The sequence below is a fragment of the Ictidomys tridecemlineatus genome, chromosome 10 (assembly GCF_052094955.1).
Source record: "Ictidomys tridecemlineatus isolate mIctTri1 chromosome 10, mIctTri1.hap1, whole genome shotgun sequence".
NCBI classification, from domain to species: Eukaryota; Metazoa; Chordata; class Mammalia; order Rodentia; family Sciuridae; genus Ictidomys; species Ictidomys tridecemlineatus.
In genome coordinates this window covers 22,658,196-22,730,284 of record NC_135486.1, presented here as the reverse complement: position 1 = coordinate 22,730,284, position 72,089 = coordinate 22,658,196, and the positions used below count along the sequence as shown (strand labels likewise).

General features: G+C 36.4%; 1 protein-coding gene, 1 long non-coding RNA gene and 1 pseudogene across 3 annotated transcripts; 1 reads left to right on the top strand and 2 right to left on the bottom strand.

Moving 5' to 3' along the window:
- Positions 1-18,033: 18,033 nt before the first annotated feature.
- LOC101969712 (uncharacterized) lies at positions 18,034-19,016 on the bottom strand (annotated as a pseudogene).
- Positions 19,017-21,893: 2,877 nt separating this feature from the next.
- Positions 21,894-25,257, bottom strand: Rgs2 (regulator of G protein signaling 2). The gene is made up of 5 exons (XM_005335349.5): positions 25,092-25,257; positions 23,863-23,964; positions 23,700-23,761; positions 23,009-23,175; positions 21,894-22,744 (listed from the first exon to the last, which is right to left on the bottom strand). The coding sequence occupies exons 1-5, from the start codon at positions 25,199-25,201 to the stop codon at positions 22,550-22,552; spliced, it is 636 nt and encodes a 211-aa protein (XP_005335406.1). The 5' UTR covers positions 25,202-25,257; the 3' UTR covers positions 21,894-22,549.
- A 76-nt stretch (positions 25,258-25,333) lies between these two features.
- LOC110599126 (uncharacterized) lies at positions 25,334-53,385 on the top strand. 2 transcript variants are annotated; one of them, XR_013426447.1, is made up of 6 exons: positions 25,334-25,827; positions 26,362-26,445; positions 39,299-39,516; positions 40,608-40,709; positions 41,369-41,477; positions 51,330-53,385. It is a non-coding gene; the product is annotated as an uncharacterized LOC110599126 (long non-coding RNA). The 2 variants fall into 2 exon arrangements; XR_002485053.3 differs by having other exon boundaries at positions 25,334-25,894.
- Positions 53,386-72,089: the final 18,704 nt, after the last annotated feature.

Genomic DNA, 72,089 nt, shown 5'->3' with positions numbered 1-72,089 from the left:
GAAATGTGGGCTAATGTCTCTGAGGCAGCTGAGGAGGAGGGAGATGGTGTGGGTCTGAAGTTTTATCTTGGTTCTATCCCATATGAACCAAGTGACATTGGCAAGTGGTTTCACCTCTCCAGTTCTTCCTCCTTTGTGAAATAAAGAGATTGGATTTTTATTTAAATGAACTATCTGCACATCTTACCATAAGGTTCAGATGACTGTGCAAGTGCTTCTTAAACTGTTAGGGTAATATATTTCTACTATATTATTAGCAATATACTAACCAAGTTGACATTAAAGGTGTTAAATAATCAATAATTGCTAGGCTTTTGGGTTCTAAAAGGATCTATAAGGATGAAATCCTTTGAGTTTGTGGATACTTTAAAATTTAAAAGTAGAATCACCAAATTACTAATTCTGGATTAATAAAACTAATGATTTCTATCATTTATTTATCATTTGTGGTAATTTACTATTGATGGCATAATTACTGATAGTATACTCTGAATACCATGTATTGTGGAATATACTATATGTTAGTAAGAATATTGGTAGCAATATTGTTATTCTTACTTCTAACGGGTTGGTTTGTAGCCCATGCCAATAAACTATTGTGCTTTAAACTAATGATTGAAGAGATTGTACACTTCAAACTGAACACAATCAGAAGGAATATTTCAAATAGGAAAGTACAAAATTCAGTAAAAGACGTATTTGCGATACCAGAAAGAGATTACTTTACCCCAAATACTCCAAAGTTGTATAGAAGGAAAGGAATTCTAGTCACTAACTCTTACCCTTTTGACCTTTGTCTCCACATTTTCTGTTGTATTCAGGCACCAACTGAATTGTCAGCCAAAGTTTCCATCTCTTATTGTAGAAGAGATTGAGCAGTGACCCCAATCACCCACTTCATGTCTGACCCAGGGTGAAAATACTCACACACACACACACACACACACACACACACACACACACATACACACACGCACACACAAACACATATAGAATATAAACCAGGTTAGGAATGAAATCTATCTATGAAGTTTTATCTCTTTGGGCATTTTATTTGATATTACACATGTCATGATTTTATGTAACTTGATAACTCTAACTCTATAATGCTAATGTTACAATAAAGCAAAATGGTTTTTGATGAGGAAACAGCAAACAATAATGTGTCTGTCCTTTAGACACACAGAGACAGAGTTCTTCATATCCAATGGCCCTTGTGTAACAAAACCGTTTCAGAATGTTTAACTATGCTTCTACAAAACCTTCAAAGAATGAATAGTTTCCTTCACCCACTGGATTTTCTGTGTTCGCATTATCATGCTATATCAACCTAAATACTCATAATCTTTAAATGATTTTCATGAAAGCCAACCTCATTCACAAAGTTTTTATTTTTTTCTATCTACTTACTTTTTCTTAAAGAGAATTTCAAGAATCACTGCACAACTGGAGAAATTTGAGTCTTATAGTGGCTGGGTTTATCATTATAATAGTAATTGTGATCAGATTCTGGTATGATAAAACAGGTTCTGAAAATTCTATAATTAAGCTAAGTTCCTATCTATAAACTCTAGTTTAAAAACTTCCTCAAACTAATTATTTGCCCTAAGCTGCTATATCAGGTAGTCACAAATTATTTGAAAGTGTGGGTCAGAACCAGGCATGGTGGCTACTTAGGAGGCAAGCAGGAGGTTTTTCATTTGAGGCCAGCCTCAGCAACTCAGTGAGAAGCAGTCTCAAAATAAAATAACAAGTTCTAGGAATGTAGATTAATAATAGAACACTTGCCTACCAAGTATTAGGCCCTGGGTTCAATCCCCAGCATCACAGTGAATAAGTAAATAAAATAAAAGTGTACTGTGTATTAGCTAACTGGGTGTACTGAGGGGATCATTCATTATAACCCACCAGGTAATAGCTGAAGAATTCACAGATGCTTATGAGTTAGCTAGTTTATTTTCAAGACTTGAATCAAATCTACAAATAGGCACACTGTTGAGGAAATTATGGCCCGCTTCTAAAAGTTATCAGTAATGTAGAAATTGATGAGGATATCTGCATACTTTTCTTAACCCTGAGGACTTTAATGACCTGTGAAAGTAGTTGGAGGAAATGGCAGCATGTTGCATACTTTAGTTAAAGACTAAATAGTATTTGGCTGGGTGCAGTGGTGCACACCTGTAATCCCAGCTACTCAGGAAGCTGAGGCAGGAGGATTGCAAGTTCAAAGCCAGCCTCAGCAACTTTATGAGAGCCTAAGCAACTTAGCGAGAACACGTCTCAAAATTAAAAATTTTTTAAAAAGGGCTTGGAGACATGGCTCAGTGGTTAAGTGCCCTTGGGTTCTTAAAAAGAAAAAAAAAACTAAATAGTATTCAGTCTATTTCCAAATCAGTTAACTTAGTAAATAGTATTTCTATGGGGAAATACATTGTCACAATCTATTCCTTGTTGCTTATGATTTGGCCTCAAGAAATTTCATTAATTTTAGAATAAAATGGTTGAAGAAATGACACATTAGCTCTTAGACACTATGCAGTTATACAATAAAATCGTTTTCAAATTGGTAGTAATCTAAAGAGGCTCCCATGTAACGAGACCCTCAGTTTATAAGCTCAAGGTTGTGTCCTCTTTTACTTTCTGATGGCTTGCCCACTGTAAACAGCTGCTCCCAAAGGGTACTCTTTATACTGGGGTCCTGTATTGAAGGTTGAAGAACCCAATGCTTGGCAGAATAAGGAAAGGCTCCCTTGGACCACACAGAAGCAAGTTTGATATTTTTCCCTCTCCAATGTTCCTTGTCTTCTCTACCTTCACTTGTTCTTCCTCTAACATCTTCTATCATTAATTTTTTTCCCCTCAATTCAATAATGGGAAATGAGGAAACAACTCGTTGTGATTTTTGGATGTGCAAAGAAATCTGTGAACGTAACTCTATTTTAATTTGTTTCTATACCACAACTTATATTACTTCTTAGCACCCAAACAGTGCATCGCATAAATTGGACATTATAAAAATTAGGTTTTAGGTCTTGACACCTCATGGACTGGGGTGTTTTTCTTTGCTGCTTAAAAACAAGAAAGAGGAAAAAAGAAAATAACTCTCATTTGAAGTGTTGCCTTCCTAGAAGGTATTTAAGAGTAAACTGAGACCCAGATAGCTATATGATAATTGGCTAAATGGAATGAATTATTAGCCTCAGAGATTCTTACTCATGTACAGAAGTACAGAAGTTAAAATGAAAGTCAAATCTGTGGTTAAGAATCACTGCCCCCCACCCCTTTCTGGCAAGAATCTTGAAACTTGTGGTGGTTGCTGTTTCCCACTTCTTCTATCTACCAGGGCACTTTGTAGGAAGCATCCATGTTTCTATGTAATGACCAAAGAGATCAAATGTAAAACTTGATGCAACGCTAGCCTTTCTCCAGTAATTCTTTAAATTATGTTTTTCTTGGAAACAGACAAACCTAGTAGCTTGATTGACAGCACCAACTGGCCATCTTGAAAGAGAATAATTTTGAGACTTTAGGTTCTGGGCACACAGGCATAAAATAAATGAAGAAAGATGTGGTCATTGATATGAATGAATGGTCCTTTGTTACTTGACAATGTGGAACAGATGTGGTGCTTCCAGTTTGTGCTTAACTCAGAATCACTGTATTACCTCCTGGGTCTCATGAGTGGTCCCCCTTGTTTCTTTTTTCATTCTGGGGTTCTGAATGTTCCAACAGTTTTTAGTATTACTGCCATTAAACTTTCCTACCTAGAATAAAAAGAGAAATTATTAGCTTCTTCTTACTTACAACACTAAGCTTTGTAGAGAATATATAAAGTTGGAGGGAAAAGTTCGATTTTTTTTTCAGACTCTGCTTCACATCTATCTTTTATTTTTAAAGCTTTTTCACATGGTCTCTCATGTTTACATTGTGTATTTGTTTTGTCATTTTTTTCATATTAGTTTGTTTTAGCTTCTTTACTTTTTTTTTTTTTTTTGTCTTTTTTACACTGCTATGTCCCTAGCATCTGGAATAGCCTCTGGCACACTGTCTGCATTTTATATGTGCATTTGTCAAACGAATTATTCAAAACCTTTATTTTTGTCACATGCTTTCCTTTGGCTTCCATGATTTTACCTTTAAAACACTGGTATTTCTGAGAACTTTGGTAATGCTGTTCCAACTTGTTCCAACTAGGCTTCTCTTTTTCTCACACTCTTGGGTTCTAATGCCCATTGGTCATGATCTTGATATGGAGTCTGCTGTTGCCTCCTAGCCATTCTTTCCTTAGCCAAAGCTTCATGGTCATGTTGGCTGAACCCCTCTGCTTAGGTCGTTCTTCAATTCCAGAAGAACAGAGTTCAATTAGCAGAGTTCAGTTTTCTCTCAAGTTAGTGATGACCTGTTCCTTTTCTGTTCTTCATAACCAAATCAAATAAATTTAAATTTTCTTATTTCATATAATTGGTAGCCCTGGAATCTCATTTTGTGTTTTAACTTCTATAAAATGTACAATTTGTTCAAGAAAATTTATCAGTACAACCCTATTTATGCTCACTTATGATCACAGTTCTTTCCCTCTTAAAAATCTCTAAGTACCTATTTTGGATAAAGGCTTTCATAATATAGCTAACTCTGTATGTTTTTTTTTCTTTTTATGTTCTTTACCTGAATAGAATCTTCAAAGTTACTTTTATTTCTGTATATAAACGTAGAAAACAACTCCAAGTGACATTTTTATTTCTTCCAATATGAAGGTTAATTTTTTTTTTGCTTACATAAAATTATTTAAGAAAATATTTGTTGAAGAGTAAGATAGCTCTTGATTCAAAATCCATAACCATCCTTTCCTTTTAATGTTACAAATTTTACATTAAAGTCACTGAGTAAGTCTTAAAAGAATGCAGTTTTTTAAAAAGAATTTTAATTCTAATTTGTTCTATATGACAGTGGAATGCATATGTATAATATTAAGTCATATTATACATATAGAGCACAATTTTTCATATCTCTGGTTGTATACAAAGTATATTTACACCATTTGTGTCTTCATACATGTACTTTGGATAATGATGACCATCACATTCCATTATCATTTCTAACCCCACTATGAATCAGCCTCCTTATATCAGAGAAAACATTTGGCATTTGTTTTTGGGGGGTTGGCTAACTTTACTTAGCATTATCTTCTCCAACTCCATCCATTTACCTGCACATGCCATAATATTATTCTCTTTTATGGCTGAGTAAATATTCCAATGTGTGTATATATGTATATGTGTGTGTGTGTGTGTGTGTGTGTGTGTGTGTGTATCACATTTTTTTATCCATTTATCTACTGAAGGGATATACGTTGGTTCCACAGTTTAGCTATTGTGAATTGTGCTGCTATAAACATTGATATGGCTGTGTCCCTGTAGTATGCTATTTTTAAGTCCTTTGTGTATAGACCGAGGAGAGGGATAGCTGGATCAAATGGTGGTTCCATTTCCAGTTTTCCAAGGAATCTCCAAACTGCTTTCCATATTGGCTGCACCAATTTGTGGTCCCACCAACAATATATGAGTGTGTGTTTTCCCCCACATCCTCACCAACACTTATTGTTGTTTGTCTTCATAATAGCTGCCATTCTGACTGGAGTGAGATAAAATCTTAGAGTAGTTTTGATTTGCATTTCTCATTGCTAGAGATGATGAACATTTTTTCATTTATTTTTTGATTGATGGATTGTATATTCTGAGAAGTGTCTATTCAGGTCCTTGGCCCACTTATTGATTAAAACTACCCCATTTACAATAGCCTCAAAAAAAAAAAAACCTGGAAATCAATTTAACAAAAGAGGTGAAAGACCTCTACAATGAAAACTAAGAATCCTAAAGAAAAAAATCAAAGAAGACCTTAGAAGATGGAGAGATCTACCTTGCTCTTGGATAGGCAGAATTAATATTATCAAATGACCATACTACCCACTATTGTGTTTGAGCTTACACAAAAATCATTGGCAAGATAGTAGTAACGTGCCAATACAGGTTTATCTGGACACACTGTCCTGATTAATGTAATCCCATGTTATAAAATAACCCTCTGCATCTGGGGTTAAACTAGTTTCATTCAAAAGTATAAAAGTTGATTAGATTATAGGAAAATATTTGGGAATGATAGGAAGTAAAGATCCACTTGTCTCACCTGGACCTTGTGCAGTGTATTACAGACACTGGGCAGACAACACAGGCCGTGCCAGAGCAAACATCTCCCCTATTCTGCTCCCTTCCAGGAAACTTTTCAGGTCATCCATGGTCAAGTGTCTTTTCCATGTCTTAAATTCACTATTCAGAATATGAAAATTAAAGGCAATACTTACCTTTTAATTTTACTTTTAGATTCAACTCAGATAACGTCATAATCATCCTTTGGGGTGAAGTTGGAAAGAACATACCATCTTATTAGTGAACACACTGAGTTCACACTTCAGGGGTGACCCATTGAAGTAGGTTTTTAACCTACTTCAAGTTCTAGCATTTATAAGTGGAATCATGAAAATATAAATTATAAGATTATCACTGTAAGATGTAAGTCATGTTTTAATATATGCCTGATTTTTTACTTTCATTGTCATCATGGTAAAAGTCTCACAAGTTGATTTATTCCAAGTGAAACTTACTGCATGTTCCACATACTTTCTCATAAAGATATTGCATTATACATTGTTAATAATTATAGTTGCCATTTGTCATGTACCCATCGCATGCCAAGTTCATAAAGTAGATATTATTATCTCTATTTCACTGATGAGAAAATAAAGTGCAGGCAGTCCGAGGGTTAGCCCCAAGGCCAAGTAGCTAGTAAATGGTAGAAACTTGATTTGAATCCAATTTTTATTTAATTGCCTCCAAATTTGGTCTTCTTTCTTCTGTGTATTTTATAGAGTAAAAGCGGACTGAATTCAAATATCTGAAGATTTGTTTTTTTTAAAAAATTGAATGTATATTTGTATTTTGCATTGTATATAATTTTTTTTTCTTCCTGATTTCATTGACAGGTGATTTCGTAATTATCCTCTTCCTTCTCTTCTAGTGTCATACTAGGTTGAGTTTCATCATGGAGTAAATGGTGTAACTTCCTTAACTTCTGCTTGATTGTTTGAACATCTTATTTGCTCAAGGATAGGAAGTGGAAAAAATCAGATGCTTTTAAGCTGTTTAAGCTATTTGTACAATATTCACTCTTTTAATTCTTATTGTTTTATATTAGTGATTACAGTTCAAAGTTTGACAACAGAATACTCAAATTAAGAGCAACAAAAAATGGGTATGTTTTTAAAAAGCAAAAGGTATTTTTTTTACAACCTATAAACTCATAATACATAAAAATGAAAATTAAATCCCTTGGAAAGATTCAAAATATTGGAAGAAGAATGCATCAGGTTGTAAGGAGCTTTGGAAAGACAGGAAAATACATCTCCAACAGAAATATGGCTCTTTGCAAGTTTCAATTTCTCTCCATCTGCAATTGCAATTATGTTGTTCAAAGGCAACTAAATTATTAAGGGAACAAATTTCAGAAAATCAGCCAACTTTACTGAAAACAAGCTGAGTTCTGTGCTCTGGAAAAGAATAAAGAAAAGAAAACCACTTGTAAATAAACAGAATCATGTTTACTCTGTTTATGCTTTCTTACCTTTGGACAATTTCCCCTGTTTGGCAAGTAGTTGCAACCACAATATGCCTTGTCATTTTATATCTCACTAATCTCTAACAGGTTGTTTTTTTTTTTTTGTACCGGGGATTGAACTCAGGGGCACTCAATCACTGAGCCACATCCCAGACCTATTTTGTATTTTATTTAGAGACAGGGTCTCAATGAGTTGCTTAGCATCTCGTTTTTGCTGAGTCTGGATTTGAACTTGCTATCCTCCTGTCTCAGACTCCCTAACTACTGGGATTACAGGTGTGCACCACCAATACCCAGCGGTTGTTCTCTAACAATTTTTAAAACAAATAAGAGCTAAGGAGTAAGGGAAAACTTCCTCCATAATTACTTGTTTTTCATTTTAGCAAATAATTAGTGTGGAAAAGCATTTCCATGTGCAACTTTTTAAATTTTATTTTTGTTTATCCTGGATTACTTCAAGTCAAAGAAACATAAAACATCTTCGTGGAAAGATAATATAATTCAGTAATATTTTAAATTTATCATTTATTTGAACTTAAATAGGAAAATTATAGACTATAGTACAAAATATGAATGTTTAGATAAAACATGAATATCTTTTTTAAAAAATCTGAGCTTTATGGTTATACAAAGTAGTTGGGTTCATCCTGACATACTCATACATGCAGAGAAATTAATACAGTTCATGATCCTCCTTTTTCCCTCCTGTCCTTCCTTGCCTGGCCCATCTTTCCCCTCTATTCTACTAGACTTCCTTTTGCTCATCTATTAATTTGTATTTGATTGGTTCTTTATGTAATTTAATCCTTCCCTCCCCATTTTCTTTATTTTATTCTTGCTTCTGTATATGAGAGAAAACATTTGACCTTTAAGTTTCTAAGTTTGGTTAATATCACCTAGCATGATAATCTCCATTTTTTTCCATTTACCAGAAAATGCCATAATTTCATTCTTTTCAATGGCTGAGTAGAACTCTATTGTGTATATATTTTATATACATATGTCTATATATGTAAAATCATAATTTCTTAATCCATTCATCTATTGACAGGTATCTGGATTGATTCCATAATTTAGCTATTGTGAGTTGTGTTGCTACAAACATTGATATGGCAGTGTCGCTGTTGTATGCCAATTTTAGACCTTGGGGAAAATACCCAGGAGTGCTATGGTTTTTTGAGGAATCTCCAAACTGCTTTCCAGAGTGATTGTACTAGTCTGCAGTCCCACAACAATGTACAAGTAAGTGTTCCTTCCTCCCCACAACCTTACCATCATTTATTTTTTCTTGATCATTACCATTCTGACTGGAGTGAGGTGAAATTTTAGTGTAGTTTTGATTTGCATTTACCTGTTTGCTAGAGATATCGAACATTTTTTTCATGTATTTATTGGCCTTTGTGTTTCTTCTATTGAGAAAGTTCTTGTTTAGTTCTTTTGCCCATTTATTTAATTGTTATTTGTTTTTTGGTGTTAAGTTTTTTGAGTTCTCCATATATTCTGGATATTAATCCCCTCTTGGAGGAGTAGCTGGTCAAGATTTTCTCCCATTCGGTAGGTTCTCTTTTTGTGCCCTTAATTGTTTCCTTAGCCATGCAGGAGCACAGCAATCTTTAAATAAATACAAAGCTCGTGTGTCTTCCTAGGCCCTTGGTTCTATAATTCACTTTTTTTTTTTATTTTAGAGGACATTAGCAAACAAATTTGAGAAGAACAATTGTAAGACAATTGGGGTTGGGGATTAAACTCTGGAACTATCCCTGTATTTTGAAGCCCCTAGAAATAAACAGAAATGATAAAAAGTACCAGAAAGTAACAATGTAGTCATTGGTAAAATACTTGCTTAGACCTCCTAAATGTCCTATTTTATATCTAGGTGTTATGGTTTGTATCCGTGCCCCAAGGGTTCATGTGCTGGGAACTTGGTCTCCAATATAGTAGTGTTCAGAGGTGGGGCTTATGGGAAAGATTGGATCATGAGGGCTCTGACTTCATCAGTGTTTTAAATCCATTGATAGCAGAATAGACTATTGGGAGGTGGTGGAAGTTGTAGGAGACAGAACCTAGTTGAAGGAAGTAGGTTCTTGGGAGCCTGGCCTTGGAGACTATATCATGTCCCTGGCCTCTGGTCCCATTTTTTCTCTTATTTCTTTTCAGCTGCCATGAGATGAACAGTTCTGTTCTACCATTCCCTGTTCACCACAATGCCCTGCCTGACCCTAGGCCTAAAGTAACAGAACCAGCTGCCTATGGACAAAATCATGAGCCAAAATAAATCTTTCCTTCTCTAAGTTGTTTATGTCAGGTGTTTTGGTCACAGTGATAAAAAATTACCTAACTCACTAGATAAGAGTGGAGCTACCTGGACTGGAAAAGAGAAATTTAAGACAACTATCTAAATGTATTGAAAGGAATTTTTTTTAAAAAATGTTAGTGTTTCATTGATTAACTTACACATTATTATGCTCTACAGATGGTGTTTTTTCCCATACACAATTTTTCCTCAAAATTTTCTCAGGTATTAACCATGTTATAAATGTCCATGGGGTAATTGGTACTTTGGGAATATATTTGGTTACCCTTCAATTTGCTTTTATTTATTTAATTTTGGTACTGGGGATTGAACCCAGCAGTGCTTAATCACTGAGCCACATCACCAGCACTTTTTATTTTTTATTTTGAGACAAGGTCTTGCAAAGTTGCTTTGGGCCTTGCTAAGTTGCTGAAGCTTGGCTTGGATCCTGCCTCAGGCTCTTGAGCCACTAGGATATCAGGTGCATGTCACCACATCAGGCTATGTGTTTTTTTAAAAAAAATATTTTTCTTTAGTTGTAGATGGACACAATGACTCTATTTTTATTTATTTATTTTTATGTGGTACTGAGGGTCAAACCCAGTACCAAACTGAGCCACAACCCTAGCCCTGGCTATGTGCTTTTAATATTTAGAAGAGAAACACATGTTTTTAGAAGGAAGAGAAAAATAATAAAGTGGAAAAACTGCTTATGGAGAAAAATTTCAGTATAAATTTAAATAGAACAAGTATCTGGGAGATTAGAGATATTAAATGCATTTATCCAAGAGAGTAACTTTTATTGTCTGAAATCCAACTCATTTTCCTAAGATAGAGGGCCAGAGATGAAGAAGAAAATGAGGAAACTTTGTCATGTTAGCTATAGTTTTTTGGGAGGTTATTATCTGCCAGGCAGGATACTGAGTACTTAGCCACATCATTTCATTGGGTCATGTTAATATAACTCTACCTTTATTGTAACTTTGAGGATTTGGAGGAAGAGAGGATTTTTATTGTACAAAATCACCTGCACAGTAAGTGTTAACTCCAAGTTCATACTTTTAATCACTCTGCTGAGAACTTTCCCTAAGTCAAACATGACCCTCAACATGGGAGATCATCTCACTAAATCTACACTAGTAAGATAGGTATGATTAACCTCATTATATAAATGAGGAAAATGAGACTTGGAGCGGTAAAGTAACATGCCCAAAGGCAATTAGGTCTTTTTTCATTTTTAAATACTTTGATTTTTTTTAAGAGCAGTTTGAGGTTCAAAGCAAAATAGAGAGGAAGGTATAGAGATTGACCTACACTGATATAGGGTTCAACTCCACAGATTAGGGTTCAATCCTGGTGTTTTGCAATCTATGCCTTTGGATAGATGGGTTTTAAAGCCAGGTCTTTCTGACTTCAACACTTTTAAGTGCAGAATGAGAGTATAAGAAAGAACTAAGAGGGATAAGAGGGATAATTGCATGTATGGGGGAGGGTGGAGTAGAGTGGGGAAGGGTAAAGAGACAGGGTGAAAGAAGCCTGACTCATTCTAAATTAAGAAACTGCCTGAGACTAAAGATGCTCCTATGATAAATACACCTTCCTTAAAACTTAGTGCTTTTTTTTTTTTTTGGACCAGGGATTGAACCCAGGGACACTTAACCACTGAGCCACATCTCAGCCCTTTTTTGTATTTTAAATAAATGAGACAGGGTCTTGCTAAATTGCTTAGGGATTCACTAAATTTGCAGAGGAGAGGCTGGCTTTGAACTCAAGATCTTCCTGTCTCAGCCACTGGGATTATAGGCATGCATCACTGCTCCTGGCCAGCTCAGTGCTTCTTAAGTTTTGCTGCACATTAAAAAAATTCTGAATCTGTACTCCAGATAGAATAAACCAGAATGTCTATAGGTGGGAACCTGGCCCCTGTGTTTGACAAAGCTCCCAGCTGTTTCCAGTGTGCAAGAAAACGAGCCTGGGATGCTTGAGCTCTCCTTCATTTGTGTGCTACTGTATTACTGCTCTCAGAAAAAAAAAAAAAGGCTAGTGTTATCTCCAAAGGTTTCAAAATAGTGAAATAATCTTAGAATTAAGAAAAATAGCTGGGTGTGGTAGTACACACTCTAATCCAAGCTACGTGGGAGACTGAGGCAAGGAGATGGCAAGTTTGAGGCCAGCCTAGGAAAGTTAGTAAAACTCTGTCTTAAAATAAAATGACATCCGGGGGATGAGGAGGGTGGAGAGAGGAAAAGGGTGGGGGGAGAAAAATAAAATAGAGAAAGGTTTGAGGATGTATCTCAGTGGTAGAACTCTAGCATGCTCAAGACCCTAGTAACATACACACACACTTCTCTTCCTTCCTTGGAGTCACTTAGGTAAAAAAGCAGAAAGTCCCTTAAGCTTATGTGAATCAATAGACATTTAATAATACCAATTGCCTACAGAGGTCCCAAGAAGTGGTTGGAAAGTAGTTGTTGACTTAATTAGACTGAAGGAAGTAATTATACACAAATCTAAAGTTGACTCCAAATGCCTCTGCCAACAAACTTGGATAATACTCGATGCAGAATTGTTTATTTCCCTATATCTTTCCAGGTTGTAAGGAAAGGGATAGAAAGCTTTACGGCATCTTGGAAATGATAGACATATTAGTGAAAAGTCTATCCTTTTGGTTACTTTCCTCTTGACAATTTTGCTTGTTTTTATGAGTTCTAATACTTTGTTCTCTAATTTCATCCTCTTCTTCTATAACATTTCAAGATAATTCCCATTGATTACAAACTGCCTGAGTCAAACAAACAAAAATACACAAAACTCTGGAGCACTTTGAAAGATTTACAGAAAAATCAAGCAAAATGTACCAAGAGTTCCTATAAACCACTTCCCGGGACTCCACCTAATTTCTTCTGTTATTAACATCTTGTGTTGTACACAAGTTTAATTTATAGTAGGGTTCACACTGTATGGTACAGAAAGTATTAATACCTGCTTGTATAGCAGTTAACATAGATTGTTTTCCACAATAATTTGGTGAAGTATGTTGCCTTTTAGTATCATTATCAGCAATAGGGACTGGGGGAGCTATCTTCTCTAGTCTGTCTGTTGTGTAGTATGTCAGGAACTGAGCGGACTTTAATAACAAGAATAGTTTATGCATGGAAACAGTTACACCATTTTACATTCCCATCCATGGTAAGTGCCTGTTCCAGTTCCTTCAGATCTTAGCCTACACTTGATATGGACGATCTATTTATTTTAGCTACTCTAATACACATGTCGTGGCATCAAATTGTGGTTTTTATTTCTATTTCTCTAAGGATCAGGAATGTGGGACATGTTTTTATGTGCTTATTTCTCATCTGTGTGTCTTCTTTAGTGAAGCAGCTATTCTAATTTTTACTTTCAATGTGGTTGTTTATATTCATACACCTGAAAATATGTGTATATATATATATGTGTGTGTGTGTGTGTGTGTGTGTGTATATATATATAAAACATGTATATATAGTTGTAATATACTATTAGTATATATATATAGTATATAAACTAGTATATATCTAGTATATACACTATAGTATATGTAGTATTGTATATATATAATACTATAGTGTGTGTATATATATATATACATATGTGTGTGTGTATATATATACATATGTGTGTGTGTATATATATACATATGTGTGTATATATTTATATATAAACCTTTATCATCTGGGCATGGTGGCACATGCCTGTAATCCCTATAACCTCAGGAGGCTGAGGCAGGAAGTTTTCAAGTTAGTGAGATCCCATCTCAAAATTAAAAAAATAAAAATGACTGGGATGAGATCAGAGGTAAAGCACCCCTAGGTTCAATCCCCAGTACCAAATCAAACCAAACCAAACCAAACCAAACCATCAAAACCCTTCATAAATCAAAACACTTCATAAAATTTATATTTATGTATCTATGAAAAGCTTGCATAACACAGATCTTAAAAGGTTTTATCCTAGAATTTTTTTAAACTTACATGTTGTTAGGCCTATAATCCACTTTATTTTTATTTTTATTTTTTTAAATTTTTAATATTTATTTATTTTTTAGTTTTCGGCAGACACAACATCTTTGTTTGTATGAGGTGCTGAGGATCTAACCTGGGCCGCACGCATGCCAGGCAAGTGCACTACCGTTTGAGACACATCCCCAGCCCCCTATATTCCACTTTAAATCAACTTTTGCCTATGGTAAGATGTGCTGAGCAATGCTAATTTAGGGAAGAAAGGAATATCCAATAGTTGCAGCACCATTTGTTGAAAAGTCTATACTTTTTAAGATGAATTGCTTTTTTTCTGTATCAAAACATGGCTGTTTTTTTAAAAAAAAAATCTTTATTTTTTAGTTGAAGGTGGGCACACAATATCTTTATTTCATTTTTATGTGGTGTTGAGGAGCGAACCCAGTGCTTCATGCATGCTAAGTGAGCCCTCTACCACTGAGCCACAACTCCAGACTCTCATGGCTGTTTTTTGATGGATGAGTTTATTTCTACACTATCTATCTTAATGCCAATAATTATCTGCATTTCCAGGGCTCGTTTGTCTATCTTCATGCCCATGGCATATTATCTTATTGACTGTTGCCTTCCTGTAACCCTTGAAATAACGTAGCTTCCCAACTTTGCTCTTCTTTCTGAGGCTGTACTGGCTGTTCTAGGTTCTCTGTAATGCCATAGAATTTAGAATATACTTGTCAATTTCCACAAAAATCCTGTCTGAAATTGAGATTGTACTGATTTGAGAGCTCAATTTGGGAGAATTGATATAATAACATTGAATCTTCCAACCAGTGGGTTCTTTCTCCATTTATCTAATTTCTCTGAGCAGAAGTTTTCAGAAAATAGTTCTTCCAAATACTATTCCTAAGTATTTCATATTTTATGTTGCTATCTTATATTTATTTCAATTTCTCACTGCATGTTACTAATATGTGTAAGTAAAATTAAGTTATATACATTGATGCTTTAGTCTGAAAACTTATTATACTGACTTCTTAATTCTAGTTTCTTGTGTGTATTCCTTGAGATTTTATTTATACAAGATCATATCAGATGCAGAGAAATAGATTTACCTCTTCCTTTCTAATCTGGATTCTTTTTATTTCTTTTTCTTGCCTGTGTTGACAGACTTGAACCTCCTCAGAAATGAAAATGGGCTTCCATGTCTGTTCCTGATCTCAGGAGAAGTTGTTCAGTCTGTAAGCATTAAGTATGTTGTTAGATGTCACTTTTTTGAAAGTATGCATTATCTGGTTGGGTAACTTCCTTTTTATTCTAGTTGAGTCCTTTGATTATCAATGGGTATTGGATTTTATGGATACTTTGTGAAGATGATCACATGGATTTTCTATTTTTAATTTGTTCACATGGGGAACTATATTGGCTGACTAAAAAGCTAAGTAAACCTTATATTACTGGGTCAAATCCAAATTGGTCAAGATGAATTAAATTTTTAACATGTTGATGGGTTTGATTGCTAAGATATTGTTTAGAAATGTTCCCTCAGTAGAGTAGACGAAAGGGGAGGGAGGAGGAGAAAGGGGAAATACTAGGGAATAATATTGGTTAAATTATATCATTCCTTTGTGTGCATGCATGAATAGGTAACAATGAATCCCATCACTATGTACAATTATAATGTCCTAATTAAAAAATATGTAAAAAAGGGAATGTTTCCTCTTCATGAATAAGGTTCGTCTCTATTTTTTTAAAAAAATAGGATCTTTTTTCTGGTTTTGGTGTCAGAGTGCTAATGGTATTATCTGTGTTTGAAAAATAAACTCTTTCAGATCTATTGGTATTATTTCTTCTAGGGGGTTTGATACAGTTTGGTAGTGGCTTATATGGACCTATGCTTTTCTTCATGGAAATTATTTTACTTATGAATTCAATTTCTTAGTAGATAGTAGATATAAAGAGTTCAGATTATCCTTTTCTTTTTGAGTGAACTGTGGTAATTTGTGACTTTGAAGAAATAAATGTATTTCATGTAAATTGTTGAAATTGGCATAGGGTTGTTCATGTTTCCTATCATTTTCACATCTATAGGCACTGAGGCTATGTCATCAGCCTCATTTTGATGTAATTGGTGATTTTTTTCCCCCTAAGCAGTCAACTTAAAGTCTTATCAAGTTTATTGATCTTCTCAGAGGAAATAGCTATTTGTTCCATTGAATTTTCTCTATTGCTTTTCTGTTTTCTGCTTCATTGATTTCTCCTTTGATCTTTATTATTTCCTTTCTTATTTCAAGTCAAATTTTCCATTCTTTCTTAAAATGGAATCTGTGGCCATTGATTTCATATTTTTCTTCTTTTACTTGTATATAAAGTGAGTTTCTTGTAGACAACATATACTTAGTTGGATCCTGTTTTTTTAAATCTACCCTGACAATGAATTGGTATATTTAGAACATTTACATTTGAATAGTTAATGATATGATTCAATTCCTATTTTCACATTTATAATTATTTTATATTCAAGATACTTGTTATTTTGAAAGCTTTCCTTTCCTTTCTCTTTTCTGTGGGTTTCACTGAGAATTCTATAGGATTCTATTTCATCTCCCTCTTTAGCATATCAATTATGTTCTTTTTGAAAATCTTTAAGTGGTTTCCCTCAAACTTGAGACATGCCCTTGCAATAAATCTAAGCCTGTCCTCTAATAACACTACCCCACGTACTTCATAATATAGGAAACTTAAGAGTATTCCCAGTTCCCTTTCTGTTCCTTATGATACTGTTGTCATTTCTTTTATTTATCTGTATGCTATAATCCCTCAATATGTTATTACTTTTATTATTACTTTAAACAAGCAGCTATCTTAACTGATCTAGGAGCAAGAACACTAAATAACATTACTTTATTTTTATGGATTCCTTCTGCTACAGTCTTCTTTCCTGAAATCTGAGCTTTCGACCTATATCGTTGTCCATTTTTGTGAAGAACTTGTTTTAACATCCCATGTCCAGTAGGTCTGTTGGCAATAAATTCCCTCCGTTGTTTTTATGTCTGAGAAGGTTTTTGTTTTGCCTTCATGTTTGAAGAAGAATTTTGTTGGATATTGAGATTGCTAAATGAATGAATTAAAAAAAATTTTAACACTTTATCTTTCCTCTTGTTTGCATGGTTTCTGACCAAAAGTTTACTCTAATTCTTTATTTTTTAAATTTTTTATTTTTTTAAAGAGAGAGAGAGAGAGAGAGAGAGAGAGAGAGAGAGAGAGAGAGAGAGAGAGAGAGAGAGAGAGAATTTTTTATTTTTTTCTTTTTTTAGTTTTTGGCGGACATAACATCTTTGTTTGTATGTGGTGCTGAGGATGGAACCCGGGCTGCACCCATGCCAGGCGAGCACGCTACCACTTGAGCCACATCCCCGCCCCAATTCTTTATTTTTTTAAAAAATATTATTTTTTAGTTTTAGGAGGACACAATATTATCTTTATTTTATTTTTATGTGGTGCTGAGAATCGAACCTAGTGCCTTATGCATACTAGGCAAGTGCACTACCACTTGAGCCACATGCCTAGCCCCTTTATTCTAGTTCTTATCATAGCTTCTAGTACATTAAGGCATTTTTCTCCCTCTGGGTATTTTCTAGATTTCCTCCGTTGTTAGCTTTTCAGCAGCCTGAAGCTGATATTCAGTTTTGCAGTATTTATTCTGCTTGGTGTTCCTTGAGCTTCTTGTATCAGGGTTTGTTTTCTTTTTTAATTTTGGAAAATTCTCCCCTTTCTCTCCCTCAAGTTTCTGCAAGAATATCCATAGGGGGAAAATTTCCCAATGTGTGTGTGAGTGTGTTTAGGACTTAAAAAAGAAAGGTGCAATTGAATAACTTATTTGTGCAGTCACTAGGGAAAATGAGCACAACTTCTGGCATGCCCAACGCCTGCCTTTTCTTCTTAGACCTGGTATACATCAATCATTTCTCTCAATTCTTCACTTGACTCTAAGGACTATGCTTTTGGAGATTCTGACATCCAACACAGGTAGAGAATGGCCCTGCAGGAATGTTTTGGTACAGGTCTTTTCCTTCAGTATTAAGATGAACTGGTAGAATATTGCTTCATCAGCCCCTTGTGATAGGGACTGTAACTTGCTCAGGCTTGATATTTGAAAGAGGCTGGTCTTTTGTTGAGAAGGTATCACAGAAGGTTCCTCTGCAGTTCTTACACATTCTTTGTGCTAACATACCTGTGGCTTTTCAGAGAACAGTGACTGATACTGTTTATCTATAGGGAGAGGCTGCAGCCTCTTGTTTTCTTCCATTGGCTCTTTTTAGTTTAACCTTTTCCTCTTGAATTCCAAACTGCCCATCCTTGGGTTTTGGCTCTGAGAACCCTTCCCTGGAATGCTCCTGTGGTTTTGTAAACTTCTCTCCTGTTTTAGGTCTAATTGGAACTGCCGCTGCTGCCTGATGGTCATCTCTGCTTCCAGCTGCAGACTGTTGATCTTGTCTGTGTGAAGAGTCGATGAAGAGTTCAGCTTTCTGGCAGCCTTGATCAGCCTGGTGCAATCTTTGTTCCAGATGTTTAATGGTAGCAGCCTTTTGATTAGTCTTCTTTTCCAAGTGTCTGTTTAGTTCACTTTTCTGTTTTATTCTTAAGTCCAAACTCTGCAGCTTAAAAGGAAGTTCATGCTTGAAGGTCCTGAGACAATCCAGCTGCTGCCGCAGAGATGCCCAAGCATCCTACTTCGTACAGATATCCTTCTCCAGGTCCTTCCCAGCCGATTACGTCTCCTGTCTCAGGCTGATGTGGGTATCTAATTCTTTTTCAACACCCATTCACAACTGTGTTTCCTCCTTTAAATGCTTTCTTGTTTTACTTGGTGCTTGCTCTCCTGCAGTTCTGTCTTGCTTAGGATTCTTCTGATTGGATTTCAACATGTAGAAGCTCTTCTCTTTAACTCATTCCTTTTTTTTTTTTTTCTTTTTCTGGAAAGGAATGATTTTTTTTTTTTTTTGGTTTGTTTGTTTGCAACTGCAAGCACCAACTTGCAAAGTTGGACTTTTCTCACACATCTACTTTTGCCAGAAGGTTGTTTATAGTAGCATTCAGATGTCTGTTGAGTTCTTCTCAGAGAAAGAGAGAAGGGAGTTGAAGTTGTCAAAAGGCATCTGAGTCAGACCTGGGGAAATCTCTGCGCATGTCAAAACTCACCATTTACTAGTGGCAACACTCTCTAAAGTCAGGCTAATTCCTTTAGCTGCAATTTGGGGCTAACAGAGAAAAACAATGTTGCAAAGAGCCAACGGCCTGGCACAGAGGAGGTGCCTTATAGACTCTGCTGTTGAAACGCACAATTCACTTTCATTCATGACTTATCTCCTGACAGAGAAATTTTGTTGTGGTTAATCAACAAAATACCTCTAGCAAAACTAGCAAAGACCTCTTTCCTGTGAAATTTTGGGTGATCACTTTAAGTAATTTCATTGAAACTCATTTATCACCTCCAGTGCTCAGATGACAGATAGCATACAATTTTCTGTTATTTTTCCTGATATGACTATATGAAATTACTATACTTAGACACACCCTTGGGCTTAAAATATATAAAACAGTGAAATATTATCAAAATGAAGAGACTGTGGATCCCAAGCATAAGAACTCTGAGAAACTGGAACATTAAGTAGTATTTGTAGAGACATGTGGTCTCTAATCTTAAATCTATTTCAGTTTGTTCCACACTGGAAGACATTAAAAAATACCACCTGAATAAAACCTGTACTTTCAGCAGTCCTAAAAGTCAAGACTCTTGTTTTTTGTTACTATAGTTTGGCTTTTCCTTCTATTAAAGTCATAAAGAACATGCCCAGTAAGAAGTATTTATTTATTTTGCCAGAAGAAAAAGTTCTGCAGATATTTTCAGAACTTTGAGCCAGTGAGGCTTTTAAAATCATATCCTTAAAAATTGGATGCAGTACCATGTGCCTGTAGTACCAACAACTAAAGAAGCTAAGGCAGGAGGATCACTGGAGTTGGGGGTCAGCCTGGGCAATAGGGAGAGACCCCATCTTTTAAACAAAACCAACTACTAAATCAGGTTCTAATTTCTCCTTGAATTCTTAGATATTTTCTATTTCACCAACATTTGCTTAAAAGATCTTTTAATACTTATTCATTCACTTGAAAATTATTTATGTGCCCCCTATTGTATACCAGGCACTGAGCTAGGTGTTGGCATTTAGCTGTGAGCAGAAAAAAAGCACAGGGTTCTCAATTGTGGCATTCACAATCTAGTCAAAGACAGAATTTTCAAATAATCATACAAATTAATTAGAACTTATGACTCCATTAAGTGCTCTAAATGTAATCATGCTGTGAGAACATCTAAAAGAGGATCTGACCTAGGTAAGGAGGTCAGGGCAGGCTTCCCTGGGCAGTGGAAATTGCAAGGTAGTTGAGTGATGAATAGAAGCTAAAATTGTATCCTGTACAAAGGAACTATTAGGTGCAAAGGCCCTTTGAGCCCAGTGGGCCTGGCATCTTCAAGGGAATGAAAGTAGGCCGGTGAGGCTACTAGAAAGAGCCAGGGGACATGTGGCATAGCTGAGAATGGAAGGAGTCAAGCCCTGCAGGTGTAAGGCCATATTAGGGATACTGCCTTTATCCTCATGTTTGGGAGGCTGGTCAAAGGTTTACAAGCAACAGAAGAAAAGCTCAGGGTTGTATCTTGGAAGGATCCCTAGAGTTAAAAAACAGGGAACATATAAGATGGGGAGGATGAGCAGGGGGAGGTCAGCTGAGACAACTGCCGTCATCTAGTCATCAGATGACAGCATCTTTCATCAGGGTGGTAGCAGAGAATAAGATGGACAGAGAGACAAGGTACAATAAATAGCAAAAGTATTGTACCTTGGTGTACAATACTTGGTGTACTTTTTGGTGGCAAAGTATATTGACATGACTCCTAGGGTCCTCTATTGGTCCAAATCTTTATAAGAATTATGCAGACCCATTTTATTTATTTAAAAAAATAGCACTGTTTCCATGACCCTTCAGAATTCACTTATTCCTCAAATGTTTATGAAGCATCTACTATGTGTCACTCTGGCTGCTGATGATACAGGAGTGGACAGGGCCGTCTGTCATGGAGCCTGTGCACGTTGTTGTCAGAAACTCTGGGTAAGGTGAAAATTAGTGCAGTCACAGTAGAAACAGTATTTAAACTACTGGAGGTCAATTTTCTTTTGGCAAATCAGAAATAAATGCACTTTTTAGTGTTTTACAATTTCTAAAGTCCCTTACTACTTCACAGATACAGGGAGGTGTCATGTGGGGAGCCAGCAAAGGTGTTAGGATCTTAAGGTCACAAAGCTACGGGAAGTCAGTACTTTGGCTCAGATCTTCCAACTCCAAGATGAAGGCTGCCTCCCTCTCGTTTATTAAAACCATAACCAAGGAGAATGAAAAGCAGCCTGCTGAAGGAAAGGGTATTCTTTTTTTTGTTTTAACCTTAGCAGTTAGAAAAATAACAGATTCCTCAACTAGGAAAAAGCACATTCCTGGATTAAAGGTAAGAAACAAAAGTGCCTTTCTTTTGCCTTCATCATTAACTAAAGTTACATAATCAGATTTTTTTTTTAAGCAAATAAAGGAAAGAGACTCAGGAAAACTCTGATTGCGTATTGACCCATCATGGAAAAACAGTTTTCAAATATGAGTCTTGGAAACTTATGCTAATACCTACAGGGGAGCTTAGAACCAAGGGAATGAATAAAAAAAAAGTAGGCTTATATTCATCTATTGGAAAAACAGTTATGTGACTAATTTTGGAGCTTGTTTTCATATTTTACTGCTCATTTTAGCTAGTCCTTTTTTAGATGGTTTTGCTTGTATCTGCCATAATTCCAGTTACCAAAGTCAAATAAAATCAGATCACATCTGGACTCCAAGTGTTCAATAACATTATTTATCAAAATAAAATTTATTAAAAGTATTCAAAGACCACTTCAAAGTTTAGCTGCCTTCAAGACAGTTTTTGGCACTCGTAACGGACACTGAGTTTCCCACACAAAGCACGCATTCAATTTCACACACCGGTTAACAATTCAAACGGACCTTTTCAGTTTCAGCGATACATGAGACAACAGTACTGATGATCTGTAAGTCATAAGAACTTCAATACCTTTGCACATAGTAAACATTTTAATGTTACTTAGTACTTAAAAACTAAAACTAAAACTAAAACCACTATGTGGTAACATGGACTGATTTAGGGAAAGATGTACAGCCAGCTAGCTAAGGCCACATAATCCCAGACCTATTGATTTTCAATGGTTTTGGAACGATAGTATTACACGGTGTCTTTCATCTCGCTCTGGCTTTTCCAGTGAGACACCCCCACGTTCTTCAAGAAGGGAAGCCCTTCTGACACTCGCTTCTCCTAGGTTACTGGCTTCCTGACTCACTACCCAACTTTGAATCAATAGTTCTGGGTGATGTTTCCTGAACACCCAGGCTGAATTCAAGGTCAGTCTTTTTAGTAGATCACAGCCTTTTCCCTTAGGAAAAAGAAAGAAATGTCCTCCATTCTGGGGCTCTTTTTTCCATCTCATGTAGTATGGGGATCTGTGGTGATCTGTGACCTTTTGCACAAGTCCTGGTAGAATTCTGACTCCAAGAAACGCGGGTAAGAGTTGTTCTCCATCAGGCTATATACTCTTTTCTGGGCAGTAGTGAAGCAGCCACTTGTAGCCTCTTGTATATTTTGGGCGATTAGAGTTTTGGTTTGGAAGTCTATGTTTATCTGAAATAAAACAACAACAAAAAATGGTTTATTTGGTATTCAGTCTTAGTGAATGAACTTTAATAATTGAAAACAAAAAAAATGTAATGTGTGATTAGCTTCAGCCAAGACTGGAGAGACTTAACTGAAATTTAGGCTAGTGAGGAGGGAGGCCTTGATACTGCTCTTCCCACTTGCCTCTGATTTGATGCTTTCAATTCAATTTGTTTCACTTTGGTGCTAAGGACATCCAAATTATGCTGAAATAAAGAACCTTTTTCTTACCTCTTTTGGAGCTTCCTTTTCTATGAAATCAGTATATATTTTCCTTGCTTTTGAGGACAGTTTTTGGGGTGATTTTGTTTTTTTGAAGTCTTCACAGGCCAACCAGAATTCAATATTTTCTTCACAGAACTCAGATTTTAAAAAAGCCCTGAATGCAGCAAGACCATCTGAAGAGGAGAGAAAGATTGCAGAGTGTAAAGAATTGAGTGACCAGATAATTCCTTATGCTTTTCTAGTATTAGATGTAGCAACTTTCTAGATTTCACTCAAGTCTGTAATCCTTATTTAAGCTTTTTAAAGACTAAGATACCAGTAGGTAAAATGCTTAAGTTGGTGCTCTGCTACAAAAATATATAGATTTATATATAAATGCAAAATAAATATCTAGAGGAGATATATAAATTCTCTAGAAATCAGGCTCTTGAAAACATTGTATGCAATGGAAAAGCTGACTCAACCCTAACTATGAGCAATGTTCGTTTTAATATTTAGGCTAACTTTTCTTCCCCACATGGAGTGCATACCACATACATTTCCATGACTAAATACTGAAAAATAAAGGAGAGAAAAATACGCTTTATGCTAGTAATTGTAAAAGCTCTCCCTACAAGCTGCTCATTTGTGGTATGGATTTATCCTTCCTAGACTCTTGTGATTTTTGCAATGGATCAAATTCAAGAGTTTAACTTACATTTACTAGCTAGTAGTTCATCAAATGCCTCTGACCACAGCAGTGCTTCCTCAGGAGAAGGCCTGCAAGAGAAGTTCCACATATTAGCTTATGCATATCAGAGTTCCTCTTTCAAGTTTAAAAACTTGCTATTCATGCTTGCAAGTACAGGATTCTGACTTACTTGATGAAAGTTTGCTGTTTGCTTTTCTTGCTGGTTTTGGGCTTCCCAGGAGTAGAAGAATTGTGCAAGAAATAGCTCAAACGGGTCTTCCAATCTTTTAAACTAAAAAAAAAAAAAAAAAAAATTAAATTCACTAAGAGGCAATTGATTCAATATGCTATTTCAGTTGAAGTCATTTTTACCAAATAAAGTCACCCAGTAGCTATAGACACACCAAATAAGACAAAACAAGAACTCAAGTGACAATCTTATTCCCTTAACATTTAAACCCAGCACCTATGTGATGAACACAATTTTATCCATTCATCTAACTAGTTTTACAACTAAGGGGAAAACTGCCTAAAATCACTAAGATATTTTGATAAATTCGGTTCCTACAGTTCAAAAGACAGATGCTGTTTCTGACCCACAAAAGGCAGTTTCTCTGTAAGGTTAATTACAATTCTGAGACATTTGGCACTTAATGTAAAGGACAGCAGTAAAACGACCTTGACTTGGCTGATGCTCCTTCTTCTACCCCTAGAGCAGGAGGTTCTGGACCTCACTAGAGGCTGTGTAAAATGAGGTGTGTGTATGTGTGTAAGAGAGTGAGAGAGTGTGTGTGTGTGTGTGTGTGTGTGAGAGAGAGAGAGAGAGAGAGAGAGAGAGAGAGAGAGAGAGAGAGAGAGAGATATCCCTCTGGCTCTCCTCCTTCTCCACCTACAGTGCTCCTTTTAAGCGGATACTGCAGAACAATTATTTGTTCCACAGTCGTGACTGGGTACTATCTGCTTTATCATAAAAAAAAAAAAAACCATTGTACTCAGAACCAGTCAAAACATATCATCAAAAACGATGTAAGCTCATCAGAACTCAAAATGCAACCTTAAGAATGCCACTGGGATCCTGTATACCCGCTTCAGCTGCAGTATTCTGATGTCATTTTAAATGCAGAACAAAAGCCCGTCTGCAGTATCTTAGCGCATCTACCACCGCTCTTGTACAGAGATTTTTCCTCAGTTCCTAAACTATGTACTTGTTTTTGTGTCCTTGGCGCACAAAAACAAGTACATACAACACAGATTTTACAATTACTGTGCAAATTAACTTTCCCCCCATATATTTATTTGTTTATTCTGCAGCAGCTCAGGCTACAGTTTGCTAAAGTCAAAGGTATCGCGTCTGCAGCAAACGCTCCTAGGAAGGAGCTGGACTGGAGGTCGCGGGAGAGACAAGAAAGCCATACTCACAGGGTCCGTTTCATCTTTTCCCGCTTCTCCTCGCTCTTGGGACCACTGCCTGCGTTCTTGTCCATGGGTACGCAGTCGTGCTGGACAGCCAAGAACATGGCACTTTGCATTATCTTTTTCCCGCAGGAACCGCAGCTGTTCTCAGCGAGGAGCGCAGCGCTGCATTTAAAAGAGGATGCGGCGCAGGGGCGGGGCCTCGCGGCGCCGGCCCCGCCTCCATTGAGCGAGGATTGGCTAACGCAGGCGGGCTTGGGGCGGGGTCAGCGCGGCCTGCGGCGGTCACGGACGCTGCGGAAGGGTCCCTGAGCGAGGGCGCTGCTGACGTAGGCGGCCCCGGCTTCGTGCGCACTCAGGCCGAGAAGCTGCGGCTAGAGGGACCCGTGTAGGGGCAGAAAGAGACCTTTCAGTGCGAGCCGTCGCCGTGACCTTTGCCAAGGCGCGGCGGCCGGGGGGGATGGGAGGGCTGCGCTGCGGCCCGAGGTTGGCTGCCGGCCAGGCCTGGGCGCTCGCTCTCCCGTATCCCTCTTGCTTGCTGCTGCCTGGGAGTGCCGATTCCCCAGCAGGGAAATCCGTTTGCTGCTAGCCAGAGTTCAGTGGCTTTTCCTTTTGTGTTTTCTTGAGCGTGCTCTTTCTCTCTGCGCCTCCTTTGTGGTTTACAGTCATGCTTTAAAGATTCACACGAGGCCACCTGGTCTGTAAACTGAGGCTGCAGAGAAACCCTTCCAGTCCCTCCCAGGTACTCCACTTAATTGGGGGAAGGAAACCTAACCGGAGAAACCTGAAAGGATGACTGCACAGGACAGGTGCTGTGACCTGCTTTGCAACTTGCCTAGGCATCTTAGAACACTTTTGGGAATGATTATTATTCAGAGGCGAAACAGGTGAAAGTGACTGTCGGAAGACAGGGCTTTAATTGGTTTTGCATTTTTGATCACCACTAGACACCTGGCTGAAACCTGTGAGGTTGTAGGGCTGCTGCTCTGGAGTCCTCCACAGTGTCTCCTGCTAACACAAATCACAAATCTTTTATGGTGAGAGATAAAGAGGAAAACAAAGAATTTGATAACGCACCGGAATCTTTTCTATTTTAAGAGTGCAAGGAATCAGGATTTCCTCATGAATCATTCTTGGTTGGCTTAGAATTTACCAGAACATTCAATGGACAAAAAGGGTGTCTGTGGTGGGGGAGGGGAACGTGGGGGAAGTGGTCAGGGAGGTAGGGTTTGATTGAAGAAGCTTCATTTTCAAAAACCATCTCTCTTTACTGCAGGCTTTAAGGACAAATAGATTGCCTCAACTACAAAGTGATTCCATTTCAGATAATATTACCAGAACTATAAGATGGAATATTCAGGTGGGTTTCCTATCAAGCCTCTAAATAGACAGTAAGAATTACAGCAAAGCATTGATTAGGCTGAAGATATTCTCCCTACTTTGCAGTAGACCTGTTAAGAGAAAATTGGAGACATATTTTTGAAAATTGGAACCAGCCAACATATTCATATATTGGGCTGCCAGTAGTTGGAGCTGCAAGTTTGACTTAGCAAAATCTGCATTTATTAGAACAGTTATATACTTTATTGTGGAAAAGAAAATCATTTAGATTTCAATAATAAATACCTGAAAGCATGTTTGTAAGACTATAAGAAGGTAATTTTTCTTAAGCATATGGTCTTTGTTCTAAAATAATTTTAAATAATGTTCCTACATCTATTTTCACTTTCTGATGATTCAATACTTATTATATAAGTATCAAAATAATGTTGCAGATTTATAAAATATCAAGTTCATGATATATATTTATAAATGGTGTCTGGATAATAAATGATTAAGGAAAATAAGCAAAAATTAACAGTTAAATTCTTCAGAGATCTCCAAATTAGAGAAGTTCAGTCATCTCTCGATATTGACAAAGGTGAATATATAGGTGTTCATGTAAACAAGTGATTTAAATGCTGACTATCCTTGATGGTTTTGTTTAATATCTAAGCATTCCCCCAGCCCCAGTACTGGGAATTAAACCCAGGGGTGCTCTACCACTGAGCTTGGGATTTGAACCCAGGGCAATGCACATGCTAGGCAAATGCTCTACCACTGAACTGCAACCTCAATTCACTTTTTGCCTTTAATTTAATACAGGGTCTCACTAAGTTGCCTAGGCTGACCTTGAACTTTTGATCCTCCTGCCTCATCTACCCCAGTATCTGGGATTATAGGAATGAACCAGAGCATTGACTCGTATTTACTTTTTCATAAACCTTTTCAGACTGAAAACTCATATTAAAAGGCAGAAATTATTTTTTTTCTAAAAATTGTATGGTTGATTGATAAATCTGAACATAAATCAGTTTAAAATATTTATTGTAAAGGTAATTTTATGAGTTAAGGCAATACTTGTTGTTAACAGAAGCCTTTTTCTTAAAAAGTTGCCATGTCTTTTTAAAGACAGGCTGACATTTTTAAAGTGAAAGCTATAATTTTGATGACTTCCCTTTGGATTTTTTTTATGCAGTTAGGTTTTAGGTAAATAGGATTGCTCCACATTAAGATGACACATATTTTCCATTCTGTGGTGGAAGAAGAAACAAGGCAGTGGGTTGTAAAAGTTGCACAGCAAAACCACAATGGGAGAGTGTCTGATAAACTAATACTTTTTCCATGTTGAATCTACCATGCCCTCTACTGGAGAGAATGAACACGTAAGTGGCAGAGGCTCTCAGGGTGGGTAGTACATTTTAAAAATTTTTTTAGAAGTTTAAATTACAGAAGATAAATAAAAATACAAGTTTCTAACAAAACCAAAGAGATATTATGAAGCATAAACATCTCCCATGCCATACTTCTCTCTTCTCTAGTAATTACTATGAACAAAATTATTTATATATACTCTCATATTTTCAGAAATTTAGCAACAAAAATATCTGCTTAAAAAAACACAAGAGGATCATTCTAAGTATTACTCTGTGCTTCACTTTTTTTCAGCCAATAAGATTAGCTTAGTTCTTAAATTTAAAAGAGCTGTAAACCAGTTGATTTCTTTTTTTGTGAATCTTAAATAGGTGGGTATTTTAAAAAAGGAAAAAAAAAAAAAGGAAATACCAGGGAGCAAAGTGTGTGATGAATAATTGGAAAAAATGAAAACTTTTAGTACCTTTTCTGTTGATCATATTTGAGGATATGTGTCTCACGCCTTTTCCCCTCCCTTCTTCTCTACTTACTGACTTCCTTCTCTTCCTTATTTAACTTTAGTTGGTGAAATATTATTTTTATCAGAATGAACATATGACTTCACAAGGTTCTGTACTCCACTTCTTATCTAATAACTTGAAAATTAAAATTAATTTATTGGAATATAATTTTCATACCTAGAAACTAAAAGAAAATTAACATTTTTTTTCAGGAATAAATTAGAGTTTAAAACTAACATTTAGTGTGTATTATAGAGGAATTAATAATTTTACCAGTCCTTGTATGGCAATTGCAGTTAGATTACCTCGTAGTTCTACCTTAATTTCATGCATGGTATTTAGTATGTTGTGCTTCAAGGGCAGGCAGAGCCTGCTTGAATTTAGTAGTTCCTCTTCATGAAAACATCAGGATTTTCTTTGGAAACTAATAACCAAAATACAATGAAGTTTTTTTTTTCTGAATAAAAACTGCTAACATATATTGAAATGTCTCTAATAGGTTTCTGAAGTTATTACTAGTCCTGTATGTGAGAGAACTATAAATGTGAGGTATAAATTAGGGAGTTGTTTCCTTTGGCTGCTTTCTTTTTGTGCATGGAAAAGTAGGGGGAGTAGGTGACTATAAGTACTTTCTTATAACAAATTTGCATAGATGGCAGTTTGTCTACAAAGTTTAGAGGTAAAGCTAGGAATTTTTTTGAGGATATGTGTCTCACTCCTTCTTCCCTCCCTTCTTCTCTATTACTGACCTCCTTCCCTTCCTTATTTAAATTTAGTTGGTGAAATATTATTTTTATCAGAATGAACATATGACTTCACAAGGTTCTTCTAAATGGAATCTTAATTTTATCTACAGAAATTGGACAAGTGTTCTATTTTTTTAAAAATTTTGGAATATTAGGTTAATGATATATAAGATTTAAAAAGGTCTATATGCTGTTAGTGACTCAGTCACTTAGAGTCTTTTTTGCCTAAAATGTTATTATTGGGGCTGGGTTGTGGCTCAGCGGTAGCACGCTCACCTAGCATATGCGAGGTCCTGGGTTCAAATAAATGTATTGTGTACAAATAAAAAAAAAGTTATTATTTTTTGATACCAGGGATTGAACCTAGGGGCACTTAACCACTGAGCCACCTCCCCAGCCCTTTTGATTTTTTTAAATTTTGATTTGGTCTTGCTGAGTTGCTTAGAGCCTGGCTAGGTTGCTGAGGCTGTATTTGAACTTGAAATCCTCCTGCCTCAGCTTTCCCAGGATCTGAGACTACAGGTATGCACCACTACACCCGGCCTCCCTCCTTTTTAAAAGTTTAAATATGAAGAAAGGCTATTTTTTGTTTAGATAATGAGGAATCCATTTGCACTTACCTTTTATTTTTCTTCAGTATACTGACAATTCCTGTGTAGAAAGCATTAATCCATTTTAGACACTGATTTTCGCAGGTCTTTGATTCATCAACTACTTTATAATAACCTAAAACCTTGTATATATTCTCTGCCAAACATAGTTTTGAAACAAAATTTCCAAACTCTCAACAGAGATTTGGGAAAAGAGTAATGAATACTTTTAAGGAGATGCCAGTAGCCTTGACACAGTTCTCATGTTATAAATATTGAAGTCTTGAATGCCAAGCTAATGGCACTAGTGTCCCCCAAACTTCTCAGCTTTTAAAGACAAAATAATTTTAGAATTCTTTTCAGAAGGTGCTCTTGAAAGAGCAGATTGGCTGGAGGGGTTGTCCATAATTGGGACACTTGTCATTTACTACTAGTTCTCGCTCTATTTTAGTTACCACCTCTGGCAAGCTGTTTAGTCTTTTTATGCCCAGTTTTCTAATTTGTAGGGTGCAAAGAGGTCAAAAGTGCTAGGAGCATGTTGGTGGATGGCAATACGTTGAGCACTGAATTGGTCTTTAGCAAAACTTTGCTAGTAGAACTCATCTCTTCTAGGTGTTTCTTTTGCCTATTTTGCTGCTTTTTCTCCTAAAACCCACAATTGACTATCATTCCTGAGGTGGCATGTTCTTTTTTCAGTTGGAAAAGTTTAAAGAAGGTCCTCAGTGTCTACTAGTTGAAGGAGTACCAGGACATTTCCTGCCTTGTTCCTGTAGAAGATTTGATATAATTAAGGAGGGAAGTAGTCTGATAGAATTTCTGTTTCTATAAGTATACTGGGGAGATTGTATCTCAAATACATTTGACACTGACTCCTGGACCCCATTCCATCTTAGATTGATTCCAATTCTTTCTCAGGGACCTTTATCCTCCTGGATTCCCTGGTTGTCCTCCTGGGTTTTTCCAAACGCCCTGTTGGGCACTTTAGTGCTATGCTATTTATGAAAATACTTTTGTTCTTTTAAAGCAGATTTAGGTTGACAATAAAAATGAGAGGAAGGTACAGAAATATGTCTTATGCTTCCTGCCCCTACAAATACATAGCCTCTCTATTATTTATATCCTTAACCAAAGTGGTACATTTGTTACCATTGATGAACCTATACCGACACATTAATATCATCCAGAGTCCATATTAGGGTTCATTTTTGGTATTGTTCATTCTATAAGTTTAGACAAATGTATAATAATATGCATTCATCATTATAGCATCATGAAGAGTATTTTAAGTACTCTAAAAATCCTCTCTGTTCTCCCTGTTTCTTTCTCTATCCCCAAAGACCCTTGGCAGCTCCTGATCTTTTTAATGTCTCTGTAGTTTTGTCTTTTCCAGAATATCATGTTATAGTTGAAATCATACAGTATATACCCTCTTCAGATTAGCTTCTTTCAGTTAGTTATTGCTAAGTGCTTAAGTTGCCTTCATATCTTTTCATAGCTTGATAGCTTTTTTCTTTTTAGCATTGAATAACATTCTATTGTCTGAAGGTACCATCCATCTACTGAAGGACATCTTGATTGCTTCCAAGTTTTGGAAATCATGAATAAGGCTATTATAAAATTCTGTGCAAAAGTTTTGTGTATATGTTTTCAGCACCCATGAGTAAATACCAAGGAGCATGAGTGCTCAATTACAAGCTAAGAATATACTTCATTTTTAAAGAAACCATCATTCTGGTTTGCAAAGTGGCTATATTATATTGCATTTCCACCAGCAATAAGTGAGAGTTCCTGTGGTTCCATGTCCTCCAGCATTTGGTGATGTCAGTGTTCTGAATTTTGGCCACTTTAATAGGTGAGTAATGGAATGTCATTGTTTTCACTTCTCTGATAGCATATGATGTAAAAACATCTTTTTGTAAGATTATTTACCATCTGCTTAAGAGGTGTTAAAGTCCTTGGTCTGTTTTTTAATTGGAATGTGTATTTTCTTATCATTAAGTTTTAAAAGTTGTTTGTATATTTTAAATAACAGTCCTTTTAAGGATATTCTTTGTGTACTTTTTTTTCTTCTGGTCTGTGGCTTGTCTTTGTGTTCTTTGCTGAGAGCCATAGCCCAGTAGGAATGATGCACGGCATTTTTGGTTGAAAGGTGACTACAGCAAGCCATTGAGATGATAATGGTTATGTTAAGATGTGTATTCAATTGGATATTAGACCCCTCTTGACATTGTCTTTCACAGAGAAGAAGTTTTTACTTTCAGCTAAGTCCATGTTATTATTTTCATGGAGTGTGCCTTTGCTGTTATATGTAAAAAGTCATTGCCAAATCCAAGATTACCTATGTTTTTCCTTTGTTATCTTTTAGGAGTATTATAGTTTTATAATCTACATTTTGAGTTTTTTAAAAAAATAATTAATTTAGAAATATTTAAGTTCTTCCTGAAAAGTGTTTTACAAATGTCTACCTTTTTACATATCAATCTTTGCATCTGTTTTAGAGTAATTCTCCACAGTTTACAGGGTGAATTCTCTCTGGATAGTACCTTCTCTTGGCACAATTCATTATTTTTCTCAATGCAGTGTAGGAAGCATTGAAAACCCCTATTGGAGCTTTAGTGTCTCCTAATTGCATTTGTTTCCCTGTCAGATTATAGTGAAGTTTTCTCATCTGGAGACCACGGTTTGTGCATCAATTATTTTGTCTACTTCAATTAATTTTTTGTAGTGCACATTTGGTTTTATTTTGAGAGCTTAAAAATAAGTTTAAAAAAAGCCCTCTGGACACAATGGTATACATCTGTAATCTAAGTGATTTGGGAGGCTGAAGCAGGAGGATTGCAAGTTCAAGTCCAGCTCAGCAACATAGCAAGACCTTGTCATAAAATAAAAAATAAAAGGAACTGAGGATGTAGCTCAGTGTCAAAGTGCCCCTGTGTCTCAATACCAATAAACTAAACCAAACTCAGCTTCAGTCAACATAGTCACTTTTCCTACTCCAGTCTAGATGAGCTGTATTTAACTTATCAACATCAGTCTATTTCTCCAAAACTCTTTTGGATCCACCTTTTTAGAAGTACCCATTACTTGATGTGTTCATTATATTTGATATCAGGTTTCTACTATCCATGTCTTCTTCATGAACAGATTATCTCTCTTCTTCAGCAAATGGTTACGTATAGACTTGATCTGATTTTCTCTAGCATTTAGAACTTGTTCCATATGTAGTAGAGATTCTTTTAATAAAACTTTTACCTACTGATTAATAAGTTTTCTCACTCTATCTACTTTTTAGCTTCCCGTGAGAATTTTTTTTTCTCTTAAATGAAATGGAAATTCTCATTCTCTGAAGATGGGAATTTTCAAGTGAAGCATATTTTCAATGATTCTGAAATTGTTCTTCATTCTTCTGACATATTTTGAAGGCTATTTTGCTCATAGCTACTTGAAATTGAATGTTTTGATGTACTTTCTAAAGACTGAAGATTTCTTGTAATATCAGGTTCAACTTGTTCTAAATGTTTGCTAAATCTTTATAAAAGCATGTGTTTTAAATCCACTCAGAATTGGAAATTTTCTCCTATTTGTTCATGGCCTCCAGTTTTTCTATGTCTGATAGGTTTTTCTTGGGCTTGGCTCCCATGTAAGTTGATTTAAGTCCTTCACATTCTTTCTGAATGAGGTTAAATGATGAAAAATTTTGAATGTATTTCCTTTAGAAGGGCAGAAATTTCAGTGTCTAGTTTTTTGTCTTTACTTGCATAAGTTAGGCTTTTAATTATTAAAAAATGGGCAGTTATAACCTAATCAATGGATTAATTCATTGATAGAGATAACTGGGTGGTAACTATAGACAGATGTGGTACGGCTAGAGGAGGTGGGTTCTTAGGGACATGCCTTTGGGGTTACATTTTGTCCTTAATAAGAAGTTGTCTCTCTGCTTCCTTGCTCCTCTGTTCTGAGCTGCCTTCCTCCATTATGACTTTTTTTTTTTTTTCTCATTTTGGACCCAGAGCAATGGAGTCAGCCATCTATGGAGTGAGGCCTCTGAAACTCTGAGCCCTAAATAAATTTTAAACTTTTCCTCCTCTAATTGTTCTTGTCAGATCTTTTGTTAATAGCAATGAAAAAGCTGACTAAAACACTGACCTGATAACAGCATTTCCCACAGCAATCTATGGGAACCCATTTTAGTTCAAGGTCCTCTGGCAGGGCTGCCACTGAATGGCTGTGTCTCTAGGACTATCACCACACAGAACATCGCAGCCTTGAGCAGACCCTGCCTTATTCCCTGGACTTCAGGTTGTTGGCCACATAAACTATCAGAGAACACCAATGAGTGTTCTGCCCAGGACCAAACAAGTGTCTGGTATCTATGGTAGTAGAGCTCAGTGGAAGTTAGGGAGTAAATTATTGGCTAATATTTCTCTCTCTTTTAAATAAGCTTTTCATTGTGTCACCCTGAATCTTATTTTGCCCATTTTTCAGAGCCTCTCCATGTCTAGCTGGATTTAAATATATGTAGGGAGGAAAGTTATTGAAAGGTTATGAAGGGTCACACAAAATTTTTAATTACTTCATCAATTTTACCTTTAAAAACAAAGGAAGAAATAAGTGAAGTTTAAAAAATGCTTTCACATGTTGAGAATGTTCAGTCCTCTGTGATCCAGAAAAACTTGATTTTCTCAACTATTTTGCATGTATTGAAAGGTTTGATTATAAGAAGCCCTTCTGGGTGCTTCTGTTCAGAATGAACATCTCTGGAGGTAGTAGATTTTGGATGTAACTTCTCTCACAAAGGTTGATCCCTAGGTGAGGGGGTCCCAAACTTTGTCCAGTTCTGTTAACAAGTTAATCTTGTTGACAGTGAGTTTCTGAGTTAGCTGGGGGATCCCGGTTTTGTGTGGACTGGGATCACTGATGTATCTTGGGACAGGCTGGGGATTGGCCAATCTGGGCTGAGTGAAGCTGGCTCTGCAGGCTTTGGCTGGACTTTCCCATGTGTGTTGAGATCAGCTGATATGGGCTGGTGCATCTCCATGCCTTGCTCTGCCCCACATAGTTCTCATCCTTATCCTACAGTCTGTGGGAAAACTGGTCTTCCTTTCCATGTAATGGCAGAGGTCTAAGAAAGCCATTGGAGAACAGTTATCTGATGATTTGATTTTCAAAAGTTCACACTTATTATGACATGTCAATATCTTATTTGGTTGCCTTTTCATTAAGTCATGTTCTTCAGAGGGACTCTAGATTTCATGGAATTGGAATGAAGAGTAAGAGTTGTGATAGAAGCACTCATTTCTTCTGTATGTAGCTCACTTCATCAGCCACGGTGAAAAAAAGTTGAGACATATGAGCTGAGAGAGGTGAAATCCTAGTGAACATCAACCCGGACATGACTAAAAGTATATTCCAAAATTACTGAACTCCACTGACCGGGTGAGGAGAAATTCTCCATAGCACATGATATTCAGTGGGAACAGGGATAGTGCTGAGTGACTGCAGGATTTCAGGGGAGCTCTTCATAGCCAAAGGCCTCCATTTCCCCCTGTGAAGAAGAGGAAATGTGTAAATAGAATCCATCTACTGAATCTGGTGAGGCTCAAATTGGTATGAATACTTCAAGTTTGGCAGGACTATGATACTGTTTTAGTCAGCTTTTGAGTTGCTGTGGACAAGAAAACTTAGATGAAAAGTTTATTTGGGGATCACAGTTTCAGACATTTCAGTCCATAGATGGCTAACTTAGTTGCTCTGGCCCAAGTTAAGGCAGATTATGAGGGAAGGGCCCACTGGAGGAAATCTTTCAGTTTATGGCAGGGTCAGGAAGGAGGTAAGGGAAGGGAGAGAGAGAGAAAAAGGGAGGGTGCAGAGATCTCAGGAAGAGCAACCCTTCCAGGGAATGCCCCAGTGACTCACCACCTCTAGCCCTGCCCCACCTGCCTACAGTTACAATCCAGTCAGTCCATTCAAACTGTCCACGGACTGATTAGGTTATAGCTTTCATGATCTAATGATGTTACCTCTGAATGTTCCTGCATTAACAGAAACTTTTGGGAGATATCTTATATTTAAACCATAACATATGCTTTTTTTTCCAATTACTTTTGGTGACTATAAAGTTTTATTGAACAAATACATCAACATTGATGTCCAGGAAGCAACGAACAACATACCAAGTCATTCCTCCTCCTACATTCCCAAAAGGTGATAAGTCTTTGATTCTTATTCTGAAATACCAGCAGCAATTGAGTGCTCCAGAATTTCAGTCAACTTGACATTTTCTTTATCTTTTCTTTTATACCTGTTGGGTGAATAAGTGCTGGCTGTTGAAGAACACCATGATCCCTTCTTGGCCTGGCAGATGACTGTGATAAGACCTGGGGAGCATCTGGAGGAAGCTTTCTGTGCTTTGTAAAGCTGTTACTAGAGTCAAATATATCCCTTCCTTCTAACTATTAAATACTTAAGGTTTCTTTTTGCCAAATAGCACATAAAAGACATTGTTTGCAGACTGCTGTTCTTTTCTGCTGTTTAAGTTTTGAACTAAATTGCTTTTTTTAAAAATTTTTAAATTTCTTCTAATTTTTTTTTTAATTGGGATTGAACCCAGGGGTGCCTAAAACACTGAGCAACATCCCAGCCCTTTTAATTTTTCTTTTTCTTTTAATTTAATTTTTTTTTTAGAGAGAGTGAGAGAGGGAGAGAGAGAGAGAATTTTAATATTTATTTTTTAGTTATCGGCAGACACAACAACTTTGTTTTGTATGTGGTGCTGAGGATTGAACCCGGGCCGCATGCATAACAGGCGAGCACGCTACCGCTTGAGCCACATCCCCAGCTCTTAATTTAATTTTTTGAATTGTCAATAGACCTTTATTTTACTTATTTATTCATGGTGCTAAGAATCGAACCCAGTGCCTCACACATGCTAGGCAAGCACTCTACCACTGAGCTAAAACCCCATCCCTTATTTTTTACTTTGAGACAAGGTCTTGCTAAATTGCTTAGAGCCTCCCTAAATTGCTTAAAATGACCTTGAACTTGTGATCCTCCTGCTTCAGTTGGGATTACAGGCATGTGCCACCATGCCTGGCCTACTAAACTGCTTTTGAGTCATTTTATGGAATCAAGCTGGGATGATTAGTTATAGGGGTCTGAATGAGCAGCAAGATCAGCACAGTTTGAACAGCACCTCCAGTTTGCAAACTGCTTTTAGATTTGAAAAAGAGAAGTGTTCAAGAACACTGTTCTTGTAAAGGAGGAAGTATGTTTGTGAGTGTGTGTGTATGTTGGAGGAGGGTAGGGAGAAGTGCAAGTGATGGTGACACTGAGAAGTTAAAAGTTTAGCAGAACTGAGTGCAACATGGTCAGAATTTTCTCCATAAATCTCTCGGATCCAAGCCAAGGAGCATTTATGGGATTAATCACATTTGCTTTCTGTTACAAGAGACTCTCCTTATATAGTATACTCTTATGTAGTATACACTCATTAGTCCCATAAATTTTGATGTTGCTTAGATGTCTTCTTTTTGCTCTGTATGTTCATTCTGTGCATCCACAACCATACATTCTGTTTTGATTTGTACACTGATTAATCCCTGGGCTGATCTCTCTGCTTATCTCAGACCATTATAGCTAATTGACCTAGCTTGATTCAATCAGATGATTCAAAAGCAGCCTAGATTCACTTGTTAAGCACAGGATTTTCTATCTAGACTCCTAAGCCTATTTCTTTCCCTTTGTTCTTTATATTGGTGAGTGGCACCACTATCCATTCACTAGCCTAAGTCAGAACATAGGAGGTAGGGAGTGGTCACCTTCCCATCCAATGTTGAATCTGTCCTGCTTACTAATTTGACTTCTTTAATATAAACTTCTCCTTCTCTCCCCTCCCAATTCCACTTTCCTAATCCTCTCTCTGCTTCTTTTATGAATTGAAGCAAGACGTGTTACCTTCTATATTTTTTTCTAGACAATTACCTATTTTTTAGCGAGCATGATTTTTTTAAATACAGTTCTCTAGTCATTGTTGCTTTCCTGCTTAAAATCACTAATGCTTCATATTACCCCTAAGTTCCAAATTCCTTAGTTTGATTTACATGATCCCTTTTATCTGACCTTCAAGTGCCTTCCCAGCCTTATCTTTGATCATTCCCTCCTTGCTACCTCTTATCCTACTAAAATTTTCTATTTCCTTCCACAGGCCATGATACCTTTTCCTTCGGGCCCTTTGCTTATGCTGTTTCCTCTATTTGAACTTTTTCCCCATTTTCTCCACTCTTCATCTCACCATCATCTGTTATTCATTCATCTTTGGGTATTGTTGAAATGAACTTTTTGAACACTACCTATACACTTTTTCTCTCTCCACTGCAAATATGGTTGAGATGGTCCTGTTAAATGCTGTTATAACACCTATCAATTCTCATAATTCCTACAATCACCACAAGGAATTGTAGTTGCTTGGTTGCTTATCAATATCCCTGACTAGACTGTTGAGTTTATAATTATTCTGGCCCATGGAGGATAATTGTAGAGGGTCTGGATAAATGGAAGTATGAATGAATGAATGAATGACCACTTTCCAGGAACTCTGCCATCTGGATCAGTGTGACTTGAAGCAAAGGTTCAGTATTCATAGTGTCTATAATTAAAATCTGATTGTTACTTTAAGAAGATTTCATTTTAGCCCTGAATTTTGCATTTTTTACAAATTAATATTCTGTTCTTTTAGTTGCTATTTTCTATTTGTAGTTTAGGAGAGAGAATCTACTTTTTGTTTTTAAAAGATCTAGTTCTTCCGTCTTGTAAATAGATCATTGCTTTTTTTTTTTTTTATAAAACTAGTTAATACAGATCCAAATCAAGGGGGAAATTGACTAAGTGGTGACATACAGGATATCCACTTAAATATTATGAACACTTGGATGGATAATCTTATATTTCATGTAGTAAAAATGTTAACAATAGTAATAAAAAATCACATGATATTATCATTTGCTCTCATTTTGCTATTTTGATAGAGATTGGTTGAAGCTATATATCTCAGTTGGACAAAAAAATGGCTTATTTCTGAGACTTTTAAGGAGTTTATATTTTGGACCATAATAAATAGGCTGCCTTTTTGTTGTTCCTGTCAGGACTAAGGCCTGATGCATTACAGATTTTAGAGGACAGGACAGTCCCTAATGATTTTAAGTCTTTTGTAATTATGGCAAATAATTTCCTTCATAGTTTCACTACTTTTAAGCTGTGGATTCCTGTTCCAATGAAAGTATTGTTGCATTATTTAGATTAAAGAATTCAAATTTATTTTAATAATCCTAAGACATAAAATTATTAGTTTCGATAACAAGCTGGGGGTTCAAGAAAAGGAAAGCAAATTGGGAAATTTTGTTAAGAATATGGTCACTTGGAGCCCAGTCTAGTGGTGCATTCCTGTGGCTTGGGAGGCTGAGGAAGGAGGACTGCAAGTTCAAGGGCAGCCTCAGCAACTGTGTATGGCCCTAAGCAATTTAGTGAGATCCTGTCTCAAAATAAAAAAGGGTTAGAGGTGTGGCTCAGTGGTTCAGTGGCCCTGCATTCAATTCCCAGTGCCCCCCCAAATTATTTTTTCTGGATTCTCATTTAAGGTCATGTCTTGAGCCTATGTACTTCTCTTTTCCTGCTTCCCTCTCCTACAGTCCACCTAAAGAAACAAATATGTTAAAAAAAAAAAAAGAAGAAAGAAAAAGGAAAAAATGGGAGTGATGGTGTGAAACTACTGGAAAAGAGGGAAAAAGTATCCTTGATATATGAGAAATGTGAAGATTCCCTGGTGTGAAACAGGGAGCTGAACTGAAGCAAAAACTATTCAGGCTGGAATAAGTAAATATGAGGTAAACACGGAGTCTCTCCCGAAGTAAGTGGTTGATTTCTTCAACTTCTCCTAAAAAAGTTTCCATTTTGGAACAAAAGTGGTTTAAATAAGGATGTGCTCTTAGAGGGCAGTAAGTGAGGGTTAAATATTATTTTAGAAACTATAGTAGCAACCCCCATATTATGTTTCCCTAGATCTTACTTTATTTATGGATAGTGTACTAAATGGACTTAAAATCAAAGAGGAAATAAAAATAAAACCAAAGCCCATTTAGAAATTATTAAAAGTCAGATATCATGTGTGAAGATCTATGGAATGTGATCCAAACCATATTCAGAAAAGAATTCCAGACACATGAAAATTTTAATATAAAGACAAGATTGAAAATAAATTGGTGAATGTATACTTGTTATTTAATGGTTGGGATGTAATGTGTTGAAGAATTCTGAAAGTGAGCCTGTACTGATCAGGGAAGCACAGCTATTAAGTGAGTAGTGACACCAGGGTTCAATGAATCTTTTAGAAGAGTTATATAAAGTCATTAAGAGCCTTATAATTCTATATTGCTCCAAAGCACAGAGTGACAGGAAGTTTTCTTCTTTTCTTTTTTTTGAGGCAAGCATAATTCGGACCTCAAAATCTGAAAACAAAAGCACTCAAATGAAAATTAAAGATAAAGTTCAAGCATAGAGACATAAACACCTTACGTAAAATAGTTTCAGATAGTAAATATTTGAAAAGTAAGCAAACACATTGCTTATAGTGATAATAAATTTTTGTCATCTACAAATGATGACGCTCCTTTTAATTTCTGTTAAGCAGAAATTATTTGTAATGTAATTTACAGATAAGAATATGGTGAATAATATCTACCTAACTATACCTATAATGGCATCATATGGGTAGAATTCAACTTGTGGCAGTGTTGTTGACCTCTTATCACATGGGAGAGTCTGAGAAATAGTAACTTCCACAGGGAGAGTCTGAGAAATAAGTAAAAATCAGCCTAGCACCTGATTTTTCATATTGAATTCTCTTTTGCCTCTTAAGATTTTGAATTGGTTATTTGTGTACTTATCTTATTTCCCTTTGCTTTCATGAAATAAGAACTATAATTATTCACTTTTTTTCAGCCTAGAACATGCTTTTTTATCAAGCAGGGGATAAGAAAATGCTTGTTGACTAAATCTAATGAAGGGGCTGTGATAATAGAGAGAAGTTCACTGGTCTTGGAGGTAAGGGTTTGGTTTCCAGGCCAGCCTGCCTTTCTTCCTCCTTCCCTACTCAGCTAGCACTTCCCCTCTGGGGAAACTCTGATGCCTACTCTATCCTGCCTTCGGAATGAGCTCACTCCCCTGTGTTTTCCCACAAACCTGTGCTTCCCTCTCTGGGGGTATGTAGCACTCTCCTGTGTGTCCTCTGTAAGACAGTGGATACCTAAGTTTAGACTCTTTTTTCTGTGTTTGTAGAGACTAGCCCTGGTCCAGTATATAGCAAGTGTAAACAATTTGTTACAGGAATGGATGGTTTAACTTCCTTGAGATTAAGTTTATTCCATCTGAAAAACGGGAATGCGAATAATACATGGTACTTAGAATGGAGAAAATTTTCACAGGCAAATACTGTTCCATAAATATGCTAATATAATGAATATACTAATGCACAAGAATAGAATCTTAGTGAATTCTACATTAATATTTTAACCTCTAGAAGTTGAAGCTTTTAATATTTTTCTCAAAAGTTGTCCAAACTTGACACCTGTAGGAAAAGTTTCAATTCTTTTGCATCTTATTTGAGGTGTTTTACCAAGAACAGATTTTCCCTTAAACTTTAAGACTATTTATGATTTGGAGACCTCTGACTTGACTGTAGATTTTTTTTTTTTTTTAAATAGAGCCAGCCCTATCATCAAATTTCCCAAGAGATGACATGTGTGTGATTGAAGAGTTTTTCAACACCCACAGCTTACTTCAGATGATGTGTCATTATTCATTTCTAGGCAGGTAAAATGGGAATTTGATTTTCATTTTGTAAGTGAAAAAATGAGAACTTATTAAAAATGAAAGTTCCTGCATGCCATTTCCAGAATTTGTTGTTTTTAAACCCTCCTCTTGTGGACGTGACATAAAATGCTTTGTAAAAAAGAAATCAAAAATGTTTTGTGAACTGTGGAGAGCTAATAATATACTTAAAGTATTATGAAGGAATTATGTCTTGTTTTTATGTAAAGATGGAGAAAGTGTTCTTTGGAATTTATTAAAAACCAAGGAAGAGAATAGTTTAGTGACTCAGTAAAATCTTGCAGTGAAAGAACTGTTTCTTTTGTCACTGTCTTCTCAGCACCAAATCTGGTCCACTTCTCTTAACAGATTTGACTGTGTGCATGGTTATTCTAGGGTCCAGACATGTCAGGTTACCTCAGGAGACAGTGGTGTAGTGTCACGATCACACAAAGTCTGAGAGGAGAGCCAGGAAACTCTGAGCAAGCCTGTGGGCTTGAGATCAACATCAGCTGGGGGCCTGGGGATTTTAGTCATCTGTCGTGCTTGTGACTCAGCACCTCTCTCTGCCTCCCTAGGTTGATTTCTTGCTATTCCTCTCTTTGGTTATTTCTTTCTCCTCTCCTTTCTGCCTAATGACTTCTGCCTATCCCCTTTTATCTTTAAAAATACAAATGAATAACAGTTATTCAGATTTCTTGCCAAGCAAAATCTCATTTTTATTCTCACAACAATCTGGTAGGGCGTCTTTTTCATCTAACTGTTGATTATCTGATGCACAAGGACTCCCAAACTTATCTCCATAGGAAAATACTACTGAACTGAAAACCAATGCCATTTCACTTAAAACCTCCTCCCCACTTAATATTAGTTTTGGTAATTAACAATCATCAATATACTGTGTAAATGAAATGCAAAGCATAATAGTAAAATTTGCAAAAGATGCAGAATTTCATAAAGTATATGTCAACAGGAAAACCATTGATAAATGAAGGCCTGGGAGTGTGGGTGGTTAACAATTAGAGAGGAGAAAATAAACATGGATAAACAAAGAAAGATTTGAGTAGTAAAGTCTTGGGAGAAGTTTTAAAGGTTTGGAATATAGTTTTCGAAAATGTAAAATTTAACATGAACTATGTTATTATAGCATTTTGTTTTGACTCTCCTAACTCAATGACTTGACACTTTGCTTATTCGAATACCTGATATTTACCTAAAATAGTAATTTAAGTATTGGTAATACTTTAAAAAATACATATCTGTTTAAAATTCTAATTTTATTTTTTAAGATTAAGTTATGGTCAAATATCTTTCCATCATTTACTTAGAAATTTTGGATGTTCTGTAATGAATTTTTTAAAAGTGACTTCTCTGTTATCCATTATTCTTTTAAAAATAATGACCACCTCCTATGCTATTACTTTTCTGATTTTGAAATGAGGAAAATGAAGTCCACAGAGGTTCACTTGCTTGTTTTAAGATTTTGTTATTGGGCTGGGGATGTGGCTCAAGCGGTTGTGCGCTCGCCTGGCGTGCGTGCGGCCCGGGTTCCATCCTCAGCACCACATACAAACAAAAATGTTGTGTCCGCCAAATACTAAAAAATAAATATTAAAATTCTCTCTCTCTCTCTCTCTCTCTCTCTCTCTCTCTCTCTCTCTCTCTCACTATCTCTCATTCTCTCTTAAAAAAAAAGGATTTTGTTATTGGTAAGGGAACTGGGATTAGAATAGGCATACATACGATTTCAGGTATTTTCTTAAATATTAAGTTAAACTATTTCTATGCTATTAATTTAATTTCTATTAATTTCCTTTTTATGTCTCAAAGGTTCCCAGAGAGATTCTTTTAGGCAGGTCTGTCACCAGATGATTTAGAGTGCCCCTAGTGGACAGACCTCTGCTTCCAGAACATTCTTAGACTTCTGGTTGTCCTGGAGTCAGACACAGATCCTATTCAATCAGATAACATTAGCTTCATGGCAAGGTTATATAATGCATAACTTAGTTACTTACTTTCAAGGAATTGTTTTTAATTCTATGCAAAGATACTTCCAGTGTGACTCTCATTTTATGTCTTCTCATAAAAGGAGCAAATAATGCAGTGACTCCTGGCATGGCCTATTTAATTTCTACATTTTTCAAATGCACTATCTAAATAAAAGATTTGTCTATAGTTTCACCTTATTTACAAAGAAATGAGTGAAAACACAAGATTTCATTATCTTATTCACTATTCTACCAGCCTCTCTCTTACTGTCACAAAGCTATCTGAGGTAGAAAAGGGAAATAATATTACTGTATATTTTAAGGGTGAAGATACTGAGGTTGGTTTGATGTCTAATGGTTAGTGAGAGTTCAGGACTAGAATAATTCTGCTTCCTGGCTCAGTGCTTTCCACAGTTTCCATGATAAAGAGGAAGAAAAAGGCAGGAATGAAGGATAGGAGAAAGGTATTTTACAATTATTAAGTGCAAATAATGTGCTTAATTTTCACACTATTTAAAGGAAGTTTTAATTTTAAATTGTTTTGCATATTATGGTTGCAGAGAACTATATTCATCCTTTCTCTGTGTCCAGAAGATTAATATTACATTTATTTTATGTGTGTAGAAGTTATAGAAAAGTCAGACAATGTAGACACATTAGGAAAATTAGTTGGCAAATTCAATAGAATAGTCATCTGTTCATAATCTTAGTATCTGGCAATTATTAAGATAATTGACAAAAGAGAAATTACCTGGATTAATTACCCCTTTTACTCAGGGCACCTTTAACAATCTCATCTGATTTTCTCATCTTGATTCAGCAACATATTTTATTTGTTTATTTTTCTTTTTTAAAATCGTTTTTCTAATGACTATAGATCACATAGGTGTTTATAGGATTTAAGAATTTGATTTATTTTTAGTTTTTGGTCAGAATAGTTTTTATATTTTTCTATGTGGGAAAATAATTCTCAGTTCTTCTTTTTTCTTTTTTGGTAGTTTTGAACTGAACTACTGAGCCATATCCCCAGTCCTTTTTTATTTTTCATTTTGCAGTGGGGTCTCACTAAGTTGCTTCCCTCAGGAGCAATTTCCTTCTTCCCTCAGACACCCCAGTCACTGGGATTACAGGTGTACGGCCACCATACCTGGTTTCTTAATTGCTTCTTATGCTCAAAATCAGTGATATGTTCTACTTATCATTATAGATTAGGCTCAAGGATTTGTTTGTGTGTGTGTAGGGGGAGGGGACAATGATAAAAATCCCGTGTCTTTACATTTTTAACTGATACCCTGTCTTATTGTTGCATTTGTGTACTCAGGGATATGTGCTTTCTGAAGGAATGTTTATAGGTAGAACTTTTAACTCTGTTGTAGGCAATTATCTGAAATGGAAATTTCCTGAAACTTTCTGATTTTATCTTATTACCCATTTCATATTTAAACCACATTTACCAAATGAAAAATTTAGCTTATGAACCTCTTTTGGAAAGCTCCTGAAATAAATAAAAGTTATTTTTAGACACATGTCCTTGATGTGAATGCTTATCAGCATGGTATTTTTGTGACTCTTGGCACATTAAACTTCCTGATTTTCCTGACTGGTCATGTGAGGGCAAATTAAGATTCAATATGAAGAAAAATATTTCTCTGATGGCAATTGTGTTTAATGCTAAGGTATAATAAATATCTGTGGAATATCACATCTGACTTTGAAACAGAAAAATACTGGTAACTTTCTAAGACTAATTGACAGGTAGACAGGGAGTATTTCCTGGGGATTGAAGTTCATATATTATTGAGAGCCTTGCAGTTAGCCAAGCACTGCATTCCACCAAACAGGACTGAACATGACTTGAGTGCATTCACATATTATTCATAGCATTGTATCATTTATCTTACCAAATATTTATTGGGTTTGGTCGTATATTTTATTTAATAATCTTTGTTTGGCTGAATCACTCTAAAATAAGATTGAACAGAATTTCTGGCTAGATTTTCAATTTTCATCACTTTTGTACATTATCTTTTACCTTTGCCATTAAAATATTACACTTAGCCAAGTTTAACCAAATAAAAAATATTAAGGATGTTTTTCTCTAACATTTGTATGGCATCTTAAAATACAGGAATAAAGTATCTTTGTTAGTTACTACCTTTGACAGTTCAAACAATAATAATTTAATTAGTCTGGGTTCATATTCCTTCAATTATAAAATAACTTTTACCCCATATGGTACCTGGAATGATTAGGTGTTCTATAAATACTAATTTATGTCTTTCATATTCTTAATATATGTTTTATTATATCATACTTGTAAATGCAATTATTTAAATTCTAAAAAATGATATGTGGTTTATTATGTTTCATGAAGGCATTTTTTTTTTAGAATCAACAAGTCAAGAATCTTATGTTTTCAAAACTCTTTGCTGTTTTTCACTCTTCCTGGTTAAATTTGTATTCTCTACTAAACAGATTAATATTCTGTATTAGCAGTGCTCATTAGCCATGTATCCTGATAAAGTCCATGTGTATACATGGCAGGCATTCCGCATACCAGGTACAGGGAGTGGAACATCCTGAATGGGCAGGCCAAGTCTGCATGATGAGACTAGTTAAAGACTTGAGGCTTCTGAATTTCAGTGAAGGTTCTACCCTGAAAGATTTGCAAGATCAGATACAAGTTTCTAAGTACAGATATAGAGCAGCTGATGGAGAAATAGAACCAATCCTATAAGATGCCTGAAGTGCAATTTTAACATGCACCTTTGAAATGCATAACTGTATTTTGTTTTAATGTTTTGGCAGAGTTTACTGCCAAAAACCCAAATTAAAAGAGGAATGACTGGGAGTGGGTTTGGGGTAAGGTGAAAGGAGGGTTTTTTTTTTTTTTAAAGGAAGAATAGGAAAATAAGGGAAGCATAATGGCTTTTAAATAAAACCCATTAATCACATCAATTTTTGTTAAGAAGTAGTGGTCCTTATGGCTGCTTCTTTCTGAAATTCAAATTCTTTCTTACTTTTGGGTTTTTTCAGCTTGTACACTGGAGGAAAGCTGACCAGGTGTGTTAAGACACATCTCACAAGATGACTATCTACTTTTACTGCACCTCTAAGGCCCCTTGGATTCTTTGGGTGGGGTGGAGTAGAAGAGAGTAGCTTACTTTGTTTCCTAATTATTCCTGTTTCCTTCCCCCTTGAAATTAATTCTGCTAATAGTGCATTTATATAAGGTTTGAGTGATATGGGAAATACCTGAGGATTCAGGTGGTATTTAGGAGAGACAATAGTAGTGACTAAGAACTCATAATAGGCTGAGCCCAGTGGTACACAACTGTAATCTCAGAGACTTGGAGGCTGAGGCAGGAGGATTGCAAGTTCAAGGCCAGCCTCAGCAATTTAGTGAGACCCTCAGCAACTTAATGAAATCCTGTCTCAAAATAAAAAACAACTAGGAATGTAGCTCAATGATAAAGTACCCCTGAGGACAATCTTCAATACCAAAACCAAACCAAAATAACAAAAAAAACCCTCAAAGTAACTTTGTCTCTTACACTTTATACTTTAAAATTAGTACTTAGTAAATCAGAGCAGATATGTCACTTTAAAGAACTCATTCTCAACTGAGATTACTTTTGCCCCAAAGGATATTTGGCAATGCCTAAAGATATCTTTCCTTGGATTAACTGTTCTTACCTGTTCTTCTAAACCTTTCTTTCCACCTTACTCCACCCTGTCCAACTCCAAGCCAATTCTTTTTTTCATTTAGTCTTATTGCAGTGAACTATGTCAAAACCATGAAATGAAATGAAACCACATATTTCAGAGGTAAATGTTAACAGGAAATGAGGGAGGGTGTGTGCCTGTGTTATTGGCATTGGAAGGTAGAAGCCAATGGTGCTGCTAAACATCCTACAGTGCAGAGGATAGCTCCTCCACAGTTATCTAGGATGAATGTCAATAAGGCTGAGACTGAGAAACCCTGTTGTAGAAGAACAACTTGCTTTCAAGAGAGTGAATCTCAACTATGAAGAAATTAAGGTCTCACTACATAATTTTTAAAAGTATTGATTGTAATGATGAAACTTAGTTTTTTTTTTTAAGACAATTTTTTGGCAATACCTATCTAAGCACTGTTCAGGAGAATCTTTGTTCATTCGTTCAAAAAACACAGAATGCCTCCTGTGAGGCAGATCCTGTTCTAGGTGTTCAGTGTGAATTATGGGGCTTTTTTAATACTATTTTTTTTGTAGTTGGACATAATACCTTTATCTTATTTATTTTTATGTGATGCTGAGGATTGAACCCAGGGCCTCACATGTTCTAGCTGAGCCACAACCCCAGCTCATACGGGGCTTTTTAATATCTCTTTCCTTTACAAGAAGATGGGCACTTGAGGCCATTAGACTTGTTGTCATCAATCATTCAAATAAAAAGTAACTGTTTCCATTCCCTGTTCTGAGCCTGTGCTTACCAAGTTCTTCTTAAAGCTTTGTTTTAGCAAATCACGTGTCCAAAGGAGAATGTGCTATTGAGGCCTGTGTCCCTATGTAACTGACAATTACATTACTTTGTGTGTAGTCCATTAGAATTGGCTTCTGACACCCACGTGTGCTCCCTATCTCTTGCCATGTGATGCACTGTGCTCCCATGAGACTCTGCCAGCAAGAAGGTCACCATTGGATGAGATGCCTAGAGAATTTCTTTGGATGATGTACAGGTGTACTTAGCCTAGAAGAAAGCAGGACTTTCTATGAAACCCTAGAAGAGATTAATTACTGTGTACAGAGCAAATGCCATTTCATTGCCATTGTTTCCAGCTCACATGGTGGCTCTTCAGAGGACTGCCTCGGTGGAAAGCCATCAGCCAGAGTCTGTGATTAGAATCAAATCTCCTAGTACTTTCCCATGAACTGGTATACAACTGAACACCCAAAAGGGGTGGTAAATGAGACTCCAGCTCACAGACAAGGAAAGTCCAGTAGTCCACAGCACATTACACAAGATCTTTGGATTAATTTGGGGTATGGGAAAAAATTTAAAATTGAGAAGGAAAAGATGAGTATTAGGTTTCTGGCTTGAGTAACTGGGTGACTGTACTGTCATTTATTGAAAAGAGGATGATGGTAGAAGAATGTGTATGGGGGAAATTTGTTAAATAGAAATGAAAGCCATTTAGACAGGTCCAGAGAGATGCCATAGCTGGAAATATAGATTTTTTGAAAATGAAGCAGGTTGTATCTAAAGATGTAAATGAACTCAGAATGAGCAATTCATTTGACAAGAAGAACCTTAAGACAATGTAGTTCCACGAGAGAAGAAAATGTCTCAAGGAGCAGTGATAGGAAAATAGCTGATACTGTTAAGAGTCAAAAAAAGGACAGAGAAGTGAAATTGGTTTGGGTGTGATGGAGGTTGTTGGTGATCTTGCTTAGAACAGTTTCTGTGGAATCATGGGGACAAAGTCAGGTTAGAAGAGTTCTTAGTTTTTTTAAGACATTGCTGTGACCAAAAGACCTGACACAAACAATTTTAAAGGAGGAAATTTCAGAAGTCTCAGTTTATAGATGACCAACCTCATTGCTTTGGGCCGATGAAGGAAGAACATTATGGCAGAAGAGTGAGGTGGACGAAAGCAGCTCAGGACGTGGCACCAGGAAGCAGAGAGAACTCTGTTCACCAGGGACAAAATATATATAACTACCACTCAGTTAATCCCTAATCCCTATCAGGGGGCTTAATGCAGTGATTAAGTTAAGACTCTCAAAACCCAATCATTTCATCTTTACATGTTGTCTCATACATGTGCTTTTGGGTGGATACCTCAGACTTTTTTCCTGTTCTTTTTTTGTTGTTGTAATTGTTGTTGTTACTAGGAATTGAACCCAGGGACACTTAACCATTGAACAACATCCCCAGTCTGTTTTATTTTTTTTATTTTGAGATAAGGTCTTGCTAAGTTGCCTAGGGCTTTGCTAAATTACTGAGGCTGGCTTTGAACTTTCAGTACTCCTGCTTCAGCCTCCCGAGCTGCTGGGATTATAGGTATGCGTCACTGTACCCAGCTTACACCATAACAATCATATTGATGAGGAAAGGAAGTTTGGAGATGAAAAGGATGACTTCAGATATCATTTTGGGTATTTTGTTGGGCATACAAGCAGAGAAATGTGTTTGTAGCTTGCAAAGGAGGTGTGAATGAGAGAACAGCTCTTCCTCTTTCCATTTATCCTTCTATAAATCTACCCACCCATTTTTTTTATTATGTATAGTTATCACACTGAGAATTTGGAGGTTATTATATGCTACAATCCTTGAAAAAAGCCCTAGGGGATGTGAACTATACACAAGTGTGAAGTACATAGGAGCAGGAACACCTCATCTATTGGAAGAAGAGGAGAAAAGGTAGCATTTACACTTAGGAAGACTTTGTTTGATGGGAAAATGAGGGAGTTCTCATCCAATTCCTTTTACTTGTGCAATGAAATAAGTCAGGTCATCAGCAGATAGTTGGAGGGATGGTCAGGAGTTGGAGATTTGAGAAGAAGAATTTTAAGTATTAGAGAGAGAAGAAAATTCAAGAGAGCAGCGGCCTGCCAAAAAGGTGGACAATGGGATGAGCTGTCACATCAGAGGAAGAATGTTTTAGCACTGACGTTAATGAGGATTGTTAGTCTGTGGTAATAATACATAGAAGATGAACTTTTAGTTGGCTTCTTCATTGTTTTTAAATTCTCTTTAGGCAATGGGCCTCTTATTGTCTGTACTTGGCAAGGACAATTTCCACTGCTGATCCCTCTTTGGGCTACTGCAAGGGAATTAAGGACATTTACAGGGAAGAAAAGACCATGGACTCCAAAGAGAACAGATCTACCTCAAAAGCTATCTGTGAATTGAAAAATCTAAATCCTCTCTCCACCAGGTGCTCCCTGTACTTACAGTTCTAAATAGTATCATTACCTCCATTTTACAAGTAAGGAATGTAGGAAGTTCACAGAGGTGTAAACCATGCAGGCCCGGCAGTGAGCTGGTGGATAACAGGCACGGCTGAAAGCCAAATCCAGACTCTCCATCCAAGGCATTTGTGCTACTTCTTCTTCTTCTTCTTCTTTTTTTTTTTTTTCTGTTGAGCTATACATCATCTCTAAAGTCCTTTCATTTTTTGACCCTTAAAGGCCAAAGACTATAGCACAAGCAGTTATAATTAGTGTATTATTGTTTAAACATAATAATGTGAGGCTGATAAATATAGTTTGTTTATATAAATATACAGTAGGAGATTTTATCTTGATATGTGATAAAGAAACTGACAGTTGCTCTCATGAGAGATAACAGTGGTAGAGAGAGGTGGGAGGTATAATTCAATGTATTTTTGAGGTTAAGTCTACATTGAAGGCTGAGAGTCAAATCATACAACTGATTCAAATTAAATTAATTTATTTCTGACAAGTGTTGATATTATACAGTGTACAATAGGCATGTGTTAATTTATTTTAATGAGTGAGCAAAATTATGTGAAGAAAAGAAAGTTTGTGGGTGGAATATAGAGTATTATATTTAGACAATAGTCTTAAATTCTATGTAGCTTCAGTCCTCATCAAGCCATCAGCAACAGGCTTTCAGCACAGTTCCTTTAGCACCAGTCAGTACTGGAGACACTCTGCTACCTGGACTGTGAGAGTCAAGTGAGAAAGTCAGAACAACGTGTTCTGTTCTGAGGTAACAAAGGTGTGAGGGAGGATGATCAAGAGACATTTGGTTCCATCCCAGGAACACTGAAACTGCTCTGCTGAATATTTTGTTTGTACTTGTTCGGTCAGGAGTCTGCCTTCTTTAAAAAAAAAAAATGTGTTTTTCTTCCTTTTAGAAGTTCCAAATTGGAAAAGATGTGGGGTGGAGCAGGATGACAGAGGCCCCTACCACCTGCACTCTCCTCTCCACACCCCACTGGGTCTCAAGTCTCCAAGGTGCACAGCAGACTCCTGAAGTGAAGGTGAGGATGTGAGATAGTTTGAAATTTTCCCTTGCTGATTCTAATATGAGTTTCTCCCCTTCTACTCTTATCCCCCGCATCAATCCTGAAATATCACTGTTTCAATGCCAAAAGTTAAGGACACAAACACAACTCCTGGGTGGTCAGAAAGGCATGCAATTATATTCTTAGAATGTATGCAGTGCCAAGCTGGAAAATGTAGTCTTATATATATATATCAGAATATGTATGTCATAGATTTTTATTGACCTAGGAGCTGTTTTAAATAGGGTTCACATATCTTTAGGAATACATCAAAACCAAGGGCAAATACAAATGGTTTTAGTCACCCTGGGAAACCTAAGTATGTGCTTTCTCTATACTCCAGCTTCACTGAGGCAGCACAGAGATGAATAATTTGGATTCCAAACATACTGGCTTATTCAGCTTAGTGAGATATATTAGCAATTAACTTACATGTTTGCATTGATAGACTTAGCCCAGTAGTTTAAGATGCCAGCTGGAGTTATATTAACATTTTTCCTTGTTCTATTAATTGTAGTTATTAAGATTCTGCATAATACGCAATCTTTCTTGGCACCCAGTGCTGTTGCTTTTAATATGCAAATCTAGGACATTTAACTTGTGTGCATGGGCGTGGTCATAAGCATGAATGCACATGAACACACATGCACACACAAGGCAAAGAAGCTGATTTCTGATAATACTTGGATGTATTTCCCTCAGATGAATAAATGACATTTAGTCCTCTTTAATGTAGTTGACAGAGAAAAAGAAGGTACATAAATAAGTTATCTTGTTTTTATAATTTTTCATGAATTTAAATATTGATCTGTGACATGAAAGATTTTATTTTAGGGCTTACTAGAAGGCACTAAGGAAGTTTGAAGGTGTTGTATTAGTCAGGCTAGGATAGACTGTGCTTCACAAAAAAACCAACTCAGAAATATCAGTGTTAATAATATATAGCCACCTTCTCCATACCTCACAGGTTGTCAGGCAGCTTGCTTTGAACCATGATTCAAGGATCCATCTTGACTCTATCATCTCAATGCTAGTTTTCCACATTCTTTGAGGCAAGAAATGAAAGTTGGTGCAGTGTTCCTCTGGGGTTTCGACTGGCTCAGCCTAGAAGTTACATACATTGATTGTATTCACACATTCTTTGGATCAGAGCTAGTGATATGGGCCACTTATATACAGTAGAACTAGAATTGTGAAGTGCGTACTTATTGATGAGAATTCCAGATTTATGCTACACTTGTACGATAATGACTGAGATAAGGGAATAAAATAGTGAATTTGTAGGGTTAAAAGCTAATTTTATTCAAAAGTTTTTGCTCTTATTTTGTGTGCTTTTACAGAAAAGCACAACTAACGAGTGTTAACTGGTTAAAAGCTTCTGCGTTTTGTAATTTTTTCTGAGATTCACATCTGCTGGGATCTTTATATCCTTTTGATTTATGGTTGTCATGCATCTAGGTGATCAATATATAAAAAATGACATGTGCATCTGAGCTGTGATACTGTGTTTGTGATACTGTGACCAAGATGTGGCAGAACTTATTAGCATTTTTAGGTAACTTTATGTGAAAGAGGAACCCCCCCCCTTTTTTTTTAGATACTGTGGATTGAACCCAGGGCCTCACACATGCTAAATGAGTACTTTTATCATTGAGCTACAACCCCAGACCTTTAAAATTTTATTCTGAGATGGGCATCTTTCTAAGCTTCTCGGATTAGCCTCAAAATTGCAATCCTCCTCCTGCCTCAGCCTTCCAAGTAGCTGGGATTGCAGGTTTGTACTACTGCAACCTGGTGATGAGAAAACATTTTTAAAGAAGATGTTTGAAAACCGGAAAATTTTATAGTCATAAAAAGTAAGAAAGAGATTATTGATAATGAGAGATTAAATCATTGACCTACTTTTCCTCCCATAATAATTACTTTCCTTATTTTTCAAAATGAAAAAAATATTGTTTTCATGTAAAAATACAAATATAAAAGGAAAATATACAAATATAAAATGGAAAAGGTAAAACACATTATAACTCTATCATCCCTAGATAATCATACTGCAGTCTAGCAAACAGCTCCCAAGTCTCAGTAGTCTGTTTTATTTATTTTTTAAATATATATATTTTAGTTGTTGATGGACCTTTATTTTATTTATTTGTTTATATGCAGTGCTGAGAATCAAACACAGTGCCTCACACATGCTAGGTAAGCGCTCTATCACTGAGCCACAACGTCAGCCTTCAATAGTCTATTTTAGTAAATGTTTATTTCTTGCTTATACAGACTCTGTAGATCCTCTTTATCAGATGCCTCTGGGCAGCTGTCTTCTAAACCTCAGGCATCTAGGCCACCTGCAGTTTGTGATGTTATAATGGAGGCCTCCAAGGTCTCTACAAAAGTAAAGAGAGTATGGAGAAAACACATCACTGTATTTTTACGTAAGCTCTCCAGCCTGGAAGAGACATACCATGCCGTATTTGTTCATGTCATATGGCCCAAACTAATCACATAGTTCCATTTACAGGAAAGGCAGCTTGGAAATTAGTCACTTCCCAGCAGGAACTTTGGAGTCCACAGAGATAACATGGATCTTTGGAGGTCAGCTGCTGTCTCTGCCATACCACTGTGGATATGGGTCGTCTTAGATCACTCTCCCTAGACTCAGATACACTCAATTTCAAAAAAATGGTGTCATGCTATCATAGAAAACATACTAAACATTCAGTTTGAAAGCTAGACTAATAGTTCTTAGTAGTAAAATGTACCTCATTGAATTTGATGCTCTATTAAAAATGTCTATATGGAGAGCTTGGTACTGTGGTGTATGCCTAAAATCCCAGCTACTTGAGTGATTGAGGCAGGAAAAGCACCAGTTTAAAGCCAATTTGGTCAACATAGTAAGACTCAGTAAAATAAATAAATAAAAATAAAAATAAAAAATTATATAAGGAAAGGAAATATTGGTTTTACTAGGAAAAAGTAACTAAAGATAACCATTGTTTTCTTTATGTAAAGTATGCTGAAAGATTAAGAAACTAGGCAGACAACTGTGGTTCTCAAAAAATTTGAAATTTGAAATTTTATTTTACCCGAACTTTTATGCTTAGTTTTAGCCCAGTTATAAAACTTAAAGTTATACTGCTGGAATGTTGGTGGGTTCACTAAATTACATACAACTATCTTCAAGGAAGAAAGAAACAATGTCTTTTCTACCAAATTGGCAACATCTTCTCCCATGAATCTTAGGAAATAACAATTCTGTTTCTTGGTATATAGCTGGCATTTTAATTATATTTTAATAGTATTTTTGAAGAATGTTTTTATTTTCGAATAGTTTTATATTTGCTGAAAGTTCACAAAGATAGAAGAATGGGTTTCTGAATATCCATCATCCAGCATTGCCTAATTTTTATCTTACATAACCTCAGTATACTTGCCTAAGAAATAATTAACATTGGTACAGTATTACTAATCAAACTTCAGAGTATATTTGTATTTTACCACTAAAGTCCTCTTGCTATCCATGGCTGGCTCAGGATATCCTGTTTACATTTAATTGTCATATCTCCTTATTTTTTTCCAATCTGTAACAGTTACTTGATCTTTCCTTGCCTTTCATGACCTTGAGATTTTAAAGAGTTCTGGTCAATCATTTTGCAGAATGTCTCTCATTTTGGATTTATCTGATATTTTCTTATGATAACACTGGGGTTAAGGACTTTTGCAAAGAATGCCACAAGGTGAGGCTTTCTTCCAATTGCATCATTTGAGGGATCACATGGCATTAATGTGACTTATCTCTGGTGATCTTAACCTTGGTTAACCTTAACATTGGTTAAGGTTGTGTCTGCCAGACTTCACTGGTATGTTATTTCCATATTAAATAATAATTGTTATGCTTCACTATGCTGGGTATTGATCTTGGGTATATTCTGTTCAGTGGTTTACATTCAGCTCTCATGGGTATACAGCTTTAGTGGGCACCTGTCTTCTCCTCAGAGCTACATACATAGCTTTGTTACCTCATATATGTTACTCCACATTCCAGTCACGGGAAATAAAAAGTGATTCTTTTTGCCCAGCTTACATGAATTGGTGTCAGTGTTTGACACAGTTGCCTGTTTAGGAACCTTAAGCAAGAAAGCCCATGAAAAGGAGGGAGCAAGTAGCACAATTGGTAGTACTTTGTGTTGTCAACTTACACTGATGCTGTGGAATCCTAACTTAAGATCTGGCCCCAACAGTCCAGTACTGTCCCCAAGTAAATTCCAAAATGAACAGCTACTGCATATTAGTTGATTGAGCACTTAGATCACCCTAGATTAGGAAACTTTAGGACATTTCCCACAGTTAGTACTTATTTGGGTGGTGATGCCCAGTATTATAAAGGATCTTGTGACCAGACCTAAGTGAAAAGTAGAAAGTGCTTCTGTGCCAAAACAAGATAAGGCCTCCAGTTTGGTGAAGCCCTCTAAGAAACAAATACAGTTATATATAAGTTAATAAATTTCATGCTTAATACATAGATTTGAAAATAAGTAATGCCTTAGAAGTTACTCTGTTTGTTATTGTGTCTATCCTATTCAGTGAAGAAAATCATTAGGCTCAGCATTTTTCCACATAGGAAAGTTGATTTATGATTTGGCTTTTTGTTGCTTTTTTTATTTTTGGAGGGTGTTGGTGGGGATTGATCCCAGGGATGCTTTACTACTGAGTTACACACTCAGCCCTTTTTATTTTTTATTTTGAGTCAGGATATTGCTAGGTTGCCCAAGCTGGCTTTGAACTTGCAGTCCTCCTGCCTCAACCTCCCAAGTTACCAGGATTATAGGTATGTGCCACTGCAGCTGGCTATGATTTGGCTTTTATATAGATCGGTAAGTTACCATGAAATCATGAGAATGGGAATTAAAAGTTTTATTTGTAGATAAGATAACTTTTATCCTTTCATTTGATATTCATTTAGGAATTTTTATCCTGTTATTATAAACATAAATAATAGTTTAATTTATAAGAAAAATTTATTTTAAGGCATTTTGTGTTTATGGAGAAATTATGACATATTCTTTTGGAATTGAAGATTCAAACTGCAGCATGGTTTCACTAGATTTTCAATGATTATTATATCAGCACAGAAATGATATTGTTTCAACTGGTTTAGTTTTTTTTCTCGAAGAATGTGTTGTTCCTGCCATATGGTGTTGCTTGTGAAAACAGATTAGATGCTGACCTTATTCAGTGCTGCAGTGATGTCTCTTCTGATTAGAAAGTAGATTCTCAGTGTGTGTGTAGGGGGGGGGGAGTGAAGTTTCTATGCCCAGGATTAGTGCCAGCTAGGTTTGCCCCAAGCCACTGGCTCTTGTCTCCTCATGTTACAGCACTTGCTTCACACTTGAAGTCTCAGTAGTAATCCCAAAGCATGTACCAATGTCATAATGGCTGCAGCAGACACATATAGTACCTTCAGCCAGCCCTCCTGTGGGAGGCTAGGACTTCCGTTGACTTTCAGTCACCAGTGCTGACTGCAATTCCTCATGAAGAGTACTTTAGAGATGAGAGAAGTTCAAAGAAGTTGAACATCAAAATAAGAAGTAAAAATTGGGGTCTTAGGCTCTGTGCAGACTTGAACTGACCTTTTCCCAGTAGATTTTGTGTCATACATCCTGAGGAATATGGTGCTGGGTGACATTTTCTTAAGTTCTAAACTTGATCTATTACCCCATGATATTAATTCAGATTTTTTATTCTATTTCTTCTATTTCATGAATTATTTATCATAGGAATTCTCTTCATTTTGCTCTGTTATAAAAATAGGATTTTCATAGTTATCTGATTATTTAGCATGAATAAAACCTTCTCCCATTTTCTTTACTACCCTCAGACATTGTATTCACCATGTCCAGTTTAAAACACTAGAAACAAAAAGTCTGAGTATATGATGAAGTACAAATATACATTGCAGAGAAGCTTACAAGGACAGTCTCAAAACTTGATCTAAGAAAAAATAGAAAAGGAAATTGCAGGGCCAGTAGGGGTGGAGGGAGAGGAACTGGCCTCTCTCTGATCAGATTGTTGAGAGTTTAAAGACACAGAGCTAGGGAGATGACAGGCAGGTAATGACCTCTCTGTGGCCTATCACCTCCAGCAGGGCCACAGAAAAACAGCCGTTCTCTGTGAAGTTGTTTGGAGGGGGTTCTCCTTCTGGCTCCAGGTTTCAGTGTGAGCAGCAGGCTAAAGCAAGCCCAGGGAGACAGAGATGAGCAAATGACAGAGATACTTCTAATAAAGCCACTGTGGGGATGGAAGCAAAGGGAATGAAGATGCTGGGAGACTTGAAATAGACTATACCCGTCCATGGTTTTGAGGGTGGGCCTGTGGAGGGACAGAGACAATTAATTCAGTTGCAGACATTTGATGGTCACAGATTTTTTTTAGGAGTTCTGTTTGCCTCTATGCTTGCTGTTTAATAAACACATCCTAACATATTTGGGCTAATTTACGTTCTTAATCTGTTTGTGGTGAAAGTTTATAGTGCATTTTAGAAATCTTCCCTGAGAACAACAACCATGGCAAAGGTATTCTTTGAGGCAACTAAAGACAGGGAAGTTTAAGAAGAGAGTGGAAGAGAGAGGTTTTTTTCATTTTATTATAGCAATAGCTTGAAGAAGTTGTTGGATCCGAATTCTTTGTCCTGTGGGAAAGTAAGGGACAACCGCTAGCCTGCTGTGACTAACAGAAAGACATCCTTTCCGGGGTAAGAAAGAAATAGAGATGACAAATTCTTTCACAGGAGCAATGAAGAAATTTTTAGGTTTATTTCAAAAATTATAAGAAACCTGTATTGCCAATCTTCGAAGTACATCTGCGTCATGAAAATGAGTTCTCTAAACTTATTCTCCTAATAGCTCATAGCCAATCATAAAAGATGTAGGCAGCTGTCTTCTAAAAGCCTAAATAGTCAAAAAGGTAAACACTGGGATTTAAAAATAAAATGCACTTAAATATGAGGGGAAAAAAAAACAAATACAACAAAACGCTACAAAAACTTTAGAGAGGCCACTATATTCTCTGGAATTAGTCTTTTTAGAGGAACTGGCTCATTGTAATGCTTGTAAGCAGTGTTTATACCCAGTGAACTTAGTGGCTTTCTCAAGCCTACTTTTTTCTTGAAAATGGTAGGTCCTGACATCATATAGAGGGTGTAACAAAAACACTAGGGCAAAGAATCAAAACAGTTTAGACAGATAACATCTTTGAGATGGTCTGATCATCCTTACACTGGAGAACCACAGAGAAGGAAGAATCCAAGGGGGTCCTCAGTGTCTTCCTGAAACTTTATGAATCTGTTGATAGTTGCCAAACTTGGAAAGCCACATGAAAAGAGATGGGTAGGAGACGGAAGATCATAGAATATCTTTGACACTCACTTCTGGAAAGAGCTTTGGGAAATCTGCATCTGAATTCTAGGTAATGTGATAAGAAGATTTTGCATCTGGCAATTTTATATAAAAATAGAGGAAAATAAGCCCCCATGAAATCTTGGACAAATTGTCCTTATGTTAGTGTGCTGACAAAATTGTAGAACATAATTCTTTTGCCATCCATGAAAACGGTATAGTAGACAATATGTGAGTTCAGAGTTGTAGCTCAACTCCTGGAAGAATCTGTAGAACATTCAAAAGCATTACACATATTTCTTCTTTAGTTTTTTGGTTGGCTGGGTGATTCATTTTCAGGCAGGTATCCAAGCTAGACTAAAGGTAAGTTGTCCACTATTTGGCACAGGCTTTAGTCCTGGATTTGAATGTTGGCAGTCACTCACTAGCTGAAGACACATGGGCAAGTTGCTTAGCTTCTCTAGGCCTCAGGTGTAGGTAACAATAGTTTAAGTGTGGAGTATAAGTGACAAAGAGGCACCAAGAAGGATGCCAGGTTAAGGGTGAAGCAGGGAAGGATGTAGTTGACATCAATAGAGATAAGAATTTGGGGGAGGGAAGGCAAGAGGTTTGAGGCTGGTGTTCAGTGTTGGCCATATAAGATGGAAGATGTCATTCAAATATACAAATGAAGATGATAAATGGGCAGTTGGATCAACAAGTCTGCAAAGAGGTTTGGGAAGGAGATAAATATTTGGGAGTTGGCAGTGTATGGATAGTATTCAAAGCCATCACCAAGACTTCCAGTGTATTTAGAAAAGAGGCATTCTGAGGCAAAGAGGTTAGAGATTGGAGAGGAAATTTATAAGGAAACCTGCAAAAATATGACCACAAAGGAGAAAGAAACCAGGAGAGTGGGTGTGAGCTGGGTGTGGTGGCACATACCTTGAATCCTAGCAGCTGCGGAAGCTGCGACAGGAGGATCCTTAGTTCAAAGCCAGCCCCAGGAAAAAGCGAAGTGCTAAACAACTCAGTGAGACACTATCTCTAAATAAAATACAAAAAAATACAAAATGGGCTGGGGATATGGCTTAGTGGCTAAGTGCCCTGAGTTCCTTACCAAAGGAAAAAGAGAGAGAGAGAAGAGAGAGGGGGGGGGAAGGAGGGGGGGAGGGAGAGGGGGGGGAGGAAGGGAGGGAAATGTTTTAAGGAGAAGAGAGAACAACAACTCATGCCATATGGTGTAGTTTGGTCAAGTAACATGAAGATTGAGAAATTACAGTGGATTTTGCTACTTAATTATTGGCAGTGTTGAGCGGACCAAATTTAAGAGTGGTAAGGATGAAATTTGGAGTAGATTTAAAACAGAGTGAGCTAGGTGCACATCTGTAACCCCAGCTACTTGGAAGGCTAGGGCAAGAGGATCACAAGTTCAAGGCTAGCCTGGGTAACTTAGTGAGGCCCTGTCTCAAAAAATAAAAAGGGCTGAGAGTATAGCTCAGTGAAAGACCACTCCTGCATTCTATCCAGGATAGAATATTCTAATCTATTGCAAAAACAAGCAACACATAAGTGAAAAGTAAGAAGAGAGAAGTTGGAGACAGTGACTATAACTTTGAAAAATTTGCTACAGAAAAAGGAAAGAAATTGGGCTGTTGCTGGCAGAAAAAGTGGAGGATAAAATGCTTTTTTTCCCCTGGCAGTGAAAAACAACAGTAATAGTATAGGATATGAAAAATTTAGAGATTCAGGATAAAAGGAAGAATTGGTGATAGAGCAGACAGAATAGAAAAATGCTTAGAAAAGAAGCTGGAGTGGTCCATGGCAGCCCCGTTCAGGGCCTTTCAGTGGTTTCCCACTGTGCTTAGGATCAGATCTGTGCTTAGCCTGCACTGCAGGTGTGTTTGACCTGCCTAACTTCTACTTGTCCCACTGTCACCTCTGATTCCTAGATTTTGACATAGGGGTCACCTTTCCTTTCCTTTCAGTGATGTGTAGAAGTTAAGTGCTTTCCTGTCTCAAGGATCTTTGTAACTCTCTGTTTCCTTTGCCTGGATCCTCATTTGTCAGCTCTTTGCATAGCTCGTTTTTTCTAAAGACTTTTTTTTTTTAAGCTTAAATGCCATCTCCTCAGAGAAGCCTTTCCTAAATTTTCTATGTGATGTACCTCATCTTATCTTGAAGCTTTTATTATATAATTAGCTTTTTTTTAACCCAGAGGTTACTAATGAGCTATATTCTCAGCCCTTTTCATTTTTAATTTTTTATTTTGAGACAGAGTCTTGCTAAGTTGCTTAGGGTCTTGCTAAATTGCTGAGGCTGTCCTCAAACTTGTGATCCTCCTGCCTCAGCCTCCAGAGTTGCTGGGATTATAGGTGTATTGCCCCCATGCCCAGCTATAATTTGCTTTTTCTTCATAGAACTTAATGAATTCTGAATTTGTTTTGTTTATGATTTTATTTTCTACCTCTTCCTACTAGAAATAAGCACATCAGATAGAGCACTAATCTCCAGGATATATAAAGCACTCAAAAACCTTAACACCCAAAAAATAAACAAACAAAAAACAAAACAAAACAAAAAACCCAAATAACCCAATCAATAAATAGGCCAAGGAACTGAACAGACACTTCTCAGAAGCTGATATACAATCAGTCAACAAATTTATGAGAAAATGTTCAACATCTCTAGCAATTAGAGATATACAGATCAAAACTACTCTAAGATTTCATCTCATTCCAGTCAGAATGGCAGCTATTAAGAATACAAACAACAATAAGTGTTGGTGAGGATGTGGGGGGAAAGGCACACTCATACATTGCTGGTGGGACTGAAAATTGGAGCAGCCAAACTGGAAAGAAGAATAGAGATTCCTTGGAAAACTTGGAATGGAACCACCATTTGGCCCAGCTATCCCACTCCTCGGTTTATACCCAAAAGACTTAAATAAAACAGCATACTACAGAGACATAGCCACATGAATGTTTATAGCAGCACAATTCACATTAACTAAATTGTGGAACCTACCTAGGTGCCCTTCAGTAGATGAATGGATTGGGAAACTTTGGTATATATACACAATGGAATATTACTCAGCATTCAAAGAGAATAAAATCATGGCATTTGCAGGTAAATGGATGGAGCTGGAGAATATAATGTTAAGTGAAGCAAACCACACCCCCAAAACCAAAGGCCAAATGTTTTCTTTGATATGAGCATGCTGACTCATAATGGCAATAGAGGGGGCATGGGAGGAATGGAGGAACTTTAGATAGGACAAAGGAGAGAGAGGGAAAGGGAGGAGGCATGGGGGTAGGAAAGATGGTGGAATGAGTTAGACATCATTACCCTAAGTACATGTGTGAAAATGGTGTGAAAATACTTTGTGTACAACCAGAGACTGGAAAAATTGTGCTCTACATGTATAATATGAAATGAATTGCATTCTGATGTCATATATAACAAGTTAGAATAAATAAATAATTTGATAATAAAAAAGGTCTAAAATGTCTGATGGTATTTAAAATCCAGGTCAATTTCTTCACATTTGCCTTCTCTTTCACTCCATAGGGGTGGTTAAATGCTTAGGGAAGAGACTGTCTAATGTTTATTGAATGAAAGATTAACCTGTAAATTATGTTTCATATCATCTGAGAGAATAGATCAGTGTGTCAACCTGTATGTCCCCTTTTCCTTTTCTCAGTTATTTATGAAACACCTGTGATGTACCAGATATTGAGATAAAATGACTAAGAAGCTTCTTCTGCCCTCGGGAAGTCACTGTCTACTTTGGGAGGGGTGTGTGGATGAGTGTCTGGATAATTTCAGTGTAAGGTGATAGATTCTATGATGGCTGTGTGAATAATTTGCTCAAATAAAATTTATATACAATTTCCTAATTGTATCTCAAATGTAAAGTTTCTATTGGTGATGCTATTGTTCAAAGAATATCTACTTACACTCAAGCTGCTTTTGGCAGCTTGAATATAGTTTTAAGAACTAAAGACCTCTCCTTCTGGTAACAAAAAAGAGTAAAATGTAGTCATTAGAATTTGTGCAAAATTACATTCATGGTATTTCACAATTTCCAAATAAAAGGGAGAAGATAAGCCTAAAGCTTTGTCACCTCGGCAACCTTCCAGCTTAGGTCTCATTCTTTATTTTCTTTTAGATAAAGGAATGAGAATATAAGAAAAAAGACCCAAGAACCATTTGAGAAACAAACTTTGGTGTGAAAGGAGTTTTATGTTATAAGTTTGTATTGAAGTTTAAAGTAGGCTCAGGAAATCAGTGCCTGCTTTCTGAAAAAAAAAAAAAAACCCAGACAAAAAGGTTCCTGGTATCCTGCCTGACATTCAGAACTGGCATTAGCACTGAAGCAAGTGGCCTTGTTTCAAGGGTACCCAGGTGCCAGGCCCGCTGTTCTCTGAATAGGCATTGAAGTAGCTTTGAGCAACATTCATTATCAAGCAAGGACAAAGAAGGTGGGGAGGGAATGATAACTAAGAAGTGACTTCCAAGCAACTGAAAATAATCAAAATAAGCTTTTTTTCTGAAGTTCAGTGGTATCTACTATTAGCAGAATTTTTATTGTACTAAGATTAACTCATATAGTTTTATATATCATATTTTTAAACATGATATGAAGGTATTTTACTTTCATTATTTTATATATATGAAAAATGAGACCCAGGTTAATTTTAATCTGGCTGCTCTATTATTTGAACAGGTATTTTAATGCTAAGGTTTAATTAATACACAGTGAAAAATTCAAATACTATATAGATATTATATAGATAGCTCTGTAACATTTTATGAATGTGCCTTTTTGACATTATAATTAACCACCAAGATCAAGATATAAAAATTTCCAATCACCTGAGAAACAATAACTATTAAATTCATTTGCCAAAGACAGAGCCTCCACAATGAATAAATACTTTAATCACTAATTAAGTCTTAAGTCAATTATTTTTGTGCATAACTTCCATTGCATAATTCATTGACAGAATTTGTGCAGTAAATTTTGCAAGTGAGGTTGTGAGAGCATGGATGGAAGTAGTGATCAAGTTTGAAGCTGTTTGCTTTTAGCTTCTTCTCCCTTAAATAGTTTATGGCATACCCGAAAAATTGAATGTCTAAGGGGTGAGGGTTTATTGGAAATATTCCTTAAGTTGACTTTTTAGATCAGGACTTTTTCCTTCCCTCCCCTTCTCTCCTCTCCTCTCCTCTTTTGTCCTTTCTCCTCCCCTTCTTTCCTTTTTGTCAAAGGGATTTTGAGAGAGCCAATTTGGTAAACACAAGTGATTCTTAAGTTGTGTCTTATATTAATGTAACCAAAATCTGAGTGTGCTGAATTTTAAACAGAGAAAAATGAACAGAACTCATTCATTCAACAAAATTTTGATATTTAGGCTGAAATTGGGTGTGTGGACTGGCTAGGTGCTAGCAGAAAGCCGAATTTCCTTCATTGCCTCCAATGGAACAATAGATTTTAGAGAATTTCAGAGATTTCTAGTGAAAATAAAGCCAGTTTCAAAGATGAGTCACAGTTTGAGTATCAATCATCTTCAAGGTTTTGTAGGTTTATTTCTCTTCTTACTTTAGAAGTTGTTTCAATTACCAAGTACTCAACCTTCAAGTGAAGAGGGAAAGTGAATGTTTGAATTCCTAGAATTTTGATTTTTGAAATAAGTGTATCAATCCTAGAGTATCCTTATGTTTTGGAACATTACCAAACCACAGGTGTGAGTCCACATGGTTTATATGCTCTTACATGAAATCATGGATGTTGAAGTTAAAGCTATGAACTGGGGGCCTTGAAGATATGGCTCATTGGTAAAGCATATATTGTAGCACACACAAGTTCAGGGGTTCATTTTTCCCCAGGGAAATAAAAAGGCAAAAGCCAAAACGATTGACAAAAACCTCCAGCAAATGATACAAATAAAATATTCTTTAACAGAGCTTGCTTCCCCCCCCCCACCCATTTTTTCAACTTTTTACTAGGCTTCAAAATACTTTTTTAATATTTTCATTAAACTTAATCAAAGTTAAACTACAAACGATATTGACCTTAAAACAGAGCACTTTTGTATGTAGAAATTCAGTTGAACTATTGAAGCACTTTATTTCTAAAATTCTATTATCCAATCAATGGGAAAAAAAAAACAAACTCCACTGACAAGGGGATTGAGGTTGTGTAATTCACCATAGAAGACATTTTTCTATCTCAGTGAAGAACTGCACTTCCTCAGGTAAGTTTGATTTATAAGCTCAATATAATTTTAGCCAGCAAATTTTACAAACTCCTTATCCTCAAGAACCAATATATGTTTTTACAATTAAAAAATACCACTAAAGAGCTTTGGGAAGGTTCTCCATTGGAGCAACCTTCAAACAAGTGTATTCACATGTAAGTGAAACATGAGCATCATGTTCTGAGTTGGGGAAAACATCCTGTAACTGATAACCTGAGGATTAGTTTTGAGTAGCACAAGGGCAATGTGAAATTGAAACAAAGCTGGATTAGGAACTTGAGGAAAGAATCAATCCTGTTCCAGGCAGAACAGAGCTACCTTCTGTAGCTGATGACCAAAGGACGAAAAGTCCCTAAAAGACTAATAAATAATTCAGAGTTCAATCTCAAGCCAATGATGACTATGGATGACTTTGTAGGCAAACTTCAGATTTTCAGTCTCTATTCAAACACAATGGAATAGGAGTCATTTATGTATTTATTTTCTGTACCTCAAGACTCACAACTCAATGAGTATTTACTATGGTAAAATGTGACCAAAAGTTGTTTTTACATGAATCCTAGGAGAAATGAATTGTTCATTGTTTCATTTGTTTTACAAAAGTTTACTGAGCACTTACATGTGCTAAGATTTTAATGACAAACCAAGTAAATTTTTTCTTGCTATAGAATTTAGACAAATGTGGCTGTGTTTAGACTGTGCTGTGAGAAACACTGCAGATTCCAGGGTATCCCTCCAGGGGCCACTGGTATGGTAAATGAGGTGGGAGCACTGGGCCTGAAGTTCCTGACCCATCTTTTCTCCAATCACTTGCTCTTTCTATTGTCCCCACTGAGAGCTACCTTAGAAGATTTTAGTTGCATTAAATATCCTGATGCTAAAGAAGTTTAAAATTCAAAACTAGTTGATGTAAACTGCTCCCAAACATCCTCCTTTTCCTAGTCTCTTCTGTTCATTTTTTCACTTATATGCTCAATAAATGGTAGACAACAGGGATTGTACTGAATGTTATAATGGATTATAAAACAATTCATTGCATTTGAGAAGTATTTTAATATAGCAGTCTCTTACAGTCATTTCTACTACTGCACAATTAAGACTATTAGGATTACTCCTATAGGTTACAACTATGCTCTGCAGCCTCTTCCATAATTTGTGCTACTGAATTGAAGAGCATGCTCCTGGACCAGGGAGAAGCCTTGGGAGCCAGAGCTGCTGTGCATGCAGGAGAGTTGTAGACTACTTTCTACCTCTCCAATCTGTAGTACTGAACCTTTGTCAGACAGCATCCCCCTTCACATGCAAGACATGCCAGGGACATAGTGAGATTTTGGCCATCAAGATGAAGAAGAGCTCAAATTCAGTTATTAGGGATGAGCAGTTCCTTTCATATTAGTCATAACTCCACCTCTCTCCCACAGTTGATTGCAGCAGATCCTGCATGACAGTGAGGCTGAGACCGGCTGCCCACATTAGAGGACCTCCCATAGTGCTTCATTTAGGCTCCTCAGTGCTGAGTAAATGTTCCTGGAACTGAGCTGAACAGGAACAGAACTCCCTCCTACATGCATCTCTAAGCTGCTTACAGAGGTGCCTGCTGTTGAGGTGACTGGCAATTCCTCCTTACTCAATGCTTGATGGAAGGTTAGGAATAGGGTTCTTTTATCCCTAGGCAGGGCTGACCTCATGGGTAAAATGATGGGGCCCTTTGACCAATTTGATTTGAGAGAACTTTGCTAGAAGCATCTCTTCTCAAATATCCTTTTGGTTTTTAGAGTCAGCAATGTTCTTTTCTAATGGTTAAAGTAGTTTGTCTGCAAATATCCCTATTAGAATGGGGATCCTTCAGTTCCTGTGCCCCAACAGCCTTGTGATGTTTTTATCACATATTTCAACCTCAATAGTATTGTTTAATTCTTCTGATTGAATTCAATTAATTAACAGGAACTTGACAATTAAGGATGACTGAATGAAAAGCAGAAAAATGGGTGTCTTCACAGAGAGCTTCACACAAAGCTCTCTGTGAAGACGAGGGTACTGAAGAAGGCAGCCCTGTTCTGCCAGGAAGTGGACACGGGAGTGGGATTAGAGATATCAAAAATATACATTTATGAATTTCCTCTTAGGCATAATAATTTCCATTGCAAGAGATTAGGCACTGAAGTTCAAAGCTACTTTCATCGGTAAAAGATGATAAATGCTTTTATATTTCTATACTTAGATATATTTTGTATCAATTTTTAGATATGGTCCTGAACTCTTATCTATTCTGATAACTGCATCTTTTATCCTGAAGAAAAAAAAATAATAAACATAAGTCAGAGATGGTCTATGAGAATTTTCCACATTTACTAATAAATTTTTATTATAAGTTTTTTTTTTAAAAAAGAGAGAGTGAGAGAGGAGAGAGAGAGAGAGAGAGAGAGAGAGAGAGAGAGAATTTTTAGTATTTATTTTCTAGTTCTCGGCGGACACAACATCTTTTGTTGGTATGTGGTGCTGGGGATCGAACCCGGGCCGCACGCATGCCAGGCAAGCGCGCTACCGCTTGAGCCACATCCCCAGCCCCTTATTATAAGTTTTTGCCAAGACAAAAAATTACTCACTTGCCTCTGCACACTGTCTCTAGGAAATATACGCCATGCATTAATATTTTTCAATCAATCTTAGATAAAAATATTTTAAAATTTGAATTAAAGCACATGGAAGATTTTATTGAATTTGAAGTTATTAAAAATTCCATATTTTTCAAACTAAAAACTTCCATCTACTTTTTTTAACATCTCAAAAGACACAAAATATATAGGAATATTTGCTATGTTCTAAAAATTACTCAGAGTTAAGGATTATGAAACTTAATTTGGCATGCTTATCTAATTAATGAGATCTACGAATGGTTGGTTCATAATTGGAGTGAGGTCATATTGAAGACATTTTTCAAGACTAGACACACAGTTGACTCATTAAATAATTTCTGTTTGCTATTGTTATCCTCTTCTGCTTAAGGACCTCAGTAGGTCAAACATGTTTAGAATGTGAGGTGAAAATAGACTAACTCATTTTGCACTGAAAGTCAAAGAGTTCTGTACATCTACTTGAAAATGGAATATGATGGGCCAGGCACATATCTTCGATGCATGCTTAGAAGCATGGTTCTAAAGTGGTCAGGTGCTCTTATTATAGATCAGTTTTATTCTTTAAGTTTCATAAATTTGTGTGAATATTTTTTTTCAATATGCAAAATTAGCAACCTCCTATTACTCCATGTTACTAGGAAGTGACGATTGTTTAGCCTTGAACTCAAAGTTCCTCAATTTGACTTCTACTCTTTTTATAATATTACCTCATGCTCAACCATAGCCTACACCTTCTACTCTATTTGATTTTGTCCAGCAACCTGGCACATGGGTCTTTCCTCTATTATTCCATCCCAATGGACTGTAATACTGTCTCATTCATCCTTACTCATTCAGACTCTAACCATCTTTCACATTCCTATTGAAGTTGTCCTTCATGGTTGAGGTTCCCTTTGACTGCGTTGTTCCATGGTACCTCTACTCCATGTCCAAGTTCTGATATCCTGTTTGTATTAATCACTGGGCATTTAATACCAATAAACATTTCCTGAGTGTTTACTGAGTCCGAGCATTGTCTTAAGAGCATTTTCTTGTTTAATCTTTAAGTCTCATGAGAAACATACTGTTTTTCTTTATTTTGTAGATGAGGAAACATCTCAGGGGATTTAAATGAATACCACCAATTAGAACTGATAAAACCTATATTCAAAAGTATATTCTTAACTACTAAATAATATTGCCTTAAATTAATGTCAAATCTTTCATCCATTTTAATCTTCCTGACCTCTAGTTTGGAATTTACATTCTCTAACCTCCCCGAGACTGCCCCTCTTATAAGTGGTTTCTAGAGTAACGCTGTACATTTAGTTGAATCTCAGTAAATGCTCATTGAAGAATAGAAAGCATATGTCAATGTGCTTTTTACCAGAATATCCATTTTCTTTTCTTACCTTTGATTGAAACTTATATTTTTTCTTTGTTCACTAAGACACTTGATTGATATGAGCTATTCAGTGTTTGAGATATTGTCTATGAGTGCCATAGAAATCTTACTAGATTTTCTGGAATGAAAATATAACTTAGTAGTACAGTGCTTGCCTAGCATATGCAAGACCCTGGGTTCAATCTCCAGCACTGCAGAAACAAAACAAAACAAAACAAATTAAAAAACTTATCAGATTTCTTACTTCAGAAATACCGAGATAGTCTCAATTCTGGGGCAATGAAAAATGTAGTGTTAAGGTAGACTTTGAACATATAGGGCAAATGTTAAACCAAATCCTACATAGGAGCAGAATGTTGTGACATCATCTGATTCTTTAACATTGATGTGTCAATGTTGAAACCTTGAGTTAAACATCACCTGGCTTGCTATGAGTTAAACTGAGAAACTCACGGTGGTAAAGGAAATCATTTAGTGTGGGAATGCGGATAGAGGTCTTGTTCCATTCACTAGCGATGGTTAAACTCAGATCTTCATCTCTGGTTTACATCCTCAATCTCTCCAGTTTTCACTACCAGGTAGGAAATCTTGTTAGTTCTGTTGGGATTACTAGAAACATACTCAATGAGGACACTAAGGGAAATCCTTAGTTGACTGTGAGAAAGCCATTGGACTTCCCTTGGGTAGACATTGAGATCAAGAAAACAAGCAGGAATTCACAAATAAAATGAAATCTGATACATGCTCTTGTTCAAATACTTTCCTTTTTCAAACAATATTTAAAAACAAGGTATCTTTAGATGCCTACTCTAACTGATGTTTAAAAAATAGAATGCACAGAACTCAATGATTTTTTTTCCCTGAACATGCCTACTGGGAATATAAATTGTGTTTGTTCATATTCTCTGTCTTCCTTTCTTTCTCTCTTTCCTTTCTCTGAGCTACTGTCCCACCTGTTTTTTTATTTTTACTTTTTTGTTGCTGATGCTGGCCTTGAAATTATGAACTTCCTGCCTCAGTTTTCCAAATTACTAGGAATGCAGGCACATGTATGAATAGCTATTTATTAATTCATGAAGAAGAAAAACTTTTCAGATTATCAATGTCTTTTTTTACTTTGTGACCTTGATATACCTAAGAATTACGCTTATAATTTTTCTGTAGTTACTCTTTTTCTAGCCAAGTATTACAAGTGTTTTTTGCTAGATGTATTTATCCCAGTTGAAATTTGCCTGATCTTTGTCTTTGAAATTCCATCTCACAGTAATTCAACAAAAGTGTATGTATGACTGTTACAGAACTGTGATGGATGGGGAGATTTTTACTTTTCAGTTTGGTATGAGTGACTTTGCCTGATTTGGTAAGAAATAAAGTAAAAAGAACCTTAAGTTCACCCCTCATTTGATACAAAAGACAAATGAAGAACTTAAAAAGAAACAATTTAAAAAAAAAAAAAGAAGGAAGGAGAGAAGAAAGAAACTAGCCCAGTGTCATGGTGCATGCCTGTAATCCCAGTACCTAGAAGACTGAGGCAGGAGAATACCAAGTTCAAGTCAAGCCTTAGCAATTTAGCCAGACCAGACTCTTGTCTCCAAAATGAAAAATAAAAAAGGCTGGGGATATAGCTTGTAAAATGCACCAGCACCGCCATCTCATACCAAACTAAACCAGACCAAACAAAAACAATAACAGACTGTGACTGTTTCCATTCATCTTCAGATATCGAGTGTGTAACATTAGACATATCCTACTCACTTAAAAGCTGATGAAAATCAAGTGACCCTGTAAGTTAGCTGACCAGAAAAGGAGTTGTTTTTAGATCCCATCTGGTACTTTTTTGGCGGGGTGGATGTGATGGTTATTAGGGGTTTAAACCAGGGCAATTTGCTACTGAACCACATCCAAGCCCTTTGTATTTTTTTGAGACAGGGTCTCACAAAGTTGCTTAGGGCTTTGCTTGGTTGCTGAGTCTGGTCTGGAACTGGAAACACTCCTGTCTCAGCCTCCCAAGCTGCTGGGATAATAGACATGCACCACAGAGTCTGGCTTTTTGTACTTTATTCTATGGCTTTATTGCCATTTTTTTTATAAAAACCTATGAATTATATAATTAAAATCTCATACATGTGTTATACTCTGAATTTCTAAATTTATTTCAATTGAAGGAATCTTTGAACAAAAGGTGTTAATCAAAGTGAGATTAGAGTTTATGAAAGAATGAAAATGAAAGTATTGGTGGAATATAACAGAGATGGTAATGACTATGTTGGAGAGTAGATTTTTTCTGCAGAATTATTTATAAAATATTTCTATGAAGCAATCCTATATTTTTCTAGGATGGCAAGCAGTAGGATCTCCCTACTGACTTCTATCTTTAAAGAAGAGAAATATTTTCACTTATCCCTTGAAAAGTGATGGAAAGAAGTTGAGCACCTGGTATCATGTTAGTGACATGGTGTCTAGTGTGTCTTTTTCTTACTGAGCACCAGAGAAAGCTCATCTGTGGCATACTATAATCCCAATTTAGCAATTTGCTCTGATTTGCTGTGTATGTCAGTATTACATTCTGTTTTGGAGTAGAAATAGTCAACTGCTTCTCTGTTCCTGCATTTCCTCTCCCTTTATCTTTTATGTGAGAAATTGTTAAAGCTTTCAAGCTTTCCCTCAAGGAAGAGTCAAATGGCAAATAGGTCCAGAGAAAACTCAGACTTTACCAGTAGATCCCGTGCTGGCCATGTAAATGAACTGATAAGAATGAAGAAGTTTCTGAGAAATAAATACACTCTGCTCAGAAGAGGTAACTCACTCATTGTTCTATAGTAGTATGATATATATATTTTTTTCATTGAATCGAGAAGAACTTGCAACTTTGTCACTGATATTCAATTATTTCTGAAAGGTTATACTGTTATTTTGCCAATACCAATGCATATGACTGGTGAAGCTGAGCTGAGAATTTT

Coding starts and splice junctions, on each gene's coding strand:
- Rgs2 (XM_005335349.5), bottom strand. CDS start 25,201: ATGCAAAGTGCCATGTTCTTGGCTGTCCAGCACGACTGCGTACCCATG. Junction 23,965..25,091: donor GAAAAGATGAAACGGACCCT/GTGAGTATGGCT, acceptor TTTTTTTTTTAG/TTTAAAAGATTGGAAGACCC. Junction 22,745..23,008: donor AAAAGGAAGCTCCAAAAGAG/GTAAGAAAAAGG, acceptor GTTTTATTTCAG/ATAAACATAGACTTCCAAAC.